Consider the following 72,089-nt stretch of genomic DNA (forward strand, 5'->3'; position numbering starts at 1 on the left):
TACAGCAGTGGTTCTTAACCTTTTTTCTTCCAGCGCCCCCTTTCAAAAATTATCGTGCTCCAGCGCCCCCCCCCCCCAACTTCATATTGTAAGGAATGTAATGAAGACAATGAGTAAGAGGGAGGGCCGTAACAGCACTTCGTTAACCCCCCTAAAAACGATTGCCTTGCGCACCCATAGCGTGACAAACCGAACTTCTGAGGGCTTCGCCCCCACGAACCCCATATCGTGATTCTGATGTTCAGCAAAGTTTGTGTGGCCTGGTCGCCCTAGGTACCAAAATTTTCCATAATGCATGAATGAATAGGTGGTAATTACATATATAAGTCGCTATAAACTTTTTATCCTCTCAGCCCACGTAATCAGATTTACCAGTAGCACTGAGTGAGCTGTTGTATAGGAAAATAAAGGGCACGTAATTAATAATTAAACATATTCGGGCGTGCCCGCAAGTACAATTATTCGTTACCAGGGCCGTAACAGCACGTCAGCCCCCCCCCAAAAAAAAACAAAAAACGTTGGTCCTGGGCCCCCATCGGGTGATAAACCAAACTTCCGGGGGATTTCACTCCCAGACCCCCATTAGGCTGTCCGCTATTTGCTGCCTATTAGGTATCTACATTGGGTGTCCATTTACTGAGGCAGCTATTCTCGCCTATTCGCGCGAAGTGCGAAAAATTTTACTAATTAATGATTGAATTGGTCAATATGATCGGGAATTGGATGTAAATTGAGATCAATTTTTATCCTCTCTCTGCTCACGTAAACACATTTACCGGTAGAGCTGAGTGAGCTGCAATGTTCCCTCTAAGCTGCGCACGTGCGCAGTGCTGACACGGTCTCTGCACACAGAAAATCTACGCACTACAAATCCGGAGTTATTACCTTTTTTAGTCGTTACGCACTGTTGTGCAAGGGTCAGCGCAGTGAGTTGTTGAGTGTGCGCAGACCAGACATGGGGTAATCGCGATTAGTAATCGTAATCGATTACGACGATTACAGCATTTTGAAGTAATCGTAATGGCAATCGATTACATTCGAAAAAAATCCGAAGTAATCGTAATCGTAATCGACTACTTCCCATATCCAGTGGCGTAGCAGCCACCTGGCGGTTCTGGCTCTGCGCCAGGGGCGGCAGGCTCCAAGGGGGCGGCAAAATGAGACTGTACAGTGAGAGAGAGAGAGAGAGAGAGAGATGACATTCTTTTCGCGTGCACCATCGAGATGCTTTGACGACGGAGATGCGATACGGACTTTATATTAAGGTCATCTTGTCTGCACCCCCGTTTTTTTTCTACTCCGTGATTGCTGAGCGCCTAGCGGGATAACCGCGGGTACCAGTTTTCGAGTCTTTGGTCTGACGTGGCCGGGGATGGAGCCCACGACCTACCGATCAAGAAGCCGGGAGCATCACCATTACACTTTATCGCTCGGCACAGTATACACAGCCGGCTAAAAGAAGCGTAATTGGAAGTAATATAGCGGGCGTCTCGTGAGCTAAAATTTAATCAAACAGGTATCAATCGAAAGCTAGTGTCGCGCTGATTCCGATCACACGAATTAATATGTTAACATGGCGACGGAACCACTCCGAAATAGCCGTCAAGGCCGATTGTTCGGAGAGTTCGCAGAAAAAGGAGAATGCCTGGCGAACAATCAGAAGATGCTGGCCTCAGTGTTGTTGAGAAAGTTAGACGATGCATGTTTCAAGCTTTGGACAGATGGAAACTTGCAGCTGAAACTATAGGTTTACCGGCATACACCATCTAAATGATATGTTTGGATTTTTGAATTCCCAGGCGCTGCTGCAAAGCGAAAGTCGCAATTTATTCACCTGCGCTTTTAGAAGCATTTATGACCGGGGCGGGCAACTTCTCCAGTCGGCGGGCCGGATTGCTGAATTGATACATTGTTCGCCCATTTATCCACACATACAAGGAACAAATCGTACTCAATGAATGTATTTTAACGACGGCAATGTAACTTTAGAGCCATTTCTCGCCAATAATGACGAAGACAATGTGGATTTGATAACAGCATTGTCATACGGGCGCCGCCATGTCTGCTTCTCTCTGACCAATCAACACACTGTGCAATCCTTAATGAAGATTTTAATGCGTTCGATAAGCCCGGTACCCCGAATTTACGAAATATCAATTCATTAGGGTTTAGTAGGTGACGAGATAGCATGCTTGTTCAACTGTGTGGCCTATTTTATTTCGATACTGAATTCATGCGGCCCGCGGCCTCGGAATTTGAAAGTGGCCCGGCACCCGTGTTGAGTTGGCGATCCCTGGCATAAGCGGTGTCCTACAAAAGGCTAGAAGTGTGCCGTGCTACAAGTCTACGGTTACGGAATCAGAAATAAGAAATATCGGTGTGGTGTAAATGACCATTGTAGTCGACAAGCACCATGATTACCACAAAATGACATTAGGGTTGAGTACATCGTAAATGCCGATAATGAAAGTCTTCTCGCTTCGACGAACTTACGCGTAAGCTCCACCCTCGCTCGCTGCGCTTACATGTGTAAAATAACATACAGTCACTAAAATTTGTTGCATGTAAGCAAGTAGTGGGGAATCTCGGAAGACTGGGGCCGCCGGCCACATTATCATGTAAGACGGAAAACTGTCCGCGGGCCGTATGTTGCCCGCCTCTGATTTATGACGACGAGGTGGACTTTTTCAGTTAGCTGCGAAAATTATCATGCCTTATACCAGGGGTGGGCAAACTACGGTTCGCGGGCCGCATGCGGCCCTCAACACCGTACTGTGCGGCCCGCGAGAGTCTAAAAAAACTTATTAAAAATGTTGATGAAATGCGCACTAAAAATCGAATTAATGCAGGGGCTTGATTAAACAATTTTATTATATTTCACCGTAATAATTCTAAGACAGTTGTTGTCAAACGGACGGGTGCGCACTCCTTGGGGGTCGTGAAAGCATCTGATAGGGGGCGCGAAGCTGAGCTCAACTGATTTTTTTTCGCGCTGCGCGCGATTTACATGCAATTCTAGGGTAAATACTTATTATTTCCTTTGTGTTCAATTTCTGGCGCGACAGCCCGATCTCAAGGTCCACGCAGTTTGAAAGGTTTAAACTGCTAAACATCACAGAAATCCTAAACGATTGACATAATTCGGATCACGAGTGTGATTTTAAATTGGCCACTCCAGTTTAATTATTTCAGTGGTGTGCTTATAAAAACGATTCGCGGGTGTCTTACGTAGATTCGTTCTCTGTATGCGTATAATTAGGGTATTTATATATTTTATTTACACATAGTAGAAGCGTGTTTGAAGCTAACATGATTATGATGCTGTCAGCGTGTCCTGGAACTGTACCAAAAGTGGAATCGGTAAATCTATGAACAGATCGCTGCTCATAAATTTTAATTTCAATCAGTTTATAAGAATCGGGACGACCGACTTTCATCTCTATAGTTTTGACAAATTGGTTATTGAGGTCGACCCGCAGCCCATGAAATCTCGCCACTGTTTCTCACGCTTGTACGATATCATCAAAGTAAAGTTTGGTTTGTTTTAAATAAGCATATATATTATCTCCATGTCATCACTATATAATCAAATACCAATATTGCGTTTTGGTGTATAATCCCAATTTCATATAGTGCGGCCCGCGAATGGATTCAGATGTTTAATGCGGCCCGCGGGCTCAAAACTTTGCCCACCCCTGCCTTATACCTTCGAATTAGAGATCATTTAAATGAGAAGATTGCTAGCTTTTCGTGCAAACCAATATGAGGCCTCTACGACGAACACATATTAAGATATGATCATGTGAAGCTGTTTAACTTGAGATTTTAAGAGGGTTAAGAGGCTGGTTCGGAGTAGTGAAACCACGTTTGATCGTAGTGCAACAGCGTATGATGTTTTACAGTGAATAAGTTAATGCAAAGCTACTTGATTCGACACCATATTTATGCTCGTGTCTGAAACTTTATCTGATCATTGGTATTTCAATTGCGAGCTGTGTGAGGAGCTTCTCAAAGCTCAAACTGATTAGGTTTTATTTACGTTCTACCATGAATGATGATTGGCTATCAGCTCTATCCATTCTATCTGTATAGAAAGAGACTACGTTCAAACACTTGAATTTGAAGATATTATCGCTGATTTTGCTTTCAGGCGGCTATTGATTTTCTATTTGCACAATACAATCGTTCGCTATTTCTTGTCTTTATTATTTTTGGCCTTATTAACGTTGAGACTGTGAGGCTGAGACGCGGCATATTGTTTGTAATTTGCTGCGGTCTACTTAGGGGAGGGGGGCGGCATTTTAGGCGACAGCCAGGGGCGGCAGCCCATGCTGCTACGCCAGTGCCCATATCTAATCGATTTGTTTGTGAAAGAACGATTACTTTTTGTTTGTACAAGGACTATGACATAAACTGAATATTCGTGAACAAGAATGAGATAATATACCACGTTAGCGTTAGCACAAACGTCTGTTTTCAAACGCCACTGACTCATTATTACGTCAGAAGTATTAGCTCCGCTCGTCATTGCGTAACAAGTATCCACACATAGTAAACAGACATGCGATGGACATTGTAGTGTGATTGTAAGAACACCTCCCGTGGTGTATATCAGGTTATCAATACACTACAGAAGCCGCTACCTCGCAGCAGGATATTGATCACCACTCTGCCTATAGTTTCAAATAGTAACTTATGTATTAATGTTTGGTTGTGCTCAGTTAAACGAAGTTTACCATTGCTGCTTGGCGAGCAGGAGGCCTACGTACGCACGTGCACCTGACGAAGATTCGGAATTTTGTACTCGTCGAATAAGACATTGCAGTTTCCACAACGAAGCATTACAAATAAACAGCTGCTGGTATATATCATAACCGAGCCGTGCTTAGCCGTTTCTCGTAACAGCAGCTCGCTGAATATGTATTAAGTTGAAGGCAGAATTTTTATGTTAACCATATCTTATTCTCATGTAACTACTTGAAACGGGCGTCAATCGTTATTTCACAGTTCGTTACTTAGCATTTGGACCTGCCGCCATAACCATCCGCTTATATAGCCTGACATGTTAGCGTGGGTTGTAGCTAGAATCAGCAATTCAGCCAAAACAGCAATTCCCCTGTCCAACCGTTGGTCAATTTTCAAAAGTGAATTTCGTCAATAATATTGGTAATTGCATTATATTACTATTCATTTATAACCTCTCTGAGCCCCGAGTGTCAGATTTACCTGTAAAGCTGGGGCACGTAATTCATATTCATAGCATCTGGTATGTTGTTATAATTACTGTATGTTGTTAATTCGCGACCACCAGTCCGTTGTATAATCACAAGATATTGTACTCGCCCAAACGTAGCAGACTAAAAGAATATCTTTTGTGAGACGCACACACAAATTGTCATGGCTTTATTCTTTTGTGGATGCGCCGGGTGACATTTGCATTGTGGGCCCAGATTGGAAGGACAGGAGTTATTAGTCCCGCCCACGCAGCGCGGCTATTGACAATGGACGAATACCCTAAGTTTCGGCCACGGTATTTCTTTGGTATCACATCCCGTGGAGTTGCGTGTTGGCCGAAACTGCATATGTGTTTTGGTGTGTTGTGGGATCGTGGCGCGGTAATGACCGGCTACAAAATGCCTGTTCCCATAAAATATAGCCTATGTATGTTTTTTCTTGAGGGGAAGAGGTATGCATTTCAAACCCAGCTATCTACTGGAGCAGGGGTCACCAACTGTTTTGAAACAAAAAGCTACTTCTTGTGTAGTGTGTACTGATTATTGCGACGACCGACGGGTTACCTCGTACTCCCGTCGTTTATCCATGTTCAGTTGGATTTCTTCACTTGGAGCAGTGGTTCCCAACGTGGGCGATATCACCCCCTAGGGGGCGATTTAACGGTTTGGGGGGGGGGCGAAAATAACGAAGGGGGCGATAGGGGGACGAAAACGGACGAAGGGGGCGATAGGGGGCGAAAACAACGAAGGGAGCGATAAGGGTGATGGTGCTTTAAAACGTTTATATTGGAGTCGGGACCGTAACTATTGCATCCCAAACCCCCAATTGGGGGTGGGGAACCCGAAATCGAAGGAAGCCCAAAATTATTTGGTGAATTAACATGAATGATAGAGTAATTTTTTAGAAATTCATGCGACTTTCTCAAAAATTTTTAGCGCTGCGCGCGATTTAATATTTTCATTTATTTTGATGTTGGGGGCCCCGTCACCAAACAAAAATACGTATGATTTAAAATGGGAGACTTCGGCATCGGTCATTACTGCGCCGCGACGCACCAAGACGTATGAAGTTAGAGGCCATGTAACATGCGACTCCGAGAAGTGTGCCAGAACGATCAGAAGCGAGAAGACCTTGGCCGAAAAGGAATGCCCTTGTGCTGACCGAAAACTTCGATATATATACAATACATATATGTTTAATTGTCCATAGGCGCCTCAATGGCTGGCGTCGAATGTTCCTGTCCTGGCGACCTTAACGCTACAGGACAAATGCCATCCCGCAAGGAAAAAATTACTTGCCAGTAAAAAAATACCAATATGAAATCCTGTGCGTCGTTTAGTTTGGTACGTTTTGACGATTTGCATATCTTCTGGCATAGCAGATATAGGAGGTCATGAAATAGCATCATGTAAAGAAGTCAATATAACAACGATTCCGCCCGAAGATGTTTAATTATTATTTAGGGGCCCTACCTTTTCCAACATACCACATCCACCATATTTACCGATTCAAACATGAATTATTTAAATTTGTCGCGCTTCACGCGTTTTGGCGAAATACGGTGACTCACCAAACAGTACAGGGAATGTAGCGACAAAAAGCCCACTGGCTGAGGGGGGTCTGGGGCCAAATACCAACGTTTCTTTTTTTGGGGGGGGGGCTGACGAAGTGCTGTTTTTCGGTTCCCAATATTTGGGGGGCGATGATCGGTGCGGAGCTTCAAAAGGGGGCGATGAGTCGAAAAAGGTTGGAAACCACTGACTGAGAGTAAGACAATCAGAGCACTGGGCCGGGTTTCCGCCCCTTACCAAGAAAAAAAACGCTCACTCGCAGGGACTCACACCAGCTCCTCCAAGCTCAGTTGCGTTGCTGCAGTGCGCGCAGAAGCGCCGATCTCCGCGTCTAGACTCGGGAATATTAACTATATAGATTCCCGTTGAGCCGCCGCGTGGGCGAAGACAAGCAATGCCCCGAGCGACTGCGTTCGTATGTTCCTTGGCGTCGGCCGACCCATGTTCAACTGCTGCTCATATGAAACGAGCTTCAACTATCAAATCTCTCATTTGGATATTTGCTACAGCGCAGTGGTGGCCATACGAACGGGGGGGGGCTGGACGAGACTTACCGGGGCCCCCCTATAAGTAGCCTATCTATCCGTAACTTATGGGGGGCTTCGCCCCCCAGACCCCTCTTTTGCATCTGTTAATATTATCTATCTATCAAGGTTCGGCCAGGTGCTGGATTCGGCCATGTCTATTTTTTCATGTGTGCACAGATACACGACATTAAAACTAAGTAATTCTACCGCATGCAGAGACGTGATGATTATCGGGATATGGTACTTTTCTTACAAATGCAGAGATTACATGATGATTGACACATCTGTACGAAATCCTATTCTTGCCTTACACGGATTTCCATGTTTATTCGTTATTATCCTTGAAAAAAGCGCATAATCCAAATAGGGGAGCCCTTCGGCCAGCCCCCCTGGCGACCGCCCACCTCGCCCACCCCAGAAGCCGCGGGCGACTCATTTGCATCGCAAAGCTCGAAAAACATTTACAAGAATTAATTAAATTCTCGAAAATGCTCTATAATATATGTTTGTTTACGAAATACTTTTGAGTCCCCTTCGAGCACGCTCCCCACTCTATTAAGGAATTTTGGGCGCGGCAGGTAAAGACCTGGCAATAATGAAAATCGTTGGATGCGATAAATCATCCACTATAAAGTTGGGCAATCGATATATTATGACGTAATAAGCAAATGACGCATGATGAAGAAAGTTGATATCTCATTAAGCCTTTTCATCGCAATCCTTGCATTTTCTTCCCATATATCATTTAAGATTATAGTCCTAAGCAAAACAAATGTAATCGTGAGTAATCGTGATTACTTTTTCAATGTAATCGTAATCGACTACTTCCTGATTTTGCTGTATTCGTAATCGTAATCGTAATCGCGTGATTCCGATGTAATTGTAATCGCAATCGATTACATTCATAAAGTAATCACCCCATGTCTGGCGCAGACTCATCAAAACTTAAAGCGAACATTGTGAGGTTTCTTGTAAACTGTAGGGCCCGTTACTAATAATTAAACATATTCGGGCGGGCGAACCCGTTGGTATGACTTCGTTGCATGATGTTATTTCGTGACCCCTGTCTGCAATATCAAAAAATGTAGAATCGCTCAACGGGGATATCGCCCAACAGGAATATCCCTGTCGCCCAATCGTACTAAACTAAAAGACTCACACGATTTCAGATTGGTATTTCTTCACTGACATATAATTTTTCCCTGCCAGATGGAATTCGTCTTCTGGGGTTCAGATTGCCATCATCATCATTGGTTTATTAGCAATTTTATCAGTTCAATACACCACAAAAATGCGATACAATGAAAAGACAGGAAGATGTCGAAGCGACAAGGAGTAGTCTATGGAATCTGACACCCACCTTGGCCTAGGCGATGTAAAGAGGAGGCATGCACACTGAATGAAAGTAAAGAAGATAGTATAGAAGAAGAATGCGACAAGAAATAGGGCGGCATGTCATGGGAAGCGAGATCGATAGGTCAGTCGTGGTCCGGTATTCTTGAGGATGGACTGTATTTATTTAGTAGTAATTGCTTGTATTTCGACTTGAATGTGGACATGTTCGTCGACTGTCGGATGGCCGGCGGGATACTGTTCCACACATCAGGTCCGGCACATTTGATGGAGCGATGATCTTTTCGGTCGATCATATGATATTTGGACGACGTGGACGCGCGTGTGTTGTACTTGTGCGCTTTTGATTCAGAGGTAAAGAAGACAGGAACATTTGATGTCAGTCATTTAGGCGCCCATGGACAATTAAACCTATATGTATTTTGAAGGCTATATGTAACGAAGTTTTCGGTGTTAATTTGCTCTGAATACTCATTAAGGATATGTCCTATCACCACATCATCTACTGCGAAGCCATTTTTCTTCAGCGCCCCCCCCATACCACCCCCTGAGCCCAGCGCCCCCATATCGCCCCCTGAGCGTTTCCGCCCCCCTTCAAGATCGCCAGCGCCCCCTGGAGGGCGCTGGGGGCAAGGTTAAGAACCACTGTATTACAGTGACAGCCATAGGCCTTGTGCATCACGAAATAGGTATTTGTACAGTTTATCGTCTTCGGTCTTAATCTCCATTGTTCCGTCCTACTGGCAACTGAAAATCAGATCAACAATAGTTAGCGTTCAAACACAAACAAAGAAATAAAAGACATAACTTAACCAGCACAAAAGCTTTACAACAGCGACAATAAAGGTCACTTCGCATGCAATAACATATTATCCTCAAACACAACTGAAAATTATAATATTAAGTAGCACAAAAGCGTTACAACCGTGACATTAAAGATCACTGCGCATGCAATAACAGCAAGTCAATGAAAGTGTATAAGAAAGAGCAACAAAATGAAACGCAATACAATGCAATTCATGGACGAAACCAGTCTATACGCACTGACGAATGCCATCAACGTGTATGCAAGGCCATACCACCAATAATCATGCTTCAAACCCACAGAACATGCTATTCACTGTTATTCACCTCTTTGATTTTATCACCAGAATTACCATCGTTATTAATTTCCGCCTCCCTTCGATTTCTATATTTTTGCAGTAATTTTCTAATTTTGATGCGATCATCCTTATTTTCACGATGAGCGCGCGATATCCGCAACTTTTTAGAGCGTCTCACCCCGTACCGTGTAAACTTCCCACATACCCCACAAGCAATAATCTCTACGAAGGCCACCACCATTACCGATATAACCCGACCAGCGGGACCAGTAATCATTCCGAGCACACCCAGAAAGGAATTCTTGAACCATCCGCCGATTTTACCCAGCACCGAAACTACCCCCTCACCCTCGCTAACCACTGCCGAACCCGTAACGTCTCTCGCGAGTCGACGCACCGCTTGAGCGTGCCTAACGAAGTCAGATGTAGTTTTAAACATTACCGATTCCACATCAGCACCGGCCTCTACATCCTCACCTGCAAACAACTCAGTCATGACGGCCATATAATCAACTTCCTCATACGGAATTTCAATATCATGAATATTTGGAATAAGACGGCGCACAGTTACATTTACCGACACTAGTGAATTGTTGTAGAATTTGACGAACATGCCATTAATTTTAAATAACTTTACCAAATGGGAATTACGCTTGGGATTCGTGGTTTCGACATCATGGACTCCCTTCTGGATTATATTACCGTGATATATTTGACCAATTCTATTTTTGCCTTCGTAGTCCGTAAACATTACAAGAGGTCTTGCTGACACAATTCCTTCATGTATCAAACTGCCCAACAAAGTCGCATTAACGTCCGTACAATGCATAACCACGAACGCCTCGCCAACTTTGATCGCCTGCACCGGACGATTCATCATTGTGGACAACACAGCACTGGGGTGGGAATTCGCCAAAATTCTCAAATTCGACGCTGCAATCTTTTCCATCTGACAATGAATTGCATTCAACGCGCTTTGTGTACCCTTGTTCGCGGCTACATTCCTATCCTCCGTATTTTGCAATATCGCCGATAAGAGACTCCCTATCTTAGGATGGGTCCTGTTCATAGCAAATGAATCACTAATTACGTAGTCGGCGCATTTAACATTTTTGAATACCAAACCACTATACGTACAAATCAAGTCATGATCCGCAAAACAATCCGAATCTATTTTACCGCATTCATACCACTAGTGAAAAGATATGAATCGACTCGAGTCACGTTTTTCGTATGACTTGACTTGACTCGAGTCACTTAGCTAAAGTGACTTGACTTGACTTGACTCGGCGTATCAGAAATATGGATTGACTCGTGACTCGGAGCAAAATTCACGAGTCAATTTCAAGTCATCAAGTAATCAGTGTCGATGAAAACCAATGCATCTTGCATATGTTCGGATTGTTCGTGAAACACTATTGTAGCCCGTGAAAGCGACCTATCATTCGATGATCGTGCGTTTTACTGGGCCTCTGTTGTTTTCTCACAAATCAATTGACCACAAACGTATTGATCGAAGCTTACAGCTTACGAATACGTTGTCGTAAACTAGTAGTAAAGTGATTTAACAGCAAAGTTCCTATTTCTGTTATCCGTTCTTACCTTACTCTAACATCTTGTTTTATTCAAATTGAATGCAGTTTATATACTCCTAAACCATTGGAGCAGACTCGAAGCGTATCATATCAATATGTATAAACAAACGGGTAATGTATTGTATCTTATCAATTCGTTTCTCTATTCTCTATCAAGGCTGGCAACTATAAACTGAGGCTATGCAATTACTTTCGTAGTTTTACCGTTCTTACTATATGTGAGCGATGCAGCGCCTTATTGCGTGTGTATTAAACTCTACATTCGTTCATAGGTGCAGAATCAATGACCAATTATTCTGTAATTCAGACAGCTAGCAATATACAATGATGTAATTATGCTTCATTCTTCGGAAAGGCAACTTGACTTGAATGGTGACTTGACTCGTGACTTGACTTGACTTGACTCGACTTGACTCGAGTCACCACCGAAAATCGAGTGACTTGACTTGATTCGAGTCACCTTCGAAAATCGATTGACTTGACTTGACTCGAGTCAAAATGTGCAATGACTCGAAATGACTCGTGACTCGAAGGTAGTGACTTGATCCCAACACTGCCAAATACATTACCATCGAGGTGTTAGTCTCTATCTCCAAGTTCGGACATACGAGTTTTTCACTCGCATCCCACACAAACGTATACGTTTCCGTTTCACATGAACCTTACATTACGCGACATCCGTCAGTAAAAGATAAAGGCGAAGACAATCCATTTTTTTTTCATGATCATACGTCATGCCCGTTTTTAACACGAAAACATTTGTCGCGGTAGTTTGGCAAGTCCGCAATTACGCATAACTGTATCTAGCCGTGTTGTTCGTACGCAACAACAGAGGGCTAATGGCGATCAACGTACCAAATTTACCGTCACCATTTTTCACATACGCGGCGCAATCCCGTGCAGAAATAGGCGGTCCCACGCGAGACTGACAAGTAGCCTCCGTGGACCCAAACACGTATCGAAACGTCTCAGTTTCAATCAACATAACATGGCATGCCACTGCACCTAACTTGGTCTTATGACGATTTTGATGATACACCCCAGTATTACAGCGGCGAACATGTTCAACATTGTGACGTTTGCATTTAGTACTAGTGATTTCATACACTTCAGCAGCGAGCTTAGCTGAACACATGTTCCCTTTTATCACGGGAGGAACAGGAGGCAGCAAACCTGCATTTACATACAATGCCCAAACACAAAGCGTAAATTTCGTCACCCACGTCTTTCTTTTTCGGGCAGTTATTCAGACAAAGTCTTTCAAATATCTTGATCTAACAATTCGTCTCCCTCTGGAGGTATATCTTGGACTTGTCTCATTGGGATTTCTGCAATCACGAAATATTGGGGTCTTAGCGTTATCGTGCAAGATGGATTCATGCCCAGGATTATCGCGATCGACATCAACAGGTAAGCAATCAGATATACGCTCTCGAGACGCGTCACTAACACTACCCGGACACTCACTACCGCTGTCATCACAACTAGACATTATACACGCGTCACACGGAGTTACCGCGGAGTTTAGTGCCACTTTTTCCGCAACAACGGGCGGAAACTGCTGCACAAAATCATCGAACATGTCGTTATGTACATCAAATGGCGGAAAGTATAGCACACTTTCAGTCTGTCCATCGACACAACCTTCTCCTTCCCCTTGATTAACAAGGTAAAGGCCTTCCCCGATTGCGATCTCTCGATCACCTTGTACGGACCCACGTACCAGAAATCAAACGCGGTCTCTTTACCTCTCTCGTTTTTTACATATACACGTGAACAAACCATAAGATTTGGCGGAACGTACGCGTTTACATTTGTTCGGATGTTGGACTTATTGAAATTCAAGTTATCGAAAAATTCCCGTACATCACACAGTACCTCCGCTTGACTATTCTTGAACTTATTCGGGTCATATTCAAAATAGGTTCCTGGCAACCGCACATTTTCCCCATACGTCATATCCGCCACGGAGTAATCATATCCCTCTCGCACAGAGGCATTCAATGACAAAATCACAAAAGGCAATAGCCGATCCCAGGCCGCTGGATTATTAGCGCACCGCAAACCGCGCTTTATTCGCCGAATCCCCGTCTCGGAGATCGAATTCTGCTGTGGCGAAAGTGCCAACGAAAGTGAGTGTTTACATTCAAGGATCGACATGAACTTGTCCAGCTCATACGATGTGAGCACTGAGCCACGGTCGGACCTTATAACCATGGGTGCTCCACGATCCTTTACAAAACCATCAATCAAAGCACGGATCACCGTGCCAGTATCTTGTCTTTTCATGGAGATTGCATTAGTGTAATTTGTGACACGATCAACGATGATAAGAAAATATCGATTACCATCTTCCGTTTTACGAAGCGGACCAGCGATGTCAATTGAAATGTCAGCATTGTGATTACTACGGCGCGGCACATGCTTCAATGCGGAGCGTACATGACGAATAATTTTGCTTTTGTTACACATCGGACATGCAATCACTGATTCTCGTAACCACCTGTCCATATTGGGGAAAACGTAGTGCCGTTTGGCCAATGCCAACGTAGCCAGATCCCGGGATGCGAAAGAGAATGTACATGTTCAAACAATTCTCGCCTCATATGACGTGGAACCCAAACTCGTGGCGTTGCGGACAAATTCTGGCATTTATCGGTGGTATCAGGCACGTGGCAAACCACGCCCGTCTCAGACCCACACAATTTCAACTCTCTTAACTTCAAACCAGTCTCATCCAGGTTGGCCTCACGAAATTCTCGCAATTCCTTATCCTCCCTTTGTGCAGCTGCAACACGCTTGATGAAATCAGGCTTCAAACCATCTGGTACGACAAATTCATTAATCTCAACACGGGACAAGCAATCAGAAACGGAGTTGAAAATACCGCGGATACATGCAGTGGCGTAGCAGCCACTTGGCGGTTCTGGCTCTGCGCCAGGGGCGGCAGGCTCCAAGGGGGCGGCAAAATGAGGCTACACAGTGAAAGAGAGAGAGAGATGGTATTCTTTTTCGCCTGCACCATCGAGATGCTTTGACGACGGAGATGCGATACGGACTTTATAGTAAGGTCATCTAGTCTGCACCCCCGTTTTCTTTCTCCTCCGTGATTGCTGAGCGCCTAGCGGGATATCCGCGGATACCAGTTTTCGAGTCTTATGGTCTGACCCGGCCGGGGATCTAACCCACGACCTACCGATCAAGAAGCCGGGCGCATCACCAATACACTATCTCGCTCGGCACAGTGTACACAGCCGGCTAAAAGAAGCGTAATTGGTAGTCCTAGCTCGCGTCCCGTGAGCTAAAATTTAATCAAACAGGTCTCAACCGAAAGCTAGTGTCGCGCTGATTCCGAAAACACGAATTAATATGTTAACATGGCGATGGAACCACTCCGAAATAGCCGTCAAGGCCGATTGTTCATAGAGTTCGCAGAAACAGGAAAATGCCTGGCGAATAATGAGAAGATGCTGGCCTCAGTGCTGTTGTAGAAGTTAGACGATGCATGTTTCAAACTTTGGACAGATTTAAACTTGAAGCTGAAACTAGGTTTACCGGCATACACCATTTAAATGATATGTTTGAATATTTGAATTCCCACGCGCTGCTGCAAAGCGAAAGTCACAATTTATTCACCAGCGCTTTTAGAAGCACTTATGACGACGAGGTGAACTTTTTGGAGTTAGCTGCGAAAATTGTCATGCCATACCTTCGAATTAGGGATAATATAAATCAGAAGATTGCTAGCTTTTCGTACAAACCAATATGAGACCTCTAGGACGAACAAAAATTAAGATAGGCTATGATCATATGAAGTTGTTCAACTTGAGATTATAAAAGGAATAAGAGGCTGGTGCGGAGCAGTGAAACCACGTTTGATCGTAGTGCAACAGTGTTTGATGTTTTACAGTGGCTAGTTAATGCAAAGCTACTTGATTCGACACCATATTTATGCTCGTGTCTGAAACTTTACCTGACCATCGGTGTTTCAATTGCGAGCTGTGTGAGGAGCTTCTCAAAGCTCAAACTGATTAAGTCTTATTTACGTTCTACCATGAATGATGATCGGCTATCATCTCAATCCATACTGTATATAGAAAGAGACTACGTTCAAAAATTTGAATTTGAGGATATTATCGCTGATTTTGCTTTGAGGCGGCTATTGATTTTCTATTGGCACAATACATTCGTTCGCTATTTCTTGTCTTTATTATTTTTGGCCTTATTAACGTTGAGAAGGTGAAGCTGAGACCAGGCATATTATTTGTAATTATTTTTATTGATAAGATTGCTTGAACACGAATCTATGTCGAAATATGCTGCAGTCTACTTGTGGGGCGGCATTTTAAGCGAGAGCCCGGGGCGGCAGCACATGCTGCTACGCCAGTGGATACATGTAGTTTTGTTCACAAAGTAATTAATATACTCAAGATACCGAAACATAACTGGGTCCGCACATTCCTTCGGATTGATAATCATCTTAGCCAACACCTGACTGTCCGTGACCAGGCTCATGACCTGCCCATGCATGCAAAAATCTCGAAAATGCTGCAGAGCCATGTATACAGCGTACGTCTCTCTCTTCACAGCCGACCATTTTCGCTGCGACTCAGTTAAACTCTTACTGAAGAAAGCCAGAGGTACATATCTGCCATTCTGGTGCTCATTGATGACTGCGCCCAACGCCACTTGAATTGCATCTGTCACAAGCTGTATAGGTCCTTTGAATGTCGGAAAAGCCAATCTCGCTGCATCTATCAAAGCTGCTTTGATCTGCTCAAATGCATTCTGCGCCACACTGGACCATTTGAGCTTACTTCGAGCATTTGTTCGTTTCAATAAATCATACAACGGCTGCATAATCGACGAACAGTTCTTGATGCTTCTCGAATAATAGTTCACCATGCCAATCATTCTTCTAACCTCGCGAATAGTTTTTGGCACTGGAAATTTTACAATTGCCTCAACTCGTCTGGGATCTGGTCTGATGCCATCCTTGTCAATCAAAAACCCCAAAAATCGAACTGACTCTGCTCCAAACTGACACCTCTCAATAGACAACGAAAGAGACTCTCTCTTCAATTTTTCAAAAATTACCCGCAACGTCTCCAAATGAGATTTCTCGTCAGGCGTCGCTACAACAATATCATCACAATACAGAAAAGTATTAGCAATGTCCCCAAGCAATTCATCAGCCAACTTACACCACAGATCCCCACTGGACCGAAAACCGAATGGACACACATTGTACTGAAATTTACCGATTTCCTTCGCATAAAACGCTGTCAAATGGCGATCTGACTCCGCCACCTCAATGTAGTGGTACGCGCTTGCTATGTAAAGAATGGAAATTACTTTGGCCCCTGCCATTTATGTACGCATCGACGCAATATTCGGTAATGGATAACACTGAGGAGCCACATGCGAATTGAAGTAACGATTATCGATTCACAACCTCACACCGGAAGGTTTCCCCTCAACGTGACTCTGCTTTGGAAAACACACGATCGGCGAGCAAAAATCCGAATCCGATTTTGAAATTACGCCGCGCTCCAACATATCTTTGATTTGCCGCCGAACTTCTAACAAATACTGGGGTGGGATCGAACGTGGTTTGGGAGATTTTAAATAACCGAACGTTTTTATTCGCATGACATGTTTCATTTCGCGCCGTTTAACAGGTTGCCGGACCAAGATCTCCGGTAACTCTTTAAGTACATCAGTAGTATTATTATCCTTAGTTGGTACCGTCCAATCCCAGAAGGCCACATCGCCCTAATTGCCACGCCTACATTGCCACATCATCCACCCATTACCGCACCTATAGCACACCTATTGCCACATCATCAGGCCATTGCCACATCACCTGCCACATTCATCTGTGTCACATCATCAAGCGCCACACCTATAGTGCCACATCATCCATTGCCACATCATCACCGCATTGATTGCCGCATCTATATTGTGCACAGCGCCGCATCAACCAGCGCGATGTCGATTGCTGCACCTATAACACTCATTACCACGCCAAAACTTACCTTAGCTAGAATCGAACCTGGTTTGGATGGGTATAATGTCACGTCGCTCACCACCAGGCTATTGAGCAAACTAGCCGTATTGAGCTGTTTTGAGAATATAACCAGCGATTCTCTCTTAAATTCCGAGACAACACCTTTTTCGAGTTATTACACATAAATGTAAGACTATAACACTTGTGTCATCATTAATTAGTCAATGATTTAGGGGAATTCTGCAAATGCAACTTAATAATACAGATATCGCAAGCATAAAGGCCTACGATCACGCAAAGCTCATGCGCCGCGCATATTACCGAATACTATTCCGAGAAATTGACACGCGTAAATGTGGTACGAATATAGTTGCTTACGATTCCAAGAAGTCGGGTCACATCGACAATATGAATTAGAACATTCTAAATATCGTTGCGATTCCAAGAAGTCGGGCCACATCGATAATGGGAATTAGAACATTCTAAATATAGTTGCGTTTCCAAGAAAACGCCGCGCTGGCGATACGAATTAGAATGTTTACTTCCGACGTAAAGCAATTCGCATTCCGAAAACTTCACACTTCTGTTAAAAGTATTGCCATGTGCGCAGGGATGCAGGCATCGCAGCCGAGGTAAGATCAATGTATTTTCGTGTCAATTTAAACTCAATTTAGCTATAATTTCTCGATACAGCATTAGCTTACTTGTGAACGCAGATTGATTTACGTTGAGATTTCTCCAATAGCTAACGTAATAGTGAGTTCTGTGCGCGGCTATAATGTTAACCGACAATATAGCCGAAGTCGCACAAATTCGAATGTATATGCAAGTTTTCTGTTATCGTATAGATTCGCACTAAATTTGGTTATAATTACGCCGGTATGCACTTCGGATTTGAGATGGATGTTAGTTTATGAATTCTTGCTTTACTCACGACCTAAAGTTGATAAATTGCGAGTTGTAGCAAGCATCTAACTACTGAGATTATGCTGATTTTACAAGCCCATAAGCCGCTGCTTTTAGATACGTAATGGAGCTGATTTAATAGGTAGTGCAGTGATGCTTTATCTTACCATTTCTGATAGTGAATAAAATATATAACCAATATAAACCTATGCTTATAGTGCTACGAATAGCATAGCTATATAATTTATCGACTATTCTAAGATTCGCTACGCTGTCGCGGATTGAAGCTAAATTTTTTCATTTCAGATCAAAACGCCGACACCGCACACGCAATTTACGCACAGAAAATTTCACATTTCTATCACAACTAGGCCTATCCCTCTATGCACTTCGACTGATGATGCTGGTAAGTTACCGCTGCTTTTAGATATGTGATTTTAATAGCTAGTGCACTGATGCTTTATCATAACATTTCCGATAGTAAATAAAATATATAACCAATATAAACCTATGCTTATAGTGCTACGAATAGCATAGCTATATAATTTATCAACTATTCTAAGATTCGCTACGCTGTCGCGGATTGAAGCTAAATTTTTTCATTTCAGATCAAAACGCCGACACCGCACACGCAATTTACGCACAGAAAATTTCACATTTCTATCACAACTAGGCCTATCCCTCTATGCACTTCGACTGATGATGCTGGTAAGTTACCGCTGCTTTTAGATATGTGATTTTAATAGCTAGTGCACTGATGCTTTATCATAACATTTCCGATAGTAAATAAAATCTATAGCCAATATAAACCTATGCTAATAGTGACACGAATTAGCAGAGCTATATAATTTATGAGCTATTCTAAAATTCGCTACGCCACGACGTCTTGAAGCTAAATCTTTAGCTAGCTTTACTCATGCCATAAAGGTGGTAAATTGCGAGTTGTAGCAAGCATCTAACTACTGATATTATGCCGATTTTACAAGTCCATAAGCTGCTGCTTTTAGATATGTGATTTTAATAGCTAGTGTACTGATGCGTTATCATAACATTTCCGATAGTGAATAAAATCTATAGCTAAACCTATGTCTATGCTATAATTTATCTCTTATTTTAAAACGCTATACCACTGCGGGTTGAAGCTATATCTTAACATTTCAGATCACCGACATCGCAGCTGTTCCAGACGCCAGCGTTCAAGCCTACATCGTTGCGCAGCTACATGTATATCGAAGAAGTATGCCAAGGTCGTATCATTTCAAGTCGCTCAACTATAGCATAGATTGTACCCGCAAAATGCAAATTCCTATTAAGTGTAGCCTGCCTAGCGCCGCTTATTACTCGATGTTCAGTAACGCCGTATTAATGTAAGCTGCGTTTACCGGGACTATAGGAGCGAAGTCACTCAATACAAATTCCCTAATAGGCTCCTGCTAGATGATGATAATATGAAGCCACTAGTCCATAAGCTGCTGCTTTTAGATGCGTGATTTAAATAGCTAGTGCACTGATGCTTTTCCGATAGTGAATAAAATCTATAACCTACGTCTATGCTATAATTTATCTCCTAAAACGCTATGGGTTGAAGCTATAACATCACATCTGTACCAGACGCCGACGTTCAAGTCTAGATCGTTGTGCAGCTATAACTATATCAAAGAAGTGTGCTGAGGTCGTATCAAAGTCGCTCAACTATAGCATAGATTATGCCAGCAAAATGCAAATTCGTATTAAGGGTAGCCTGCCTAGTGCCGCTTATTACTCGATGTTCAGTAACGCCGTAATAATGTAAGTTGCGTTTGCTGTAGGAGCGACGTCACTCAATACAAATTCCTGGTTCTTGCTAGACGATGGTAATATGTAGCCACTATCGCCTGTATAAATCGAAAGCAAGTCGCTACTGCTGATTTAAATAAAATTCGCTACGCCACAGCGTCTTGAAGCTAAATCTTTAGCTAGCTTTACTCATGTCATAAAGGCGGTAAATTGCGAGTTGTAGCAAGCATCTAACTACTGAGATTATGCCGATTTTACAAGTCCATAAGCTGCTGCTTTAGATATGTGATTTTAATAGCTAGTGTACTGATGCTTTTTCGATAGTGAATAAAATCTATAGCTAAACCTATGTCTATATGCTATAATTTATCTCTTATTTTAAAACGCTATGCCACTGCGGGTTGAAGCTATATCTTAAGATTTCAGATCACCGACATCGCGGCTGTTCCAGACGTCGGATGTTCAAGCCTACATCGTTGCGCAGCTACATGTATATCGAAGAAGTATGCCAAGGTCGTATCAAAGTCGCTCAACTATAGCATAGATTGTACCCGCAAAATGCAAATTCGTATTAACTGTAGCCTGCCTAGCACCGCTTATTACTCGATGTTCAGTAACGCCGTATTAATGTAAGCTGCGTTTACCGGGGCTATAGGAGCGAAGTCACTCAATACAAATTCCTGGCTCCTGCTAGATGATGATAATATGAAGGCACTAGTCCATAAGCTGCTGCTTTTAGATATGTGATTTTAATAGCTAGTGCACTGATGCTTTTCCGATAGTGAATAAAATCTATAACCTATGTCTATGCTATAATTTATCTCCTAAAACGCTATGAGTTGAAGCTATAACATCACATCTGTACCAGACGCTGACGTTCAAGTCTAGATCGTTGCGCAGCTATATCAAAGAAGTGTGCCGAGGTCGTATCAAAGTCGTTCAACTATAGCATAGATTGTACCAGCAAAATGCAAATTCGTATTAAGGGTAGCCTGCATAGTCCCACTTATTACTCGATGTTCAGTACCGCCGTAATGTAAGCTGCGTTTGCTGTAGGAGCGAAGTCACTCAATACAAATTCCTGGTTCTTGCTAGATAATGGTAATATGTAGCCACTATCACCTAACCGAAAGCAAGTCGCTACTGCTGATTGAGATGATTGCTATAATGAACGTAGCGAATATCGCCCTTAAACGTACTAAGCAAACTTTGAAACTATTGATTTTATTCGCATATACATTTATACAATTTCATTTTCTTGCTTCAGCTCCTTGACGAAGCGACGCACGATCGAATCATTCTTGCGGTGATCTTCGCCAAAGGAATTTAAATAACGTTCCGTACTCCATCCGCGCGCCTTATGGACGATAAAGCTTAGACAATGATGACCGCACGCTCTGGAACGTTTGTGCTGCAGACGCTTTATAGAGCAGGTATAATTTTCTGGTTCTATAAAGCAGGCAATCTCGTATTTCAGTGGCATTAAGCCAAAACTATCGTGAAAATGTGTCTCATCCTCATCCGCGTAAATGCATATCCAGTGACTTCCGATTTTTCGAGCTTCGTCATAATTGATCACGATAGCATAAGGAGGAGGGGGTCGCCTCGGCAGTCGATCGATAGGAAATGTGCCAAGGAAAATATGTTTTGTTGACTCGCAGCACCACAATATTTGGTCTATTTCATCCCCGTTCATAGCACGGTCACTTTACGACTGCTACTGATTTGCAATAGCTTCTGGAATTCCATGAAACAGAGCAAAGTAGTTTCCGCTGTTAGCCCGCCAGCAGGATATGTGATCCGTAAACTTAAGGTACCACTCTTTTGTAAGTCAAAGCAATCATCCAAATCATCAGGGCGCAAATTATAAACCAGTAGACAGAATCCACTAGCGAACTCTTCAGGTGTTAGGAGTCCTGTGTTTCTCTCCATTGCACCCGTACCCTCAATCAGGTTATGGTAAAGCTCCGTGTAATGACCCTTATCGAAATCTAGCTCATAACCTCCCTCCGGAATCAGAAATCCGTTCAGTTTCAGTTCGAGTCGTTGCATATTATTGTGTATGAAATTATAAGGATTTTTCGTAACATCTCCTTGAAAGGCTTTCGTAGCTACCATTCCGATGATTAGGCGAGAAGGTAGAGTCCCGCTATATAGATTCCCGATATCTATCTGCGTCGTAGCAGCCGCAAATGTTCGGGTGATCAATTTCATGTCGATATACGGATATTTCGCCTGGGCATTCACCATCATCGCTGTCTTCACATCGTCGCTGACTCGTACGCTACATAACTGTAATTCCTTTTTCGTTAAGGTGAATTGACCGGTAGCATCTCCCATCATGAAAAAGCTTTTCGGATTCAAGGTAAGCTCAAACTCGAGAGGCACGTCATGTAGGATGTAGCGGTCTTGCAGACATAGTCCGTGATGGATTTTTGCACGTATTTCCACCACGTTATCATCCTTATAGGCTTTACTCCTGTTGTAATATCCTTTGTTAGCCGAGGCGTTAGTTCCACCGATCGTATCCATTTCTCCTAAAGTATCTTTTCTCCATCCTGAGGCCCTCAGTGTGGTACTTTGCACGTCAAGCGGAGCGAATAAATTGTGCAGATAGGACGAATAACACTGTACTTTTATATCTTGTTTCAAAGTTTCGTTAGCGACTTTAATTTGTAGTTGAGAAATCAAGGAATCCAAGATATTATTTACAACTCCAACATCATCGTCGGCGCCAATTGCTTCGCCACCTTTCTTTAATTGTAAATGAAATAAGAAATAGCTCTCGCTCAAATCGATAAAGTCTTCTGAGCCCTCAAAGCGGAATGTTATCACACTAGAGTTGTTCGAAATCGGCGCTATCTTGATGTTTCTTTTCTTTTCAACGCTAGTCTGTGTCGCGGGAATGTGAAATAAATCCAATGAGGGATGTACCCCCTCTGGGGACTGTACATGAATTAACTCCGCCATCTATCAAGTCTCAAGTAACAAATGATGCTTATCGTCGTGTAATATATATTTAATCGAAAATATCTTTGCGACGTCTCTTTTTCGTGATCTTACGGCCCCGTCTTGGTATTTTTCTTTTTCTCAGTAAAGAATCGAGAGCGTTCCCAGCGGCTTCTTTGCCGCGTATTTTAAGACTATCACCGACATTCTCTCCATTAAGAACATCAGAGGCTACTTGCGCCCCGGTATGTAGTAGACGCTTCCCGAGTGATTTTGCACCTTTCGAAATTAAGGGCATAACGCTTCTTCCGAACGAACGAAATAAGTTTCCAAGTCCATGACCTCTCTGCACTTTACCCCGAAAAAAATTGATATCACCACCGCTCTGTTGGTGATAATAGTTTCTGAACGCCTCCCGATCACAGCAATAATGACTCCTCATGATGTCTCAAAGCAAGTGTGAGATGAAGAGGCGCGTTCCCAAACTTTATAGCTTCGCCTTTATCATCACGAAGCATAACGCGAATCTGGCTTACTCGCTCCGTATTCAGAGGAAAGAAATATATTTTTTTGAATAGCATATGCTGATATTCATCTATTCCTGTCGTAACGCGGATATTGCGTAGTAGAGGCGCACTCGTATCACCTACAATTTGAGGTGTGATGACATCCGTATAAACTAAAACGTTGGTCACGGACACAGGTTCCCCTTGAAAGTGAATCGTTCTTCGTCTATGTAATCCGCCATCTAGCTCTACCTCCGAACGAGCGCCTCCTCTGAGAACGGGGTTTCTATTATCCATGAAAAGTGTCGGACCGCTGGAACTCTTGTAGGGTCCCGCTATCAAGACCGGACCAGAACCATCTACCCAAATAAATCGTGCTTTTTTCTGATCGTGATTGATACGCTTCATCAAACTAATTTTATCATGATAATCACCAGCCGGGAAATAATAAAAATTATTATCGCCTTCCGCATCATTCACGTACCATAATAAGCCGTCGTAAGGCTCGAACGTGGGCTGAAAATTATTTTTAAAAGACAACTCGGCAAGCCCTATCTCCCATTCACCAGAATCTATCGGTTTCGCGAGATCGATAGTAAAATCAGACTCGTGTGACGTAATATGAATATATTTCATAATGCAACTCCCCGTCTACGAAAATGCAATACAACACTCGAAGGAGAACTTCGAAAGGGTATTTTCTGTCCCTTCTCATCAAGTAGCGATATTTCGACGCGTTCTAGCCTATTTATATTAACAGGGAAATAAAAAGGCTTCGTGTAATATTTCGAAAATGATTTACGATCGTTTACCTGTACGACGCGTAACAACGGTAAGAGCCTACCGCTATCTTCTTGTGGCTCAATGATATTACAATGAACATAAACGAAATCGATAGTCGGATCATGTCGCATGCGAAAGTTCAAATGAATGATACCCTCGGTGAAAAAATAATTCCACAATGTACAATTAGTATTCGGGAAATGAAACACCAATAACTCCTCCTTCGTTTCCTTATACATAAGAGCACCGTACAATTCTCCGAGGCGTAGCAAGCTACTATGCCCTATGTCCGTCTCTGGTCGCAATTTGTCGGTTACCTCGTTATGAGGTATAGAGATAGACATACTATGATTTTCAGGGAAACATGTTACTTTTGCATCAGGATTGTCTCTTTCCAACGATCTATACATGTTATATAACGAGTCGTATTCTCCCAATTTAAAATGAAATTTTCTTGTTCTCTTTTGCGATCTGATCCCATACCTATTCTTCGTGATCCTATACTGTTTTTGATAATCCGTAGGGAAGGAGATCTCAGCCAGAGAAACTTCTGTATCTTCCACGTTTTTCGGGACGTCCAATTCAACGCAATAACTCGCTGTTGTATTATCAGGAAATTTATCCATGGAAGCGTTCGAAAATAGCGTGACGTAGCTCATATTTTGAGCTTGGGATTCGGAAGCATATAACCAACGCAAGAGGAGAGCAGTGATATCCAAAGCTCTTTGTTCCCATTCGAAATGGTAAGATTATAGAGAGAGAACGATACGATGACCAGTATGATTACTAGTTGCGCCAAAAACTGATAAAGGTTCCGACTAGACGATATCCTTCTTATCGACCCAGCTGTCGAATCCACTTCCATATCCCAACCAGCGCACTAAATACTGTTCTCGTCCCGCGCGTTTACGCCTTCTTATAATCTTCTCGACACGCCAAGTTTGCGGTTCTTTTACGCTTTGGAGCTCCTCTCTATAAAATCTACCCTGTATGACTTCACCACCGTAATCACGTAAGCGATACATTGGGGGATCTCCCTTTTGGGCGTCTGCGATATAGAAAATTTCCCGTTGCCAGTTGGGTAGGCTGCTTTTCTCAAAAAGATTTCGAATTTTCGATATACGGACGGGTACTCCTACAGCGAGGTCGGGTTGTTTAGCTTCTTGAAACCCGTAAAGTCTTCTCCAAACCGATTCCTGATTAGACGAATTCACTTGGTTTGGGGCCATGGCAATGCTACGATGGTACGTCCTGTTGTAGGAGTAAGTAAAGTCATCGAGAGCGCTCACGTAATTCCTCGTGTTATTTTTTGTGAAAAATCGATACATGATCGCTTTCATACTACGAATCACTCTTTCGACGACAGAGGATTTTAATTCGCTCCTCGTATAGAAATATCTAACTTTGTTCTCCTTTAGATAGTTCTGGAAAGCGCGATTGGTGTATTCGCTACTTTGATCGGTTTGTAACACTAACGGTACGCGTTCACGAAACACACGTTTGAAAGCAGAAATCATACTTGAAGCAGTTTTATTTTTAATCGCTATCATCCAAAGGTATTTGCTAAAAATATCAATCACGACCACCACAAAACGAAAACCGCTATTGTACTTTGAAATAGATTGCAGATCCATCAAATCGCTCTGAAACTGAGCATTGATACCGGAGACCACTACACGTTCACGCCTAAATTTCTTACGTAACGGAAAATGAAAAGTATAAGTATCTTGTCCTTTAAGCCATTCTTTTTCCTTTTGCAAATAAGCGCCCCTATACGATTTGGGCTGTTTCGGATCAAAATAGTCTACGTCTCCCATTCTTTCCCGTATATACGGGGATTAGGCTTACGCTGTCTCTTATAAAGCCAGGGAAACGAAGGTTGTGGAATCCGGCGCGGGCGTTTCTTTTGCGGGCGCTTTTCTTTCGCTACGGGGCTCGCGAGCCCCGTGTGTGCGGCGGGAGGGCGGGCGGGCGCTGCGTCTACGTCTTTTCTCAAGTTTCTCAGTTGAGCAATACCATGCCTATACAGAGCTAGTTTCTCGGAAGCATTCAATGGAGAGCTTTTAATTTTCGATATATGTTTATCAAATTTCTTTTCCCATTCGTCCTTGCTTCGAAATGCGGGGAATTGTAGTTCACGCATTCTTCCCGAAAAGTTTACCCAACAGACTCCCGATGACGGGGATTGCAGCCCCTAATATAGCTAAACAGACTTGTTAGAAAAAAGTTGCTATTTTATCATAATTTTTATACCTGAGAGGAATCCATCCTTTTGTAGCACCCTCCGTTGACCTCTGCGAGTTTTTTGCGCCAGCAATTGTCTGATATCGGATTTGTGTTTTCCCAGCCTCAACTTTCTAGACGGGGAGATACGTACTGTCCCCGAAGCCAAGTTATGAACGCACTGGCAGACGCAACTTAAAAATTGATTGTTCGATAAAAGTTCTTTTCGTTGTTTCCCTTTAGCGTTTTTCAAAAGTTTTAATTTAACGTGATAGTCGCTCAATCGTTTTCGAGATATGTTACTTCCCCTCTTCGACATGTTGAATGCCCTAAAATCTGTAGCGCGAGCTTTATTTATTCTTGATATACCGTCAACTTTTGATGCGGGAAAATTTTGCTGCGAAGACGATAATTTTCGTCTGTCTCTTGCGTCAGGTCGACTAGTATGTACGAGAACGGTTTTCGAGTTGCCTTTTTATAAGCCTCCGTAAGGAATCCGGCTTTATCCGGGAACATTTGACGCGAAAGAAAACTGATTTGACTCGCATCACGGGGATTTTTAAATATCACGATATAGCTCGCGCTCAGGGTCATATCCCGAAAGCCTTGACCCCTATAGAATAAATTTTGACATATGAACACGACACTGATGTTTGAGTGGTGACTGTATCGAGTGAATAGATCTCTGGCCTCTTTCGCCTCCGTCATCATGTCGTCGATCACCAAGAGAACGTGCCTATTTCCTTTCTGTAACTTTTTGAGCTCGGAGAGCCCTTGCGACAATTCTACCCCTTTCATTTTATCGTACAACGCCTGATAATTATTATACAGCCATACAATTTTTTCAGGAGCCGGTCTAATCATCTTCTCTGCGTTCTTCACCAACTCATAAGTAAAATAACTCTTCCCGCTACTGCTCGGACCAGCTACGATCATCCGAAACGGAGCATGCAATGTACGTATTCGATCCATTTATTACAGAGATAAAGGCAATGTATGAATTCCATCATTAAGCACAATCCTTTTATAATAACCATAACTCAAAGCACTTCGATATTGCTTATACGTAAACATATCGCTGCCATAGCAACGAAAACCACTATTGACGCCACCCGTGATCGATCTATTTTGAAGAATGCCTTTGAAATCTTTGAAGGTTTTGTTGGCCGTTTTTTGAAGCCCTTTCGAGCTGTACTTATCGCTGTCGCCTTTGCAATAATAGGTCTTGGAATTTAAGCCTATAAACCCGTCACCGATCCATTCTTCTTTGAATAAACCCGGTATACGTTTCGAGTAATTGCGAACCTCAATGCAGCAAGCTTTATCAGTTTTAAAACCAACGGGATCTCGTTCAAAATCACATTTATGCTCTGCACATGCCCGAGACACGAACCATTTGTCGTGATTTTCAAAAAATTGTTTTTTCATGGAAGGCTTGATGAGAGAATAGATCGTATCGGAGCTTAAGCTTATATACGCCGAATCAGTATCTGTTTCGAGGAAAGCCCAATCGCTATCGTCCAAATACACATGCAGACAGTCATATAGGAACTGGAGCATTCTCAGCTTGGCACAGCAGAATATAAAGAAGCCCACAATGATTGGGTTTTCGTGACAAATGTTTAGCGGACGCGTAGACACTTCGAGCAAGCCTTCATCGCTCTTATCAATTTCAACAGCATCGATAAAAAATTTTTTTTCAACGCGCGATGGTAATTCTTCCAACGTAACGTATTCGTGTTCCCTATATTTATTAGGGTTTTGAATAGTACGACCAAAAGCACTATTTCCGATCGTCTTCCAGGTCAACGCCTCCATTTCACGGGCCGGATCTTTGGGAAGGACATCGCCTTTGCGATGCTCAGAGGATACCCGCTCAACGAAGGGTGTGAAAACTTGTTTTGGTTCATATTCGACAGCTTGGAATACGCGAGTCACGATCATGCCGCTTTTCAAGTACCATTGAAGCAAATCCGTATTAAACAACTGTTTTTTCGTGAAATAACTAGAGCCCAGAAATTTTTTTGGAAACTTAATATTGTTTTCCTTGGCGTATTCACGCATATGTTCACCGATATCGCACTCGTTTACTTCCATATGCTTGAAAAAGGGAGGTAACTCTTCGAATTTCGATTTCAAATGGTCGGGACAATGAATGTCACACTCGATTGCACCGAAAAATGACCCGTCTAGCGTGCGCTTGAGCAACTGCGCCTCAGTGAGATAATAAGCTTTCGTGACTTTACGCTCGAACTTTGAGACAAATTGCGCAATTTCAGGGTCTCGTTTCATATTCGTCCAAACGCATTCCTTCATACGAATAACGGTATATCCCAATTTTTCCAAATATTCCGTGTTTTGTTTGGTGAGTTCACGCCTCTCGGTGTTCTCTTTATCAGGGAAGCAGCTCCTACAAGCGTGGTAATAGCACCCATCGTACTGAAAGATGAGTTTACCGGCGTTCCCGTCGACAAATAGACGTTTATTTCCGATTCTCACTTGACTACCGTTCCACGCGTGATGAATTTTGATATCACGAACGTGACTTTCGTATTCCAACCATTCGAGCTCCGCATGAGTAGGCAAACGCGCTGTTTATGGAATTTTTGCTTTTCCTCGTCATAAATCCACCTTATAGGGTAACCCGTTGGCATATTTTGATTTATGCATCCCAAATAGAGGGCATTTGCGTCGTATCCTACTACTTTCTTGACGGTTTTAGCACTGTCACCGTAGCGAAGACTGCGTATTTTCGTTTCACCCGCCATAGCGTACCGTGACGTAATCTGTGACAAACCTCCTATCAAGTTGCTCAGAATCGTTTCGTGAAGGTCAGCATTGGCCTTATTCAGAAGAGTGATATCGTAGCAATCACGAAACATCAATCTACTCGCTATATTCGGAAGGCTCACGTTACCCTTGAACATATCGATGCCGAGCGTTTTGTAAAATTCGAAATTGTTATTCAGCGCGGTCAAGAAGCCGATGACGTCACCTTCGTTGTAATATCGGAGAAAATCACGGAATGTGGTCATACCCTCGCGTTCCCACACAGCGACGCATTCTGCGTATTGCTCTTCCGTTATATTCGAATTGCGGAACGCGTTGTAAAACGATTCATGGCTCGGTAGCGACGTTTCGTCGAGGCGCTCGATGCTATCAAGATATTCGTAGGGGAAATAAAATTTTGCGTTCACCCCATCCCCGTATAGCTTCATGTAAGCGTCCAAACTATAACCCGAACTCAGGAATAGCGAAATATCCAGAAATTTTAATCTGTGCGTTGCGATTGTCAAATAGGCGCTGTTCCTTTTCAAAACGAAGAATCCGCTTTCCTTGTGCAAGGATTTGATTAAATATTTCTTGCATAAATTCAGATCGTAGCGCGAGGAATTGAAACCGATTACGGGTATCTGATCGAGCCACGTATGAAAGCGATGCGAGATATTATCCAAATAGGACCTCCTATTGCTAGGATCGATCAATTTCCGTTCTTCAATCAAATTCTCAAGTTCGATTATTTCATTGGCAAAAGATTCTCGCATTTCGACTGAGGCGAGTTCCTGTACGCGATAAATTTCCCCGATCATTTCATCGATTAACGTCTGCGGGCAACCGTCGGATATGAAAGTCTTCGTTTCATTCGTTACGTTATTCGATAAGGACACGGAGACGGGGACGTGCCGATTAACGTATTCTACTTTTGCAGAATTAGCTCTGAGCTCATCCTTCACGAGCATGGATTCAAAGTCAAAACACATACGGTACGGGAAGAATCTCTTTTGGTTCTCAACGAAAATGCCTTCGGATTCCAATTGCTCGAATACGGTGGGTTTAGGACGATATACGCCGCTAGCATATTTCCGTGACTGGGACGTTTTGCATTCGCGTTTTACATGCTTGGACAAATTATTCTGAGTCTTGAAGAAGAACTTGCATGATTCACAAAAGAATGTCCGGGAATAATTTTCGATATTTGTGATCAAGCATGAATGACCACTTTCCATGTGTATATGAACCACTGGCCCATCTGCTTCGGATTGCCGCATAATAAATGCTTGATGATCACGTTTTTCATAAACAAGTATCTTTACGCGAAAACATTCCTCGACTTTGCTTAATTCATCGAGTGGTACACCGTCATCTATAGGGATACGGTACCGTTCACGAAATTGAGAGGCCAATTGGGCAACATGCTTCTCGTCTTGTTTTTTCCCAAAGAAACGGGATAAGCAACGGAACAGGCATAGCGAATCGTTAAGCAGTTTACCTTGCCTATTTCGCACAAACGCATATATATAACGACATTTTTTCAGCTCCTTAGAAATGGATGCGCTAGGGCAGCCCAATAAAACTCGAGGCATTTCATACAAGAAAAATTGGACATGTAATATAGCAACGCAATAAAACTTAGTGTTCGGTCTTGCTTGTCTCGCTTGCTCGTAAGCAGCAGATAAATCGATTTCGTTGATGAAACGATCAAAGTCCTCACGTGAAAGTATAGGTGTCGGTAGATCCAAAACAGCACGGGTTGATTGCGGATGAAAATAGCTATGTCTTTCTGTCTCTCGATTAAACAGCAAGAAGCCATATGCATAGTTCAATTTGAATTGGCGCAATCTTCTCGGGTATATCGATGACATGCGTGCATGAATATCATTCATACCTCTTGCGACCAGACGTACATTGATCACCTCTCTAGCACCTCTCGCAACCCTCCTGCTGTTAACCCACTCGGAATCGATAATCGAGTTGGAGTGCGATTGCAAAACCTCTGTTGCGTCGCTATTGAAACCGAGCGAATCATCGATGATGAAGCTAGCATCTTCTTCGTAGCGTCTTCGACGAGCCATATATTTTTAAGTATATTCTGCAAAAATACACATTCACAAATTTATTCCGTATTTCAGTCGCAATTTACACTTGAAAGCTTCATAAAAGAACAGGAATTTGATATTTTCTAAGTTACGTAGTTCATCAGCGTTGGGAGCAAATTTATCGATATCTTTAAGCACATTTTTTGCTATAACGAGAAAATCTTTTTGCCATTCGCCATATCCTTCCAAGGAGACCATTTTTCGCCAAGTAGCAACTCTCTTGATATCATCGTCAACGAAACCTTCAAAGGTAGATGTTGTAGCATCTCGCGTACGTCTTGTGTCTCCCGAACCATATTGTTGTAACAACATATTTAGATCTTTACCGCAATTAAAAGGTTCCATATTAATCTGAGAAAACAAATCAAATATACCAGTCATTGTACTGTCGTTTGAGCTCATCGAATTTGGCATAAAATTCACGTGCATGCACATCGTTTTCAACATAAGAGGGATCACTCTCAAATTCGGAATCTGACGGTATGAATGTACGAGCAAATATATCATGTATGATTTTACGGCGAGCATGCTTATTCATCTCAGGCAAGTAGCAAGGATAACACTGATTACCAAATCGAATAATGACTGTGCTAGACTGAAACATCCCACCCAAATTGCGTAACATAACATCACTGCCATTCTGAATTTCAGATACGAGCCAAAACGACGACGGCTTTACTCGTCCGTAAGCAGACTGCAAATGATTGCGATGAATGTACATAATGGCTTCCTGCAACATCTTGTTATCGAAAAATAGAGAGCCGCAATTGCGCATCACTGAAATAGATTTCTCGGTACTGTGAAATTTGAACGCCTCTAGATTCGGATGAAAAGGATCTAGGAAGTTGGCGATATCATCAGAGAGCAACAAATCGATCAACACTTCTTTCCCGGTTTGATTTTTGCCTTCTATAAAGAAGTGAGGCGCAAAATATTTCTTATGCATATGACCCTCCATTAGAGTGATAATGAACACAGCGCGGAGAAAATTAGGGCTCCGTTTTCGATCAACAAACAACACCTCCTCGATATTCTGCTCAAGAGAACGGAAAAATAGTACACCATCATCAATCGTAAGTAGAGGGTAATCCAAATTATAAATCAGACCATCAAACTTTTCCTCGTCCAATACGTTATTAGCGATACGACGTCGCTTATTGCGAAAAGGGGACGAATAAACTCTCCATGGGGCGATGATCGGTGAGTGAGGCGGGCTTTGAGCACTGGTCACAGCTGTCGAGTTATCAGTACTCCGCGGAGGCATAAATTGAACACCAACTGGTACTATGCTCTTATCGAAGTCGAGTCTGCGCTTAGATTTAGGTTCACTTGGTCCCATCACCGGTCGTGGTATACCGATATTGATTGGAGTCATCACGTCAGCTGAGGGAGCCTCATCAGATTGTGCCACTGCCTCATCAATAATTGTTACGTCATCATCACTAGCTTCCGCCTCTTTACTCTTTTCAGCTGCAATCGTAACTTCGATCAATTCTGCATCGACATCGGAGTCGAAATCACCAATCGGTAATGTATCTGCTTGATTATCAGGAATCATAGTTGTTGATTCGCTAACTACGTCGCTTGCTTTCTCCATTGTCGACATCCTTTTTGCAGTATAGTTTAGTTCGTATTCGAGCCTCTCTTATATAGTGAACTACATGCGCTTTGCACGCGGAGAGCGCGTGATTGTACTCGTGGCATTCTTACTAGCATTCTAATTAATGATAGTACGTACCAGGAACGGATATGAGCTACGTGTCTTTTTCAGTGAGCAGTCGACGTTCTAATTTCCGTGATACGACCTCGGGGCCTATCATTAGATCGGTACCAAGCACATTTTTGATGGTGCAGAGCACAATATCTATATAAAGCATACTGATCATGAGAGTATATCAATTCGGATAGCCATGTCGAACATTGATCAAAGCGATTCTCTACCTAAGCATAGTGCGGATCCTACAAATTACGCTACATTCAACTGCGCTTGCATCGGTTCCACAAGTAGCATAGAAATAAGCGAAGATGAAACTCGGACGGGTCCCATTGAACAGTACCAAGCTATGATAAATAACAGAGGAGAAAAGATTTATGAATGCTATGCGAAGCATAGAGATGTAACTGTCTCCCCGTTGAATGATCCCGTTTTCTATAACATGATACGCTATGCTCGTAGATTAAGCACATTTATGCGGTGGCCGGATAATATCAATACCTCTGGAGCCGAGCTCGCAGACTGCGGATTGTTCTATTTGGGCTATAAGGATCATTTAAAGTGTTTCTCGTGTGGCGGGCTGTTTCAAAATTGGTTGCCGTGCAATGACCCCTGGCTCGAGCATGCAAAGTTTTATCCTACGTGTCCTTTTCTCATAAAGCGCAAGGGGTTGCAATATATTCGTAATGTCTGTTATGCGACACCTAATATAAGAAGAGGCTCGACTAAATTTGATGGCGAGGTGGAATTGCGTGATGACTGTTGTACTTATGTTTGATATTTCTTTTCAAAGAATGAGTCTAGCAATCCGTGGAGATACTATTCTGGCCCAGGGGCCCTATAGAAAAGACTTGTATCTTTTTAATGACATCACAAAATTACGTATCGAAGCTTCGAATGGAGCAGAATTGACCTCGGATCAACTCTTTGTACATTCCACAAACGGGACCATTCAGAAATATCGAGCCACTCTGAAGCATGAAGGAGGTCTGGTCGTTACGTATACTCGCGACGGGATCGAGCATTATCAACCTCTGAATCCAGCTGACGAATTCGTCATCTATTCGCCCAGCGTAGTTGTTCCTAATCCCGACCTTCCGCTCGTATCGTATATACTACAAGCCAGTGATCGCTACATCAAACAAAACGGTCAGATCGAACGCAAGAACTCGGATCGCAGCGTCGGATGGCAGCAAAGCGGTGTACCTCGAAACATCAACCGATCTGGAGGATTTCAGCACGCGAATCGACGCAATAACGATCAACGATATCATTGATATGCTCTTTTTTCGAAATAAAATCGTACACTATACAATGCTATTTCAATGAGACTGAGTAAAGTGTTAGAAGATACGAAAAGCGCTGAATCGTATGAAATGGGGTGACTACAGGGATCGAACCTAGAACCTAGAGCAAGATAGTTGACTGATTCCTCTGTGAAGACTTTATGAAATCTAGTTCAACGTTTAGTGTATTACGCGAGAATTCATATTCTCAAAAGCAGCTCAGTAAGCATAATCATGACGGTGTGGCAAGATGCGGCAATCAATGCGCTGATGGTGTGGCAATGGATGATGTGGCACTATAGGTGTGGCGCTTGATGATGTGGCACAGATGATGTGGCAATGGGTGTGCTATAGGTGCGGCAATGGGCGGATGATGTGGCAAGGGGCGTCCTATAGGTGCGGCAATGTGCGGATGATGTGGCAATGTAGGCGTGGCAATTAAGGCGACGTGGCCTTCTGGGATTGGACGGTACCAACTAAGGATAATAATACTACTTACATCAGCGTATGGCGTGCGTTCACTCGTGTCGATATGCGCGACAAGAGACGAAAATTTATTTTGAGACAATTCTATTACAGTACTGCGGTTACGAGTCGCGAGTTCATCCAGTTCCGGATCTAAAAGCAACTTATTGCTTTTTCATGAAATTCCAACCCAATATTGGCTTCGACACTTCCGTTATTACAAAAGGACATTCAAGTAGTTCATTATCACCGAACTGCAACATCAAAGTTTTTTGTGCCATACGCATTAATCACGGAACCATTTGCTCCCCGAAATTGCCATTTCGGCGTATAATGCCGAATTGCGTGCTCACTCGCTGTTAAATTAGAAATCATGGAACCACTATCACTCAAGTAATTCAAACCATATTTAACTTATCAAACGCATAAGCCAGGTACTCAAAATCACAAGAATTTATACTTGAACCACTTGGACGGAAAGCACGGCCGGACAGTCACGAACTGTAATTATAATATTTACACCCGGGATAGCATGAGTAGCTCCGATCGCCATACCGATGATGATTTTGGCATATCCATTCGGTAGTGCTCCCGTTTCCGGCACCAACATTACCGCCACGGTAATACCCCCTTCCGCGACCACGGTAATACCCTCTTCCGCGCCCGCGGTTTGACTCAGGACGGTCCTGCCATGTGCGACCCTGGTACGAATTGTCATTGCTACCTCCGCATCATTTCTCGACGGCTCATTTACAGGCCTCTCACTAACTACCCTTGGTTGCACTTTCACAGCAGCTACACTGTAAAAAATAAAAACCTCGATTTACCGCGAAACGTTTGGAAGCACGGTAGCAAGACATTTCGTGGTAATATAACATTACCGTTAGTCAACGTAAATTTAACTTACATTCGTCTGGTAATCTGACTTTACACACCAGACTGTAATGTTACAGTCTCCCGCGGTATATCCAATCTAAATGTTCTCCTGTACATTTACGACCGAGACTGTAATTTTACCGCCTACCTACCTACGTGCTGTCCGTGTAAATCTGGACTATATACCAGCTTGTAAATTCGCGTACATCCATACCTATCGCAAAGCAACGCGATGCTAAAATATTGGAAAAGTTTCTTCACACTCCCAAAACGACATTGGTACAGACTGTATATTCATTCATGATTCACGATGAAATGGTTATCGATGGAAAGTATTGCTGCTGGAGGTCTAATTCTTCTTTAGGAGACATGCAGTAACACGAGTGGTCTCAAGAGAAGGTGAATTAATTCCACCACCGGCCAAACTTCCAGTTGTTTCTTTTTCTCGTCCTCATTCCTTCTGTGTAACATGCAGTTCCACTGAAAAGAATTCATGCATAAGTCGCTATATTAAGCAAAGTTGCTAACCTAGACATGACATTAAAAAGACGAAGACAAATGGGCTAACAAAAATATAACATGTTTCGAAGTACCGGTACTGGTACATTGTGTGATGACGGCTCCGCATTTTACATGATATAGCAGAGATTCAAGACATACTTTATCTAATGTATTGAAGCAAAAGGTTCCTTATTTGAGGTGGCGTGTGTGCCAAACAAATCCAGCAGTGAATGAAAACATCTCTATGGTATGGCCCGAAAATGACAGTAAGACATCAACAGTTTCAACTCCTCCGCGGCGGAGTATGCGGTGGCACAGGTCACTATGTAAGTCGACTAATATCCCAAAATAGAACAGAAAATGCGGCGAATGAAATATTTCAATCATGAAATCAAAGTCATCCCGGTGGTGTGCACAGTCGTAGATATTCACGGTAACAAAAAACAAAAAATCAGCGATAATATCTTCAAATTCAAGTGTTTGAACGTAGTCTCTTTCTATACAGATAGAATGGATAGAGCTGATAGCCAATCATCATTCATGGTAGAACGTAAATAAAACCTAATCAGTTTGAGCTTTGAGAAGCTCCTCACACAGCTCGCAATTGAAATACCAATGATCAGATAAAGTTTCAGACACGAGCATAAATATGGTGTCGAATCAAGTAGCTTTGCATTAACTTATTCACTGTAAAACATCATACGCTGTTGCACTACGATCAAACGTGGTTTCACTACTCCGAACCGGCCTCTTAACCCTCTTAAAATCTCAAGTTAAACAGCTTCACATGATCATATCTTAATATGTGTTCGTCGTAGAGGCCTCATATTGGTTTTCACGAAAAGCTAGCAATCTTCTCATTTAAATGATCTCTAATTCGAAGGTATAAGGCAGGGGTGGGCAAACTTTTGAGCCCGCGGGCCGCATTCAACATCTGAATCCATTCGCGGGCCGCACTATATGAAATTGGGATTATACACCAAAACGCAATATTGGTATTTGATTATATAGTGATGACATGGAGATAATATATATGCTTATTTAAAACAAACCAAACTTTACTTTGATGATATCGTACAAGCGTGAGAAACAGTGGCGAGATTTCATGGGCTGCGGGTCGACCTCAATAACCAATTTGTCAAAACTATAGAGATGAAAGTCGGTCGTCCCGATTCTTATAAACTGATTGAAATTAAAATTTATGAGCAGCGATCTGTTCATAGATTTACCGATTCCACTTTTGGTACAGTTCCAGGACACGCTGACAGCATCATAATCATGTTAGCTTCAAACACGCTTCTACTATGTGTAAATAAAATATATAAATACCCTAATTATACGCATACAGAGAACGAATCTACGTAAGACACCCGCGAATCGTTTTTATAAGCACACCACTGAAATAATTAAACTGGAGTGGCCAATTTAAAATCACACTCGTGATCCGAATTATGTCAATCGTTTAGGATTTCTGTGATGTTTAGCAGTTTAAACCTTTCAAACTGCGTGGACCTTGAGATCGGGCTGTCGCGCCAGAAATTGAACACAAAGGAAATAATAAGTATTTACCCTAGAATTGCATGTAAATCGCGCGCAGCGCGAAAAAAAATCAGTTGAGCTCAGCTTCGCGCCCCCTATCAGATGCTTTCACGACCCCCAAGGAGTGCGCACCCGTCCGTTTGACAACAACTGTCTTAGAATTATTACGGTGAAATATAATAAAATTGTTTAATCAAGCCCCTGCATTAATTCGATTTTTAGTGCGCATTTCATCAACATTTTTAATAAGTTTTTTTAGACTCTCGCGGGCCGCACAGTACGGTGTTGAGGGCCGCATGCGGCCCGCGAACCGTAGTTTGCCCACCCCTGGTATAAGGCATGATAATTTTCGCAGCTAACTGAAAAAGTCCACCTCGTCGTCATAAATCAGAGGCGGGCAACATACGGCTCGCGGACAGTTTTCCGTCTTACATGATAATGTGGCCGGCGGCCCCAGTCTTCCGAGATTCCCCACTACTTGCTTACATGCAACAAATTTTAGTGACTGTATGTTATTTTACACATGTAAGCGCAGCGAGCGAGGGTGGAGCTTACGCGTAAGTTCGTCGAAGCGAGAAGACTTTCATTATCGGCATTTACGATGTACTCAACCCTAATGTCATTTTGTGGTAATCATGGTGCTTGTCGACTACAATGGTCATTTACACCACACCGATATTTCTTATTTCTGATTCCGTAACCGTAGACTTGTAGCACGGCACACTTCTAGCCTTCTGTAGGACACCGCTTATGCCAGGGATCGCCAACTCAACACGGGTGCCGGGCCACTTTCAAATTCCGAGGCCGCGGGCCGCATGAATTCAGTATCGAAATAAAATAGGCCACACAGTTGAACAAGCATGCTATCTCGTCACCTACTAAACCCTAATGAATTGATATTTCGTAAATTCGGGGTACCGGGCTTATCGAACGCATTAAAATCTTCATTAAGGATTGCACAGTGTGTTGATTGGTCAGAGAGAAGCAGACATGGCGGCGCCCGTATGACAATGCTGTTATCAAATCCACATTGTCTTCGTCATTATTGGCGAGAAATGGCTCTAAAGTTACATTGCCGTCGTTAAAATACATTCATTGAGTACGATTTGTTCCTTGTATGTGTGGATAAATGGGCGAACAATGTATCAATTCAGCAATCCGGCCCGCCGACTGGAGAAGTTGCCCGCCCCGGTCATAAATGCTTCTAAAAGCGCAGGTGAATAAATTGCGACTTTCGCTTTGCAGCAGCGCCTGGGAATTCAAAAATCCAAACATATCATTTAGATGGTGTATGCCGGTAAACCTATAGTTTCAGCTGCAAGTTTCCATCTGTCCAAAGCTTGAAACATGCATCGTCTAACTTTCTCAACAACACTGAGGCCAGCATCTTCTGATTGTTCGCCAGGCATTCTCCTTTTTCTGCGAACTCTCCGAACAATCGGCCTTGACGGCTATTTCGGAGTGGTTCCGTCGCCATGTTAACATATTAATTCGTGTGATCGGAATCAGCGCGACACTAGCTTTCGATTGATACCTGTTTGATTAAATTTTAGCTCACGAGACGCCCGCTATATTACTTCCAATTACGCTTCTTTTAGCCGGCTGTGTATACTGTGCCGAGCGATAAAGTGTAATGGTGATGCTCCCGGCTTCTTGATCGGTAGGTCGTGGGCTCCATCCCCGGCCACGTCAGACCAAAGACTCGAAAACTGGTACCCGCGGTTATCCCGCTAGGCGCTCAGCAATCACGGAGTAGAAAAAAAACGGGGGTGCAGACAAGATGACCTTAATATAAAGTCCGTATCGCATCTCCGTCGTCAAAGCATCTCGATGGTGCACGCGAAAAGAATGTCATCTCTCTCTCTCTCTCTCTCTCACTGTACAGTCTCATTTTGCCGCCCCCTTGGAGCCTGCCGCCCCTGGCGCAGAGCCAGAACCGCCAGGTGGCTGCTACGCCACTGGCTGATATTTCTAGTTTTCCAAACAATATTATACATCCTAAACTGATTTTCTAACTTATCAGTTCTATCCGTGACGACGAATGTAACCGGCGACACCGGCCGTATGTATAGCCATAGCCTTATAATATAATATAATGGCCATGGTGTAAAACCACATTAGCTACGATTGCCAGTTGTTTCTTGTACCCTACTATATACTGTACTGAAATTGGTACTAGTGCCACCAATTTCCGTATGACAGACCTCAGTTTCGCGAACGAGGTTGAATCAGGACAAATCACCACGAGAATGATATATCAGTAACATTCAGTTCCCCATATACATTGGCTGCAGCGATTTTGAAGCTAATCAATTTTGCCAATAGCCTGGTAAACTGCAGTAACGAGTAACTGTCAGTAATTCTGCGAAGAAATTCTGGTAACTTGACTTCACAGCTAAATTAAGGTAATATTACATATCAAAATGTAAAATTACAAGCTACGTTCAGTTATTGGCTGCGACCGGTAATTCGTTGTAAAATTTACAGAGATTTCCCAGTAAATCTACCAGATTTTTTACAGTGTACCTTCAATTCCGCCATTTGCTTTTCCATACTAGCAAGTTGCTTACTCGTCGACTCGATCAACTGCGTATCTTACTCAGATCTACCCACGCACTTCTTCTCATGTTTCTCAACGCTGACCTCATTAGTTTGAATGTAGCTACTACCCGGATTTGACCCCCCATTAAACATTTCAACCGCGCGATTACACATGGTATGAAAATCATCTCTAGTAAAACAATTGGCTATTGCATATGTTTAGTCTACATGCAACTAGTCAAGTATTCAAGGACTAGGACTTGCAGTCTTTCTTAATCATTTGTTCGACCCAAGCAGCTAAGCTAAACTACAAATATTTTTAATTTTGTCAAGTGGGAAGGAGCGTTTATTTATATTTACATCAATTTTACAGCCAGACGATATATTTGCTCTGTCTTAATATCATGGTATAATTCCAAAAATTGCATCAATTTGTGACTGCATCGCGAAGATGCATATTGCTTCTTTCTTCCTCTATGCAACTGAATTGTATTTTGCAAATAATGTTCAATTCTATCTATGTCAGGGATAGCCAACCTTTTCGGCCAAAGGGCCATGGCCCATATGTGCGCATGAGATTTACGAACCATTGCGCGGGCAACTTGAATGTTGATAACCTTTTTTTAGTCGCTCGATAGGAACGAACCGAATTCGGTAACACTGAAAACAAGACTTATATGATTACGCTTTAAAATTGATAACAATTATGTCATGAAAACTCAGTGTGCAACTGTACAGTGTGCAGTCATGCCCTGTTCGCGCGAAGCACGAAATATTTTGAAAAGTAATGAATGAATTCGATCGATAAATGTATTACTTGCATATATTGGGGGGTTGCCTCTGTATAGCAATGGGCTCATTTGGCAAGGACAGGATTATTTGGCGTTTTAGACATAACAATATCGACGGTTTCGGTGAACATGTCTCTGTGATTTTCCGCAAATGTTTTATCGCCGACGATCAAGGGTTGTAATGACTCGAGTCATGACTCGACTCGAGTCAGACTCGAGTCACGATTTTCTGATGACTCGACTTGACTCGAGTCATTTTCTCAAAATACGAAAATGACTCGACTCGACTCGAGTCAATCTATGTATTGACTCGACTTGGACTCGAGTCATTACCCATGACTCGAACCAAGTCATATGACTCGAGACTCAGACGGTCAAGACCGACATTTCATTGTCATTTCGACGAACAGCCCATTGGGATTTCGTATGTTGGTACTAGTACTTGAAAATGCGACCAGAAACTGTTAAAAGCGAGGAAAAAATATACATATTATAAATACGAACCATTCGATATCACCAAACAGAGTTATATAAGTGGGTTTAACAGGGCTTTAACTGGAAACTGAGCAGTCAACACAATGACTTGGACTCGAACTCGAGTCATAATACCATGACTCGGACTCGAACCTCTGTTCGATGACTTGGACTCGGACTTGACTCGGTGGTGAATGGAAAATGACTCGACTTGACTCGAGTCCAAACACTAAAAGTGAGATTGACTTGTGACTCGGAGATTTGTGACTTGGTTACAACCCTGCGACGATCTCGCTTCGAGCGCACATGCAAAGTCCCATGTTGGACGACACGCTATCTCCTAATTGCGAGTATAGTTGGACTCAATTCGGTAAATTCTACGTATTTATAATTTCAAGGAGGGTTTCCAATTCTAAATACAAGAAATGTGACAATAAATCATGCGAAGAGCTAAGAAAAATTTCAAGTCAAATAAATCTGCTACGGAATATTCTACTTTATGGTCATATACGAAGATCAGCGATGAATGTTCCTGGCCCCTGGTTATGCCAATGCGTCGAAACTGATGTTTTAGTCATCATCAAATTTCGCGGTCAGGCTAATCAAATTTTGGTTGGCCTTGCCATTTAACCTGATGATATATGTAATTTCGAGAATTACCTCGCAGGCCACACGACACCTTCTCGCAGGCCACATTTGACCTGCGGGCACGGTCTGGCCGCCCCTGATCTGTATCGTTACTAATAACAGTGATTGATAGTATATAAAAATCCTATTATATTTAATATTAGTAATTTAAAAGATATCTTTGAACGCAATGTTTTACATGATAAAGAGTTGGAGTCGGAGTCGAAGTCAGGGTCATTTTCACTAACTCCGACTCCGACTCCAGTAAGTATTTTTCCACGACTCCGTCTCCGACTTCGACTCCAGCCCCCACAGTTTTCACGACTCCGACTCCGACTCCACCAAGCGAAAATTAGCCAAACTCCGACTCCGACTCCACCGATTCCGACTGCGACTCCGACTCCACAGCCCTGGTCGAGATCGATCGACTGTCCTAGAACCGACGCATATTTATTTCTGTTGTGAAGTGTAACCCGGGCTGAGGAGTCGGAGTCTGAGTTTGACTAATTTTCGCCTAATGGAGTAGGAGTCGGAGTCGTGAAAACTATAGTGGCTGGAGTCGGAGTTGGAGTTTACGAAAATGACCCTGACTCTGACTCCGACTCCGACTCCAACTTCTTTATTATGAAAATAAGTGCTTTCAAAGTTATCTTTAAATTGTACTAATAATACCTAAAATAGGATTTTTATATACCATCAATCACTGTTATTAGTAACGATCAGGGTCAGCCAACCCGTGACCGCGAGGCTAATATGACCTATACGAGAATGTTTATTGTGGCCCGCGAGGTAATTCTCAAAATTAAGTAAAACATCAGGTTAAATTGCAAAGCCAACCAAAATTGATTAGCCTAACCGCGAAATTTAATGATCACTTAAAGATCAGTTGTGATGGTTTGGCGTATAGTTATGGGCAAGCCACATTTATCGCAGATCTTCATATCTGATGACAAAGTAGAATATGTCGCAGCAGATTTATTTGACTTGAAATTTTTCTGAATACCTCGCATGATTTATTGTCACTCTATTTCTTGCATTTAGTATTGGAGCCCGCACATGAAAATTGCATATTACGCGTAATTTGCAGAATTGTGTCTAACTATATTCGCAATTATGAGATAATGTGTCGTCCAATATCAGTGCTCTTCAACCGGGTGTTTTGTACACCCTAGGGTGTACCAAAATTTTAAAAGGGTGTACCACTCAGATGGGATGCACTGGGGTGTACCAGATTCGCATTAAATTTGACCAATGACCAGCTATCACAATAAATAGGCAAGTTTATGCTTCAGAACATGTTGACCGGGTGTGTATTTCGCACCATTACATTCCTTTTCTGATGTCATAAGCAAATGCTTCTCCTTATTTAAGCGTTGGTAATGGATCCATTGGTTCCTTTTGGAGTAGAACGGAATGGAGTTGACATGTGTTTCGCTTGCGATACCCGTCTATAATGATTCTTGAGGAAACCGGCTAGAGAGATCATAAATATTGAATTGGTATACTTTCTGCGAGAAGCTTATAAATAGCGTATTGTACAAAATTGCAGGGCCGTAGCCAGCCTGTCTCGGTGGGTCGAGTTTGAGAACCACCGTGCCAGATGTTGGTCCGGTAACTTCGAGCCCTGATTAGTATTAAACATGTCAAATACGTTGCAACCTTGTTCAGCCTTGTTTCAACAGGCTGGAGGTGGCCAACCTGCAGACGTACGTTGGCATGCAGCCGCTAAACAATAATTATTCGGCTCTTGCTCTTGTTCGGGACTGTGCATACCCACACAAAATAACGGTTCGGCGCGATGGTCCCCGGCGCAACGGTAGTTATTGACAACATAACTGAACCATTCGATAGTTTACGGAGCCGGAGCTGGAGCAGGAGCAGAGGTATCAATGAGCTCCGGAGCTAATTCATCATAGAAGAGAGCTCCGGAGACGGATCTGGAGTAGTTTAAAATTTGTGTCAGCTCCAAAGCCAGGGGTGCATTTTCATTATCAGGCCATATTATCGTAACACTTATTGGCTATGGCAGACCTGGGCAAAGTGCGGCCCGCGAAGCCATTCCGTGCGGCCCGCGAAACGTTGCATGGAATTCATAACAATAAACCTTCTTTTTGAATGTTGATGCGTGGACTAAAACCATAGGCTGTATCAACTAAACAGGAAATTTGTTTACTTTAAAGCCTATTCATTAATATGCCACGATTACGCTGCCTACGTACCTCGCATGCGTAATCCAAATTCAAAATAAAGACAATGTGGCTAAGTATGAGTAACAATTAAATTCACAAGAAATCACTATTTCAATATAGTTTAGTACGTAGTTGTGCCGATAGCAGACGGTATATATAAACATAAGACCTTGATAGCTTCCACACCCTGTTTAACGTCCACTTGTATGAATAGAACTTTATTATAGTTACACGAGCTTTCGGAGCTCTGCTCCTTCATCACGTGATAAAGCGAAAGTAACGCAAAAAGAGCAACGCAAAAAGATTTTGAATTTGAACACATACATATTATGACATCATAGTGTGTGAGAACTTTCCAGATTCCAGAATTGTGTACTTTATGACGTCATAGGCACAAAGATGTAGTATACATTAGAAACGCATGAAGTAAGCTGTGCTCCTAAAAATTGGATACGATATAAGGTGTTTGTAGTATATTACACGTACAGAAAAGTGTCAATTCAAGTATTACATGGTGTAGTGAGACATGCACCCTCTATCTATATTCAGTCCTTGACGGAATGTATCAAATTTGTCGATATATTTTTGTTCAGTAGCCTTGCGTAGGGTAGAGTCTTCAATGTTCCCGACCAATACGTTGATTATTATGTCGTTCTCCGAGTGTCCACTGTCCAGCCGAAGAAAAATGTTCACCGACAGGTTACACCTTCTTCGATGCAATTGTCACATTACGCATTATACGGTACGTGTTTCAAATTGTTACGTGAGGCGTTTCCTAATTCGTAAAACAATTCAATCAGTGCTAACGATTACCAGATGACTGATCATATCTATCATCCATAGACAGGCATGTTTATTTTTGGATTTCTCCAAAAATAACAAAAATAGCTTAGTTTTGGATGTTTTCAAATTTTAGTTTTGGAGAATCTCCAAAAATAAGAATTGAAGGTGTTTTTAAGCCCTAATACTACTAGAAAACTTCACCGAATATATGTTATTATCATGTATTCATGTCCTTCAACACATCGACATCATCAGTGATCTTGATCTAACTTTCCAATACTTTCTTCACAATGTCTTTGGCCTGAAGAATGGCTTCCAAATAAAAATCAGTCAGTGACGCCTGGTAGAGACCCTTCTCCCAGTTGATTTTCGAGAAATCGGCTTCGACCGTCGCAGTTGTGGGAAACATCAAACCATATGGGTCCAAAGAACTGTCGGATGGTTTCAAACTCTTCAATCTTCCAAACCTTTGCTCCTGACAAGCGCTTGAAAGTGACGTCCGTTTTGTATCGGAGAGATATGGTTGGAATTGGTCTTTGACATTCTGTATCTACTCAGTTGCCCACCCCGGTGTTTGTCGATCAGTTCACTAAGCTGCAAATAAAGTAGCATATATATATGTATCACTCTTGTTGATAATATTAGAATCTAAAAGAGCAAGAAGTGTTTGTTCTGTCCTGCCTACAAGGTTGCACCACAGGGCAGGACCCGGCAACTGCAATTTTCTTTATGCCGTCGATGAGCCCTGCAATAAATTCTTCCTGCTGCCTCGAACGTGGACTTCTTCTCCTCTTCGTCGATATTATCGAGAACGTTGAGGACTGCACAGTGCACACCCCTGATCCTCCACGAAGTTGCGTGCCTCAGTGAACTTGATAGCCCAGCACCGTCTAACCAGAAAGCCTTCCTTGCCGTGGGTGTCATTGTCCCAGTCCTCAGCTGGGCACTGAGCTTGAAGGCGTTCGACCAGGCGATGGAGCTTCTCTTGCTGCTCCACAATCAGATGGGCAAGTCCCTGAAGCTTCGTGACGGTGGTGCTCAGTTCCGTGGCCATGCGATCGAGGAGGATCAGTTGGATCGACCACTGCGGCTAAGGTGCACAGGCCGGACTATTCTCGTTTATAACTCCGAGGAGTTGGGTACAGTGTCTAGTTAACCAAGTGGTCATCTTCCTAATTGACAACCAACAGGTATCAACAAACTTGGGGTACGTACTTTTCATCTCCTGGATCAAGTCCTGTTGCTGTCTGAGGTAACCAGCATTCAGTCCTATCATCGTGTGGACGAAGTGATTGCTGTAGAGGTGGCGGTATTCGGCCTGCGCCACAAGGTCCAGTGGTGCAGCCCGCACCATACTCGTACGATTTCATACCATGCCGCCTCTTCAACCCTTGTCGCCACGCCTCTGGTCCTTCCAGTGAGTGGATGTAGCCTACCTTTGGCGTTTCGGAGACCCCCTGCCTCACACACATGCTGTTTTGCGTGTGTTTCTGTGAGTTTCTTGGTTGTTTCAGCAGTATTTACACTGCTCTGACTCGTTTATTTCACTAAAAAACTTGAAAAAAATCAACCAAAAAAAGCTTATTTTTGGATGTTTTCAAATCTTATTTTTGGAGAATCTCCAAAAATAAAACCCAATATCCAAAAATAAACAGGCCTGCCCATAGATGATGAACGGGCATGTCAAAAAGAGAAAGCCGAAAGCTGAAATTCAAAGAAGGTTTAGAGCTCTAAATATTTGTATACTGGAGTTATGGGTAAACCCGTAGTTTTTTTTCGAGCATGACGCCGAGATTAAGGATTTTAGTTATGAGAAAAACACAAAACACTAGGTCAAGGCAGGGCGAATTTATTAAAAACTGCAAACTTCGCTCGACATCAAGGCTATTTGAGCTGCACAGTGCACACCGCGCAGAATGCAGCGACCAAGACAAGCTTTCGGCTATCCCATATACATTTAAGAGCAGTGGTTCTCGAACTGGGGGGCGTGAAAGCATCTGAGAGAGGCGCGAAGCTGAAGTTTAATTGTACAATTTTTCGCGCATCGCGCGATTCGCCCCGAGCTTATAGTATAGTTATTGCTCTGTGCATTGTCCGACTTTTATATTACAGAATTCTATCATCAACAACCAACCATAACATTTCATGTCATCAAACTATCCGTGGGGATTGCTAAATTGCGGATATCATGATATGGAGTTGCGCGCGAAATTTTTCACTATCATAAATGTGGTGTGACTAAAAAAATTTGAGAACCACTGTTTTCAAGTCTTAATAGCAGAACGTGGATAGGGGTTTAAAGAGAGTTAAAATGTATCATGTTCAACATTGATTTGAATCATGACGGCAAATAGATATTATTTTACGTTACCGCCGATTTTTCATTACCTAACATCTACATATTCACTGAGCAGCATTTATTAACAACGTAATTAGGAAAAAAATTTAAAATATGCTGGAGAATATAGCTACAATTTTTCACTCGGCCGCCAACGTATTTGCTACTTCTCATTTGGCCCGCAGAGGATATTAATTGCCCACCCCTGGGCTATGGTATAAGCACAGCAGTGGAATAGGAAACTCCAAAGCAACCGCAGAAGACGCGACGCGACTAAAAATAAATGAGTCCCATATTACGTACATTAAGATATGGGTCTAGCTAGTGCGGTACGAACCAAAATTTATACTTATTACTTTAAGAATTTGTGTAATTCCTTGCTTGAAACGCTAAATATGACTAAATTAAAAATGTTTGGCACCTCAGTTTGTAATATTTAGACATTTTTTTTTATATTTGGCACGCTGCATACGAAAAATTGCCGACCACTGAGTAGCCTATTTAATCAATCAGCACGCCTGTGACACGCGGAAAACATTGTGTAAAATGGACTTATTTTTTTCAGAAATCATCATAATTTCGTAATAATGGATTCGAATATGGTATACGCCAGTGGTTCTTAACCTTTTCGTCTTCGCGGACCCCTTTTAGACTATCACGGACCCCCCCAAAGTTTCAGTTCAAATTTAGCTCAATTGTCGTGCAATCGTAATCTATCTGGTAAAAATATGCACTGTGGGCTAGTGATAAACGGCAACCAAGTTTCTTGAAAATAACATCATACTATATATGTAGATATTGGGTAGACTTTTATCATTTCAAAGCGAATTCTCTGTCTGCGTCGCTTAAAATATGTGATCGTCGTAAGTACGCGCCTTCGATTTGATATAAACGAGTGGCGAAAATCCATCTCCGCAAGGATGGCGAATGTAATATTAACGCGTAACGCTTCCGACGACACCTTTCGTTATGATCGCAACATATATGGCACCAAAATTGAGAAATATATTTTTAATGAATATATAACGGTCATGTTAGTCATTTTTGTCTAGCAGCTCATCTTGAAGTTATTGGTCTAGTCGTATACCACAGAAGAAAATGGATTTTTGCAAAGTTTCCAAGCCACCCCGCTAGACGAAGGTGAACCAATGAAATCACGTAACGTCATCTTGCTATTTCCAGCCCCACATTTCAGTGAAGTGATATATTAATGTGCACGATAACTAGCGACGACAGGGGACGCATTCTGCAAGAATGCTGAGTTACATGCTGACTTTTTAAACGTAACCAAATGTATCAACTGAAGCAGTCAAAGGATATAATAATCCCATAAAGTCAATATCTTCCATTTCTTTGCCAACAATTTCGTCGAAAACTTGCCAAGGAATATAAGCTTACGCCCTAACGGTCCATGCCAGACCGGACAATGTATTCGGCGTCTGGCTATTGCTAGATTGATATTGAGCAGAGTGTAAAAACAGGTTTCTATACTTGTTTCCGATATTACCCCATTAAGAAGTTATGCAGTAGACAACATCCCAATCGCACGAATTTGGTTTTATGATGCACCAAACATATTCATTTACATTAGAGTTAGATTCACGTTTATATCCATTTCATGGATTGGTTGAATAAGCATAGGCTACTTCACTGACTACATACATGTAGGGTATTTCGCAATTTATGATGTGTGATTGCGGGTCAAACTCACAGCAGATAGTCAATGTATATGCACAGACGGAACGGTGGTATTTCGAGCAAAATTTTGTAACAAAGCAGGTGGAATTGTTGAGATTGGGAACGTGTATGCTCGTTTAGTGTCTTTTTTTTATGATGCCGGCGCCATGTATAGAGTGGCGCGAAGTTGAAATGCAAATTGTCCACCAAAGATGCTTTAATGACTTCAAAAGTTGTAATATAAGAAAATGGTTCACAGTGCAGAACATACCAAGGTTCGTTCGTGAACGTGAGCCCCTAAATACTGAGGTTCACGCACAGAACGCGAACGCAAACCTCATGTTCACACCATCCCTAGACTGTCCTTCGGCGCCCAAATTACTGGCGCTGAATGTTCCTGTCGTGGCAATCAGAACCCCACAAGACGAATGCCATCCAACAGAGAAAAGTTATCTGCCAGTGAAGAAAGACCAATTAGAAATCGTATGCGTCATTAAGTTTGGAACGTTTTGGCGATGTCAATATCTTTTGACATAGCAGACAGGAGGTCACGAAATAACATCGCGTAACGAAGTCATTATACCAACTGGCCCGCCCGACACTTCAATCAGCTCTACCAGTATACCTGATTACGGGGGCAGAGAGATGATAAAAAATAGACATTTGCAATATTTTCGTAAATCCCGATATTATTGACCGATTCAATCATGAATTATAAAAAATGTTTGCGCTTCGCACGATCAAGCGATACATAGTGACCGACTCATGAGTATAACAAATTACGCTAACAAAGTAGCGTCGAAACGAAAATACGAAAGGGGATCTGTAGGGCGAATCCCCCAGACGTTTGTTTCATCACCCTACAGGGAGCCCAAGACCGACGTTTTTTTTATGTTTTTTTTTTGTTTCGACTCTGATTACGGTTAATGGAGGTTTCAAATTTCTAGGATTCTATAGTAGGAAATAGAATAGAACCTAGAATTACCGTTGATAACACTGGGCAACAATTTTGAACGAAAAATTTGTTGACTTTGATTCACCACTTGATTTAGGCTAATTTTGGGGTGCTGATTCCAAAAATGCCGCTGGTTTTCTTATATCACGTCAACTTTTTGATACATGACATATGCCCAAAATATGCAAATTTTCACGAATTTAGCCATATTACTTTTCCATATCATCTAAAAATCCACACTTGTAACATATAGTAAGTTATATAGTCAAGGGCTCGATTGAATTATATAGGGAAAAGGTACTGGTATCGATCTAGCCAGATGTTTTCACCCATTTTTGGTTAGAGGATGCAAGTAGTTATATAGATCGGTCGCATGACGCAATGGGTTTCTTATGGGTGCACCCGACCGGTGCCGCGAAACTCGTCCTGAACCGGTGACCCTTTCAGACCCCCCTTCCACCCGACCGGTGCCTGGGTTGGTATAGGCATCTCTCGACCGGTAACCCTTTTCGGTATAGGGATCACTCAACCGGTGCCTCGAAACTCGTCTTGAACCGGTGACCATTTTCGGTATAGGGATCTCTCGACCGGTGCCTCGAAACTCGTCTTGAACCGGTGACCATTTTCGGTATAGGGATCACTCAACCGGTGCCTCGAAACTCGTCTTGAACCGGTGACCATTTTCGGTATAGGGATCACTCAACCGGTGCCTCGAAACTCGTCTTGAACCGGTGACCCTTTTCGGTATAGGGATCACTCAACCGGTGCCTCGAAACTCGTCTTGAACCGGTGACCCTTTTCGATATAGGGATCACTCAACCGGTGCTAGCATAGCCATCTCTCGACCGGTAACACTATTCGGTATAGGGATCACTCAACCGGTGCCGTGGTGGTAATTCGTACTTTCGGGTATAGTCAACTCTCGCGCTGTGTTGAATAGGTATCAGGAATGGTAAATAGTCACGTGATTGATTCTTAGTTAATGTGTATATTACAAATTATTAAATATGACCGATTCGAGTTAATCCCAACGTTTACGGTGAGTACGACAATGATATATCGTTATTCTTATGGTGGGGGTGGCATGCGGCTATTGCGTCTTATGGGTGCGACCGTGAATCGCCCTTTCGGGTATAGGCATCTCTCGCCCGGTGTTGAATATGTATCAAGTAAATAGTCATGTGATTGGTCCTTAGTTAATGTGTATATTCCAAATTACGGCGAGTACGACAATGATATATCGTTATTCTTATGGACGCGGCGATGATTCGTATTTCGTTGATAGAATGCTAGCGGTATGTCGTACTTTCACCAAAAAGGGTGTGAAATAGTTTGCTAAATCTAGGAATCAGTCGCTTGGTAATTAGTTTACCACGGAGCCGGCGTAGACGGCGATTCCAATACCAAAAATAGCCGCGTTCACATATTAACACTCCAAATAGGTGTGAAATAGTTTGCAAACCCTGCGTTCGCTGACAAGATAATGTCTCAGACATACGCGACTTGATGTTACAGGCATATCGATCACTCACGCGGTGAAATTTTCGTAAGCAGTTTGGGACAGAGCTTGATTTCACTCGTAAGATTTAATAAGTAACGAATAACAGAGCCGTCACAGACGATGATTCGAATACCGACAAATTCTCACTTATTTCTGATCCCACCCTAATCCTTTGCGAAGTTGACGCTTATTCGAAAAGGTGTGAAATAATTGTAAACCCTACGTCGCTGACGGGATAATGCATCAGACATAGCGATCTAGTTATAGCATGGGTCGGAATCCATTCGCGGGATGTACTAGGTAAATTGAGATAATCCGAAACGAAATATTTTGACTTTGGCGTAGTGTGAATTGAAATAGGATTGACAAACATGACCATCAACTTTCCCACAGCCCCATATTGATATTATACGCACATTGATTTGAAACAAGTAATGGAACATTGCAACTCTATTCGCGATCCGACTTTTCGTTTGTCAAAGCGACATTTTAACATCTTACCATACTCAAAAGAATTATTTACAACATTAACAAGTGTTCAAAATCTAGTTTTCACTTACTTGATTATATCACTGCAACTCACGAATTTGAATTAATTCATCCTGGTTGTATTCGTATGATCGGTCTTTTTTATTCAATTGTAAAGGTCGTTACTATTCTGAAGACAAAGTAAGTTATTTACTAATCGACACATAAATGACTTGACATAAACATATTATATTTTGAGTATACGAGATTTGAATGTCTGAAAAATAACTGAGAAATCATTTATCACAATAAAATACGTATATTACAGCGTAAAAGATGTTTGAATGTCAGCAACTCTGTACGGTTATAGTTACTACCACTAATTTACCCGACCAACTCGTCATGATCATTCCTGAAATCAACACAAATATGACCACTGACTTGAGTTAACCACAAAACAGCATCAAGTTTTAAATCCACTCGTAGCTTACGGATTATTTGAATGCTGGTTATGTTTTGTTGTAATTGAGTTAACGAAATAGTATTACGTCTCGACATCTTACCATATTCAAAGAATCAACCACGAAAACATTGTCAAGTAAATCCGTTAACCGACCAACTCAAACAGTATCAATACGAAAAACAACCAAACATACACGAATCCATACAATCACTAAAACCTAAAATCCATAACAAACTCGGTTGTATTCATATCCCAACGCATCTTTTTTATTCAACTTGAAAAGTTGTCACTATTCTGTAAGATAGAGGAATTACTACGCGATATATTCTGCAAGACAAACTAATTATTACTCGGTATATTTTGTAAGACAAAGTAAATACTACTCGGTGTGCGGTTTGGGATTAACATAATATGTTTGAGTAAACGAGCTTTGTCAGTCTAACCGTCGTAGTTGAGAATTCATTTCTTACAATCGAACGCCGGTGCTACATTGAAAGTTATCATGTTGTAAACATCCTTATTGACACATTGATTTGACATATGTAATAGTTGATCATGACTTGATTATTAAATTATTTGCATTAATTAGATCTGCATTGTGGTAAATGTTATGACAGCAACAAACTTTTCAGAAACATTGTTATTAACATATTGATTTGTAAAACTATGCGTGTCTGAAATGTTTTTGATTTGAAAGATATTCCGTGTTTGTACAAATCACTTTACGTATTACGGATATCAGAAAATATTTTTACAAATGTAGTTGTTTCCAGTAACCAACACTAAAGATGGCACAACAATTTCGTTATCCAAACATTGAACACCCGATGCAAAATGCTTTATTGGTCAAATTCGTGACGGCTAATTGAAACGACTACGTATAGAGTCAGTATATTACAATTTCATGTCGTTACTATTGAATCCAGCAATTGATACAATTTGTTGTCGGAGTTGTGACAGCGCATTGAAACATACACAACTTACAGAGTGTGAAAATATCACTTTGGGTATCGAGTACCGTTTGAAGCGTGCGATCAATACATAATTCCGTTCGCACTCTCTAAGACGTTGTGAAGTCTACAGATTTACACTTCAAGACTTTGATCAACACATATGCAATTTGGAATATCTTTACTGGATGCATCCTATTCGACTAGACTTGAGTAATACACAAAACTCATAGCATTAACAAAATCGCAATAGGCGCTACACTGAAGTCTACGAAATGTTTTTCTATTGTTGTTAGTGATCATAAATTATCATTTGAATAAGTAATTGTAATCATAAAACCAAACTTGCGAAAGTCATTACCATAACAAAAGAATATTGTAGGTTGCTTGCTAAATGTATGCCGGAAATATTTGTAGAACGTTCACGACCAAAGAAATTGGAAATTTTCCCATTGTCATTCGTCAAAGTAAATGTCGTCACAATAATCAGTCACTAAAATACCTTACTTGTATGTGATTGAATCGCCGACAATTAACTCGGTAAATCAAACCCCTGAGAAATTTCACTCAGTCATTGGATAGGAAACAGCGGCACTTAATCTGTGTGAGTCGTTTTTTCTAAATACTAAGCATATCTGTCCACCCAAGAACAATTTTCACTCACTTGGGTAACGAAACCAGTGTCCAATATCAATACAAGATATTTTCGTCACACAAAAATAATCAACTTCACTCGATATTCCCGTACTACGAAACTGTACAATGGTTTCATATTTTTTGTGGGACATGGAATTAATACCGATCGAAGTAACCGTATTGGAAATAACTTTTAAACAAACACACTCTACGTGGTTAACATTCTCGTCGATTCTATTGTGATTAATGTATACTTCATGTGATCTGGATTCATTTCGATATGGCTAAACATTCAACCTCGACGGATACGAATTGTCACACAATCAAGTAATATCATACCAAATAGTTATTTACAAGACACAGAAAATTTGTTTTGGTCGTTTCGATTTTATTACTGGAGATACTCATCACTTCGCTTAATACAATCTAGATTTAAACTCCATCGAACCTTTGGTGTCTATCGTTTGCTGGATACGAATTATGTTAGTCTAAGAGTACACAATTTTCACTATCTTGGGTTATGAACTCAGTGTGTTAGCGATCATTCAATATTTTGTAGTATCAACTAGCTACCTCGTAGGATACGAATGATCATCCTCACAACTCTTACAAAAGTACGAAGGATATTTACATCACACAAAGTAATCGACTTTACTCGATATCCTCACACTACGAAACTGAATGATTGGTTTGACTCTACAAACTGTTCTGATGTCACAAGAACTTTTTCATACGAATGGTTACGTATCTAAATATTCAAATAATCCAACACACGACTATAGTACTTACACAAATATCATAGTTCTTGTAACAAAGTTGTATAAGTATAATGTTTATCGTAAGTCCTACATAGCCATGATATCCGTCCGAGTTTGACTTTTAGAAAACATTATACCGACTTCGCGACATCTTTCAAAATTAAAACCACGGTGACTGCTTCAGAGACCTACCAATGATATTGCAGTAATACAGTTACTTCCACAAAAGAGTATGTATTCGACTTACTTACCACAAATCTAACGCACAAAACAATTTACTTTACTAGCGAGAAGCACTGAGCCTCACATCCAAACAACTAGAAAGTTGAACTATATTAAAAAACGTCGCTAACCTTTGTGCACCAGCTGTAAATCACACAAGCAACATGTTTCAAGATTCTGGTTATTGAAAAACGTGAAAGTGTTTCTCCTGCACCAAGTCGTTATGTTGACGAAAGCGTATATTGTAATACCATGATCGATTTTCATTCGTTGGTCACAAACTGTCACTACTCTAAATAATTATTTTTCACTCAAACACAAAAGCATACTTGTCACCAATCGTTTTCATCAAGCACGAGTTCAAGAAGCTTACTTACTACGACATGAATTGTTATTTTTTATGTTGTGTAAATAGGTAATAATTTATTTTAGTAACACTACATCAACATCATCGAGTTGTGCGAATAGATTTACATGTGGTTTTAATCGAAGTACACAGCACGAACTAACTGTAGACCCCTCTCTGTTGTACAGCTACTCGGTAATCGAAATGCATTAACATGTAAACAACGATCTTGTTTCGTCACACCAAAAATATGTTCACTGTCGCGATACTCCGCACAAGACGTGCATAGCCTTTTCACACTCGTAATAGTATACCAACGTCAAGCGATAACGTTTAACAAGACCAACGACACTGAACCCACGCCGTTTACCTATGTAAAATTACCACTTTCACTTACCAGTCCATCGTTTACCTGACTAAACATATTATTTTCCTTTCGAGATCTGACGTTTACCCAGAGTAAGAAACCATTTTCACTTGTAAATATTTTTTTTCCTCGGCTAACAAACCTTTTTTTCACTTGGAAATATATTTTTTCTCTGGTTAACAAACCTTTTTTCACTTGGAAATATATTTTTTTCTCTGGTTAACAAACCTTTTTCCCTGAGCAACACGCCATTTTGACTTGGTGGTCGTCGTTTACCCGAGTAAAAATATCATTTTCTTGGAGATCTGGCGTTTACCCAGTGTAACAATACATTTTCACTTGGAAAAACACTTTTACCTATAGAGTAACTAATCATTTCTCCTGGGTAACAAACCCTTTTCGTCTGGAAAACTATCATTTGCCTGAGTACCAATACAGTTTTCACTTGGAAATCTATCTTTCACCTGGGTAACAATACCATTTTCGTTTTGAAAACTGACAACCACACCGGTCAATTTGATATTTTTGTATATTGTTACAACGGACAGTGACAAAAATACACCAACAACGACTCCGATACATTTGTGTATTCGCATATTCACTTGTTCTGGTGCATCCCGTCAAAACCCTCAGTTACCCACATGTAATGCGCTATACATCGATGTGAATGTTTTGGAAAATTGGACAATAGGCTTCGATAGTTCTGTGATGTCCGGGTTCGTGCTTTGGATTTTCCAGAGTCAAAATGTCTGAATAAAACACCGCCTTGACGATGGTTGGTATGTGGATAACGGTGTTCGGAAAACGGTTGGATTTATGTCACCCATCGCGATAACAACTCCAGGTCGAATTTTCCTCCTGCGTGTTTACTATATTGTGTCTTTATTGGTCAATGTATGTCTCGACATTCAGTTTGAAATCGGAAACCCTGATAAAGTATGTAACCGGATCCGGATATCAACTGTGAATCGATAAACCAATGGACAATATTCAAAGTAAACATGTTACACCCTGTGTTTCCACGAAAAAATACCATCCAGACATACGTCGCGCTTGTTTGCCCACACCAGTATACGCGCAAATGGAGGTGTGTGACATTGCATGCAATGTGTTGGTATACAAACATCGATCCACAGACATTATCATAGCCGGTAGTTTTGATGTAGATCGAATGTCACCCGATAACAATACCAATAAGCCACATTGCAATGACTCTGAGTCAATCTGAAGCATGACATACAGACACACAAACATGGAACCGTAACATGGGTATTCACACGACGGTGAAAGTGAACTGTACAACATATATCAATATTGTGATCACAGTCGAATATGCGAACCATGCACAATCATATACCTTAGTTTTTGTTGGATATGTACGAAACCGATAAATCGATACATTTCTTTTCCTTCGATGTCAATAATACAACCGTCATTCCAATGTATCGCTCGAATGTAAGGTTCGTCGGGTGTAAACTCCATATCAAATAACACCAAAGTGTGCCTTCTGTGTTTTATTATTTCCACCGACGCTTCTTGCCTGTGTCGTAACACTATGGTGCTGGGACTTGAAAAACGACAGATTGTGAAACAGATTGACATGACCAACTGAATCGACGTCAATAGCCTTGTGACGATGGCGTTTCAAAATGATACCGATCTCTTGTGGCAATGACCGTTTCGAAATGTCGCCGGACGAACTGGACCCTTATGATGATGTGTTTTATGATTGCGTGTGAAATCACGAGGTAGTGTTCTATTGTGGTGTACGATTGCAGATTCCACAGAAACACACCTTATTGGATCACAGTATCAGTCCGAGATTTTCAGAATTACTGTTCACGATATTTATCTGGAGTCGTTATGTGGGAGTAGCGACATCCATGCATCGTGACTGAAAGACTGATCGCAATCATTTCGAGCACCGTACTTCGATAGTTCGCATTGGTCAAACTTCGGTGTCGACAACACGCTGGATATTGATCGATCTGGGTGGTCTGTCTGGAGATAGGGTCATGACTATCTTGTAATGTTACAACGCGATAAAACCATCGAATAAATCAGTGAACGGTGTCGAAATATCGATGTAATAGCGTGGACTCAGAGTCATTGCAATGTGGCTTATTGGTATTGTTATCGGGTGACATTCGATCTACATCAAAACTACCGGCTATGATAATGTCTGTGGATCGATGTTTGTATACCAACACATTGCATGCAATGTCACACACCTCCATTTGCGCGTATACTGGTGTGGGCAAACAAGCGCGACGTATGTCTGGATGGTATTTTTTCGTGGAAACACAGGGTGTAACATGTTTACTTTGAATATTGTCCATTGGTTTATCGATTCACAGTTGATATCCGGATCCGGTTACATACTTTATCAGGGTTTCCGATTTCAAACTGAATGTCGAGACATACATTGACCAATAAAGACACAATATAGTAAACACGCAGGAGGAAAATTCGACCTGGAGTTGTTATCGCGATGGGTGACATAAATCCAACCGTTTTCCGAACACCGTTATCCACATACCAACCATCGTCAAGGCGGTGTTTTATTCAGACATTTTGACTCTGGAAAATCCAAAGCACGAACCCGGACATCACAGAACTATCGAAGCCTATTGTCCAATTTTCCAAAACATTCACATCGATGTATAGCGCATTACATGTGGGTAACTGAGGGTTTTGACGGGATGCACCAGAACAAGTGAATATGCGAATACACAAATGTATCGGAGTCGTTGTTGGTGTATTTTTGTCACTGTCCGTTGTAACAATATACAAAAATATCAAATTGACCGGTGTGGTTGTCAGTTTTCAAAACGAAAATGGTATTGTTACCCAGGTGAAAGATAGATTTCCAAGTGAAAACTGTATTGGTACTCAGGCAAATGATAGTTTTCCAGACGAAAAGGGTTTGTTACCCAGGAGAAATGATTAGTTACTCTATAGGTAAAAGTGTTTTTCCAAGTGAAAATGTATTGTTACACTGGGTAAACGCCAGATCTCCAAGAAAATGATATTTTTACTCGGGTAAACGACGACCACCAAGTCAAAATGGCGTGTTGCTCAGGGAAAAAGGTTTGTTAACCAGAGAAAAAATATATTTCCAAGTGAAAAAAGGTTTGTTAACCAGAGAAAAAATATATTTCCAAGTGAAAAAAAGGTTTGTTAGCCGAGGAAAAAAAAATATTTACAAGTGAAAATGGTTTCTTACTCTGGGTAAACGTCAGATCTCGAAAGGAAAATAATATGTTTAGTCAGGTAAACGATGGACTGGTAAGTGAAAGTGGTAATTTTACATAGGTAAACGGCGTGGGTTCAGTGTCGTTGGTCTTGTTAAACGTTATCGCTTGACGTTGGTATACTATTACGAGTGTGAAAAGGCTATGCACGTCTTGTGCGGAGTATCGCGACAGTGAACATATTTTTGGTGTGACGAAACAAGATCGTTGTTTACATGTTAATGCATTTCGATTACCGAGTAGCTGTACAACAGAGAGGGGTCTACAGTTAGTTCGTGCTGTGTACTTCGATTAAAACCACATGTAAATCTATTCGCACAACTCGATGATGTTGATGTAGTGTTACTAAAATAAATTATTACCTATTTACACAACATAAAAAATAACAATTCATGTCGTAGTAAGTAAGCTTCTTGAACTCGTGCTTGATGAAAACGATTGGTGACAAGTATGCTTTTGTGTTTGAGTGAAAAATAATTATTTAGAGTAGTGACAGTTTGTGACCAACGAATGAAAATCGATCATGGTATTACAATATACGCTTTCGTCAACATAACGACTTGGTGCAGGAGAAACACTTTCACGTTTTTCAATAACCAGAATCTTGAAACATGTTGCTTGTGTGATTTACAGCTGGTGCACAAAGGTTAGCGACGTTTTTTAATATAGTTCAACTTTCTAGTTGTTTGGATGTGAGGCTCAGCGCTTCTCGCTAGTAAAGTAAATTGTTTTGTGCGTTAGATTTGTGGTAAGTAAGTCGAATACATACTCTTTTGTGGAAGTAACTGTATTACTGCAATATCATTGGTAGGTCTCTGAAGCAGTCACCGTGGTTTTAATTTTGAAAGATGTCGCGAAGTCGGTATAATGTTTTCTAAAAGTCAAACTCGGACGGATATCATGGCTATGTAGGACTTACGATAAACATTATACTTATACAACTTTGTTACAAGAACTATGATATTTCTGTAAGTACTATAGTCGTGTGTTGGATTATTTGAATATTTAGATACGTAACCATTCGTATGAAAAAGTTCTTGTGACATCAGAACAGTTTGTAGAGTCAAACCAATCATTCAGTTTCGTAGTGTGAGGATATCGAGTAAAGTCGATTACTTTGTGTGATGTAAATATCCTTCGTACTTTTGTAAGAGTTGTGAGGATGATCATTCGTATCCTACGAGGTAGCTAGTTGATACTACAAAATATTGAATGATCGCTAACACACTGAGTTCATAACCCAAGATAGTGAAAATTGTGTACTCTTAGACTAACATAATTCGTATCCAGCAAACGATAGACACCAAAGGTTCGATGGAGTTTAAATCTAGATTGTATTAAGCGAAGTGATGAGTATCTCCAGTAATAAAATCGAAACGACCAAAACAAATTTTCTGTGTCTTGTAAATAACTATTTGGTATGATATTACTTGATTGTGTGACAATTCGTATCCGTCGAGGTTGAATGTTTAGCCATATCGAAATGAATCCAGATCACATGAAGTATACATTAATCACAATAGAATCGACGAGAATGTTAACCACGTAGAGTGTGTTTGTTTAAAAGTTATTTCCAATACGGTTACTTCGATCGGTATTAATTCCATGTCCCACAAAAAATATGAAACCATTGTACAGTTTCGTAGTACGGGAATATCGAGTGAAGTTGATTATTTTTGTGTGACGAAAATATCTTGTATTGATATTGGACACTGGTTTCGTTACCCAAGTGAGTGAAAATTGTTCTTGGGTGGACAGATATGCTTAGTATTTAGAAAAAACGACTCACACAGATTAAGTGCCGCTGTTTCCTATCCAATGACTGAGTGAAATTTCTCAGGGGTTTGATTTACCGAGTTAATTGTCGGCGATTCAATCACATACAAGTAAGGTATTTTAGTGACTGATTATTGTGACGACATTTACTTTGACGAATGACAATGGGAAAATTTCCAATTTCTTTGGTCGTGAACGTTCTACAAATATTTCCGGCATACATTTAGCAAGCAACCTACAATATTCTTTTGTTATGGTAATGACTTTCGCAAGTTTGGTTTTATGATTACAATTACTTATTCAAATGATAATTTATGATCACTAACAACAATAGAAAAACATTTCGTAGACTTCAGTGTAGCGCCTATTGCGATTTTGTTAATGCTATGAGTTTTGTGTATTACTCAAGTCTAGTCGAATAGGATGCATCCAGTAAAGATATTCCAAATTGCATATGTGTTGATCAAAGTCTTGAAGTGTAAATCTGTAGACTTCACAACGTCTTAGAGAGTGCGAACGGAATTATGTATTGATCGCACGCTTCAAACGGTACTCGATACCCAAAGTGATATTTTCACACTCTGTAAGTTGTGTATGTTTCAATGCGCTGTCACAACTCCGACAACAAATTGTATCAATTGCTGGATTCAATAGTAACGACATGAAATTGTAATATACTGACTCTATACGTAGTCGTTTCAATTAGCCGTCACGAATTTGACCAATAAAGCATTTTGCATCGGGTGTTCAATGTTTGGATAACGAAATTGTTGTGCCATCTTTAGTGTTGGTTACTGGAAACAACTACATTTGTAAAAATATTTTCTGATATCCGTAATACGTAAAGTGATTTGTACAAACACGGAATATCTTTCAAATCAAAAACATTTCAGACACTCATAGTTTTACAAATCAATATGTTAATAACAATGTTTCTGAAAAGTTTGTTGCTGTCATAACATTTACCACAATGCAGATCTAATTAATGCAAATAATTTAATAATCAAGTCATGATCAACTATTACATATGTCAAATCAATGTGTCAATAAGGATGTTTACAACATGATAACTTTCAATGTAGCACCGGCGTTCGATTGTAAGAAATGAATTCTCAACTACGACGGTTAGACTGACAAAGCTCGTTTACTCAAACATATTATGTTAATCCCAAACCGCACACCGAGTAGTATTTACTTTGTCTTACAAAATATACCGAGTAATAATTAGTTTGTCTTGCAGAATATATCGCGTAGTAATTCCTCTATCTTACAGAATAGTGACAACTTTTCAAGTTGAATAAAAAAGATGCGTTGGGATATGAATACAACCGAGTTTGTTATGGATTTTAGGTTTTAGTGATTGTATGGATTCGTGTATGTTTGGTTGTTTTTCGTATTGATACTGTTTGAGTTGGTCGGTTAACGGATTTACTTGACAATGTTTTCGTGGTTGATTCTTTGAATATGGTAAGATGTCGAGACGTAATACTATTTCGTTAACTCAATTACAACAAAACATAACCAGCATTCAAATAATCCGTAAGCTACGAGTGGATTTAAAACTTGATGCTGTTTTGTGGTTAACTCAAGTCAGTGGTCATATTTGTGTTGATTTCAGGAATGATCATGACGAGTTGGTCGGGTAAATTAGTGGTAGTAACTATAACCGTACAGAGTTGCTGACATTCAAACATCTTTTACGCTGTAATATACGTATTTTATTGTGATAAATGATTTCTCAGTTATTTTTCAGACATTCAAATCTCGTATACTCAAAATATAATATGTTTATGTCAAGTCATTTATGTGTCGATTAGTAAATAACTTACTTTGTCTTCAGAATAGTAACGACCTTTACAATTGAATAAAAAAGACCGATCATACGAATACAACCAGGATGAATTAATTCAAATTCGTGAGTTGCAGTGATATAATCAAGTAAGTGAAAACTAGATTTTGAACACTTGTTAATGTTGTAAATAATTCTTTTGAGTATGGTAAGATGTTAAAATGTCGCTTTGACAAACGAAAAGTCGGATCGCGAATAGAGTTGCAATGTTCCATTACTTGTTTCAAATCAATGTGCGTATAATATCAATATGGGGCTGTGGGAAAGTTGATGGTCATGTTTGTCAATCCTATTTCAATTCACACTACGCCAAAGTCAAAATATTTCGTTTCGGATTATCTCAATTTACCTAGTACATCCCGCGAATGGATTCCGACCCATGCTATAACTAGATCGCTATGTCTGATGCATTATCCCGTCAGCGACGTAGGGTTTACAATTATTTCACACCTTTTCGAATAAGCGTCAACTTCGCAAAGGATTAGGGTGGGATCAGAAATAAGTGAGAATTTGTCGGTATCCGAATCATCGTCTGTGACGGCTCTGTTATTCGTTACTTATTAAATCTTACGAGTGAAATCAAGCTCTGTCCCAAACTGCTTACGAAAATTTCACCGCGTGAGTGATCGATATGCCTGTAACATCAAGTCGCGTATGTCTGAGACATTATCTTGTCAGCGAACGCAGGGTTTGCAAACTATTTCACACCTATTTGGAGTGTTAATATGTGAACGCGGCTATTTTTGGTATTGGAATCGCCGTCTACGCCGGCTCCGTGGTAAACTAATTACCAAGCGACTGATTCCTAGATTTAGCAAACTATTTCACACCCTTTTTGGTGAAAGTACGACATACCGCTAGCATTCTATCAACGAAATACGAATCATCGCCGCGTCCATAAGAATAACGATATATCATTGTCGTACTCGCCGTAATTTGGAATATACACATTAACTAAGGACCAATCACATGACTATTTACTTGATACATATTCAACACCGGGCGAGAGATGCCTATACCCGAAAGGGCGATTCACGGTCGCACCCATAAGACGCAATAGCCGCATGCCACCCCCACCATAAGAATAACGATATATCATTGTCGTACTCACCGTAAACGTTGGGATTAACTCGAATCGGTCATATTTAATAATTTGTAATATACACATTAACTAAGAATCAATCACGTGACTATTTACCATTCCTGATACCTATTCAACACAGCGCGAGAGTTGACTATACCCGAAAGTACGAATTACCACCACGGCACCGGTTGAGTGATCCCTATACCGAATAGTGTTACCGGTCGAGAGATGGCTATGCTAGCACCGGTTGAGTGATCCCTATATCGAAAAGGGTCACCGGTTCAAGACGAGTTTCGAGGCACCGGTTGAGTGATCCCTATACCGAAAAGGGTCACCGGTTCAAGACGAGTTTCGAGGCACCGGTTGAGTGATCCCTATACCGAAAATGGTCACCGGTTCAAGACGAGTTTCGAGGCACCGGTTGAGTGATCCCTATACCGAAAATGGTCACCGGTTCAAGACGAGTTTCGAGGCACCGGTCGAGAGATCCCTATACCGAAAATGGTCACCGGTTCAAGACGAGTTTCGAGGCACCGGTTGAGTGATCCCTATACCGAAAAGGGTTACCGGTCGAGAGATGCCTATACCAACCCAGGCACCGGTCGGGTGGAAGGGGGGTCTGAAAGGGTCACCGGTTCAGGACGAGTTTCGCGGGTGCACCCATAAGAAACCCATTGCGTCATGCGACCGATCTATATAACTACTGATGCAATCATCCGAATATTTCACACACATATTTGATTCAAACTGCAGGATATGGCAAGAAAAATAAACCTGACATTTACTATCAGCTATAGGTCCAATGCCACTTTTAGCTTATTCAGTGTCACCTGAAACTCCTATACGCTCGATAATTTGGATCAAGATGAAGATCTTAGGGATAGCAGGCCAAATGATGAAAATTTTGAAACCGAAGATGATTCAGAAAGTAAAATAGTCCATCAACACGAGTTATTGATCTGACATAAGCTTTGGGACTTGGAATAGACATCTTCAGCGCTTTTAACATCCTTATGAAGTGAGAAAAGATTACTTGGCATGGTAGAGAAGGTATCTCACTTTCCATCAGGAGAAACAGCCTTTTCTTCGTAGGCCTACTTTCGGTAGCTTTGTGTATTGCCGTGATACTGGCATTGGCCTGATACCGTTACTATATGGATTACCGGAGGAGTTGAATTGTTGCAATGTCACGAGCACGATTGAATCATATGTGTCAGCTCTGAAATATTGTGTTTTCTAGTGGTTAGAGTTAGACAACAAGGATGCACATGCAACCCTGATACACAATAAAAAGTGCGGATGTTTCTCATGAAGGTTAAAAAGAACTGCTATAGACTATCGGGGCGCAGAATGGGCGCGATTCGCGCGACTGGAAAAGTAATGCACTCTTATTTTTCATATAACATTATTGCCAGCGACCAGTTTGTGCTTTTAACTGTTACGTCATACGTTGCCAAATCTTAATTCGTAAAATAATGCAATGTGCACGCGATTAGCGGTCATCCTCACTCACAAACGGTGTTGTGTCATGCAATGGTAGGTGTGCCTGAATGCCGACATTTCAACAAGATTTGGAGCATTACATAGTTGTGTACTGAAGTCGGCCGTGAACAGGTGTTTATAGTTTATGATTGGAGCCGAGCAGGTCTCTGTGTTTTAATGAACATAATTCTATAGGCTACGGCATTACGAAAAAATCATACAGTAAAATAGATATACACTCGACTACGACCTCTGCTAGCGAAGCTTGCAAAACAGCAAGGCTATTTTACCAAGCTCCACAGAGCTCCACCGCAGTCCAGTATATTAACACGAACACTTAACAGCATGCATTGACAATGTAATTTACTGTTTACTATTCACAAATAAAACTGCACGTGGCAGAATACGGTCTAAAATTTTGTCTGGTTCACATTATAGGCCTGCCGGGATAAATAATTGCCCTCGCCCCTGTGCGTTTTTGAGATCTGTTCCAATTATTCCTGCAGTGTAGTGGTGCTGCAAAATAAGTTATTACGCGACAGCCCCGTATTTTGACTGCGTTGCGCACCTCCGCGAACTACCATGACACGAACAATTGATTTTCGGCGTAATTCAGCCAGAAGTGAGCTGAACCGAACGCGGTCATGGGCTATCTGTGGCCTATTGTGATGTCGTCTGTTACGTGCGATACATATTCTCGTCGGTCAAAATAGCAACAACTATAACGACTTACAGATCGTTCCACTTCTGCAATAAAATCCTTCCCTAACTTCAATGCCCACTGACTAGGGATCCCATTGTCGGCCAGGGTCTTATTGTACCTGCAGCCCGTAGGCGATGCGGCTGTACCCGCTACTCGCCACTCGGACAAAGAGGCATTTTCAGGAAAACAATAATTAGATTAGAACTAGAATTAGAGAATAGGGACATTTCATAAATTAGATTAGAATTAGAATTAGAGCATAAAACATTTCACAAATTAGATTAGAATTAGAATTAGAGCATGGAAACATTTCACAAATTAGATTAGAATTAGATTACTGGCATCTCGCTCTAATTTAGTGAAATTAGACAACTAGAATTATCTAGTTGTCCAAGTCTGCTTCCAAGTCCCCAGATGGAGAGTAACTCTTGAGATATCATGTTTATTCATCGTAAATGCGTGTCAGGAAGCCTGATATTATAACCATATGTCCATGGATGGAATATACTGGAGCCCGATCGATCTATTATCGGTTCGCCAGTAATATCAGGACGATATCACACTTTGAAAGAATTGTCACTATCGGCCATTGAAGCTACAAAATTATTGGCAATTTTCGTGACGTCACAGCTTTGCGGTAGGAAGTCACAAAACTATCATCTTTGACCGATGAACAGAGAATATTGATGTATGTCACATAGCTTAGACTTAACTGGTGTCTAGATGTAGCCTTTCTAGTTTATTTCATGTTCAAGTATAACAATGGCTGTACACATCCCGAATTCTCCTCTGCAATTGGCAATACGGGCAAGTTAATTTATTTGGTTTTGTTTTTTGATTTGTGTGACTACTAAATCAACTGAGAATGTGGTAGAGATTTGCTCGCATTAAACTGCACCACGCTCTTAACTTTAACATGAATAGGCTAGGGGTAACAACACTAAGCCGTATCATCCTTTACGATACGATAAAGAAATATTCTGACGATTTAGTTTTGTAGCTCTCAGATACAAGTAGGCTACATTTAGTTATTCATTTTGACCAAAAATCTTCAAAACATCTTTAATGTACAAGGGGCATCAATCTCAAAAGTTGTACAGCATAGCCTACAGTGCCTTTTCGATTTCGACGCACAGTGCGCTGCAGAAAACAATACCTAGTTCAAAACATTTTGTGGAAAATAACCCGAGCTATCAGTATAAGTATCAGTTTATTAATATTTTTATCATTGCAAAACACCACAAAACTGCGATATACAATGAAAAGATAGGATGGTGTCGAGACGACTTGCAGTAGCTAGCTTGACGGGGGTGTTGTAACGGGAAATTGGCAATCCAGAAGTACGCCAAATTCATTTTACATGAAATAAAATAAACCACTGCATTCATTGAAACATGGTCCGTGGATATTTCGCGATGAGCACAACGACAAAAGTTGTGATTTGACAGATTTTGTTGAATGTTAGTTTGCATTGTGAACTCAGGGATATATAGAACTATTGTTCTACGATATAATCATATGTCGTTACTACACCATCTTCTGCGAGGCCATTTTTCTTCAGCGCCCCCCCCCCCCCATTTCGCTCCTGAGCGTTTCCGCCCCCTTCAAAATTCAAATCACCTCCTGGGGGGCGCTGGAGACAAGGTTAAGAACCACGGATCTACAGCTACACATCAGTCAGAATATAAACGTATAAAACATATTCGTTCGATTTAAATATTACAAGAAGGTTGGTAAAGGTTAGCGTTGCGCAACGTAAACGCCATGCGATACGTTGCTATCAGATTAATCTACTACTACTGCTACGACAACGTAAGCAATGATGATTTCGTTTGCAGTCAGTATTTGTGATATAACAATGGAGGACCAGTGAAATATAATCAGTAAATGACTGGTTGCACTCACACAAGTGACACTGGCGTATTGTGAGCAACCCGAACATGCATAAGATACTTGAACTTGACTCGTGCATTTTGCTCCGAGGCACGAGTCAATCCACATGGAGCGCCGAGTCAAGTCAAGTCAAGTTATTTTTGCAAAGTGACTCGAGTCAAGTCCAGTCATACGAAGACGTTAACTCGAGTCAACCCAACACTGGTTGAAAACATTGCTATGGTATATATTTCGCACGAAGCGCGACGGAAAACTTATAGATTTGACTGATGTTGTGGAATGGTAACTTGCAATGATATCTTGGGGATATATAGAACTATTGTTCTACTATTCAATCACATGTCCCTACTATATCATCCCTCGCTACGCCAATTTTCTTCAGCCCCCCCCCCCCCCTTATATCGTCCCTGAGCGTTTCCGCCCTATCGAAATTGTAATCGCCCACGGTGGCGTTTGGAGCCTAGGTTAAGGCTTTGAAACGGATTGATAACAGCCGAACCTGCGTGCGTGCTTTGTAACACTCTCGTTGTGTTGATATACCCTTGATTACGGTTTCGCCCTGAGTTGCTTGCAAACAAGGCGATAAGCATCCGTTTCATATACAGGAAGGACGCAATTATGCATGTATTGCAAAGTGCACGAAATAAGATGGTGACTCGATCCAAGTTAACAAATAGAGACTATGTGATGCTTTATATCGCGATACACCGTATGTTGGCAACTGTACGAAAATCACGATATCGATTACTTATTTATTATACATGGGACGAGTCAGGTTGTACGAAGTAGTGAGGCATATTTTGTACTCGGTGGTGCACGATTTCGATTTGATGTGAATTGTCACTGATCGAATTATAACGTGTTCGTTGCGAAATATGCTGTCGCCAGTCCTGGTAACTTAAGTCAGTGCATCAAACTAGTAGGCTATATACGCCGAAATAAATTTTCGTCGCGCTTGTGTATATTGCAATTATAGCTGACCGTCATATACAGCTGGAACAGCCGACTCTGGGATGGCGGCAGAAGGAGGATCCCTCTATATCAGTGGTTCTTAACTCGGGAACACTTACGTTAAGCGGCAAGCCTTCGGGTTCCCCAAATCGTCGCCTCCAAGCCTTAAAAGCAAACATCTACCACAAGACACATCTAACGACACATTTAAGGCATTTGGGGCAAGTATTTGTTGCAGTCAAATCAGTGGAAAGGTTCATTTATTTTACACAAAAGTTGCAGTAAAAAGTTGTGTTTATGGACAAGTTCCTTGAAATTATTAGGGTATGAGATACACGATTCGATCCGTATCCAAGGCACTGTAGTAAAGGTAAGTGTTGGCGACTTCAACAAAATCAATAGCTTGCAAAAATTGATCCGTTGAAAATATAATTTTTGGCTGTCTATCCTGAATGCACGTCAATTCAGAAAGGACATCAAATTTAAACGGCAGTGAAATAATCAAGCGATCTGTGTAGCCTACAACTGTACATATGGTGCCAAATATTTCCAGTAAAATGTAAGTTTCATGGAAAATCAAAAAATTTACAAATATTTGCAATAAAGAATGGAGGAAAGTTGCAAAAAGTTGCAAAATAAGAATCCTACAGACAGCTCAAAACACCTTACTACATAACTTCTGAGTATTTAGGATACTGTAAAAAAAAGTTGCAAAAACTTGCCGTAGCGACCTAAACAATACATAGTGGGTGCATTTCAACCGACTAGTATGTACTATAGTACGGATGAACAAAATGCAGTGCGGATGATAAGCTTATTGCGGAGGGGTGCAATTGAAAACTGCACTCATTGTGTTTACTTTTTTGGCGTGGAATAATTCAAATTAGGGAAACAGACACTTCCTACAGATAGCAAAACTTATGACATTAGACGATAAAACGGGTAATTTGAGAATAAACGACACACATATTGGTAATAAGTGATAAAACGCTTCAATTTAAAATCAGAATAAACACTACACTGCTGCGACACTATAGGGAGAAAATGACTTAAAATTGAATTTCTTTTTTTTCAGCAATCATCATAGTTTAGTAATAATTAATTCGAATATGGTACGAGGCATGAATATAGTAGTGATGCGTAACCCATATGACCAGATTAGAAAATACCATCAGTAGGACAGGGAAATGCTACCACAAAGAACACAATGATCGGTAGCCTACAGTACACACCTCAATGACTATAATTTGGTATTGATACGAACTTAGCTATTTCACTGCTCTTAGTGGAAATGTTATGGTTTCGGGGCGACGTCACAACCGTATGTCATTTCCACCAACGCACGTATCTATATACCAGTGGTCGGGAACCTATGGCTCGCGAGCCATATATGGCTGTTTTGGGCATAAGATATGGCTCTTTTCGAAATTTTTGTTTTTGTGCTTAATTTATCAAAACTGCAGCAACTTGTTCATAAATCTTCAGCACCACCAGTATAATTATTCTTGTGGTATTATAAACATGTCTTTGAGAGGTTTATACAGTTGTGTAATCAGGGTTTGGGGCTCGGACCCCCTTTTCAAAATCCTCAAATTTATGCTGATGTATCGCCGGCGACCAATATCACTCTGGATTTCGATATACCCGCCACGAAATCTTGGTTTGCACGATACGTTGATTGATCAAAGAGCCTATAGGAGACATGGCGGCGCCTGTATCACAATGCAGTTTTCAAATACATATTTTCTTACTGATCTACGGCGAGAAATGAATTGTCGTGGGTTGACAATTACAAATTCAAATTACAAACAACACCATAGCAATCCACGTTATTGATTGACAGCGTGTCGCTTTTAAAATATGGATGTGTGCCGCAACGTTAAGTTACCGCCGAATACTTTGAGAATTGAGAAATCGAATCGGTATCAGTGCGACGATTACATTCGATTAATATCAGTTATTATAAGTTCTAAGATATTTCCGCCGGATTGCGCTATCACAAGTAAGGCATGGCCCGGCCGTGCTTCACATATGCCTTACCTCTCCTTTCGCGCTTTATTGTCGAACAATTTGGTAGTAGAAATGTTCAAAATCTAGTAGACAGGTGAGGCGCTGGCTCACTTGCCTCCCCTGACCCCACGTCATTGACACATCACACATTACAATGGGTATGTATACTGCTGTATAGTGACCATGTTTGGCTCGACCTACGTATGTCATCATAGGTCCTCGCATCTAAGTGTGGCATCAAAAACGAACCTACGATATCGTATAACTGAAGAAAGTCTCAAATTTTGTATGAACCAGTGTTGGGATGACTCGAGTCATGACTTGACTCGAGTCAGACTCGAGTCACCTTTATCGTATGACTTGACTTGACTCGAGTCACTTTGCAAAAATGACTTGACTTGACTTGACTCGACGCCTCAGAAATGCGGATTGACTCGTGACTCGGAGCAAAATTCACGAGTCAATTTCAAGTCATTAAGTAAACGGTGTCGAGTAAATCACCCTATATTATGTATGTTTTGGTTGTCAGCGATACGCCGGTGTCACTTGCGAGAGCAACCAGTCTTCAATAATTATAAGTTTCACTGATCATCCATTGTTAAATCACAAATAAATTGACCGATTACGAAACCATCACACCGACTTTGTCGTAGTAGCAGTACATTTATCTAATCGCATCGTATCTCTGTTTCTTAGGCAGCTTAGTGCTTACATTGCGCAGTGCGCACCTTTAACAACACTCTTGTATGATTTAAATCGAACGAATATAGTTTATGTCTTTATATTCTCACATAGGTGAAGGTGGGTAAGTGCCTATTGTACAATATCAATTTGTTCAACTTCTCGAGGCTTCGTATTCGATCCTTTATATTGGCTGATAAAATCAGACTGTAGCATGTAGCTATGCAGTTACTCACGTATTTTATTATCAGTTCTACGTGTGCGTGAGCTATGCAACACCTTTTTGCATGAATATTTAACTTTATATTCGTCATTTGATTCAAGATAAATGGCCAATTAATCTATCCTTCACACAGTTCTCACACAGTCACACAGTTGGGTCATCACATATATACTTCGAAAATTCAATTTGACTCGAATCGTGACTTGACTCGTGACTTGACTTGACTTGACTCGACTTGACTCGAGTCACCTCCAAAAAACGAGTGACTTGACATGACTCGAGTCACCTTTGAAAATCGATTG

At 41.4% G+C, this 72,089-nt stretch overlaps 4 protein-coding genes and 1 long non-coding RNA gene across 6 annotated transcripts; 2 read left to right on the forward strand and 3 right to left on the reverse strand.

Annotated features, from left to right (window-relative positions):
- Positions 1-12,908: 12,908 nt before the first annotated feature.
- On the reverse strand, positions 12,909-16,754 carry LOC145449991 (uncharacterized). Its single transcript, XM_080328427.1, has 3 exons — positions 15,842-16,754; positions 14,009-14,208; positions 12,909-13,616 (listed from the first exon to the last, which is right to left on the reverse strand). The coding sequence occupies exons 1-3, from the start codon at positions 16,752-16,754 to the stop codon at positions 12,909-12,911; spliced, it is 1,821 nt and encodes a 606-aa protein (XP_080184553.1).
- A 911-nt stretch (positions 16,755-17,665) lies between these two features.
- LOC145451049 (uncharacterized) lies at positions 17,666-25,049 on the forward strand. Of its 2 annotated transcripts, XM_080329535.1 has the most exons (9): positions 17,666-18,026; positions 18,607-18,706; positions 18,909-19,008; positions 19,462-19,547; positions 20,503-20,589; positions 21,344-21,509; positions 22,391-22,441; positions 24,292-24,363; positions 24,928-25,049. In XM_080329535.1, exons 1-6 carry the CDS (start codon positions 17,929-17,931, stop codon positions 21,404-21,406), a joined length of 534 nt encoding a protein of 177 aa, XP_080185661.1. In that variant the 5' UTR covers positions 17,666-17,928; the 3' UTR covers positions 21,407-21,509; positions 22,391-22,441; positions 24,292-24,363; positions 24,928-25,049. The 2 variants fall into 2 exon arrangements, with proteins under 2 accessions (XP_080185661.1, XP_080185660.1); XM_080329534.1 differs by lacking the exon at positions 24,292-24,363 and having other exon boundaries at positions 17,675-18,026.
- On the reverse strand, positions 21,769-23,046 carry LOC145449992 (uncharacterized protein F54H12.2-like). Its single transcript, XM_080328428.1, has one exon. The coding sequence runs from the start codon at positions 23,044-23,046 to the stop codon at positions 21,769-21,771; it is 1,278 nt and encodes a 425-aa protein (XP_080184554.1).
- On the forward strand, positions 25,031-34,443 carry LOC145451050 (uncharacterized). Its single transcript, XR_013918679.1, has 5 exons — positions 25,031-25,057; positions 27,386-27,492; positions 28,342-28,423; positions 30,247-30,365; positions 32,066-34,443. It is a non-coding gene; the product is annotated as an uncharacterized LOC145451050 (long non-coding RNA).
- Positions 25,133-26,856, reverse strand: LOC145450009 (uncharacterized). Its single transcript, XM_080328463.1, has 2 exons — positions 26,568-26,856; positions 25,133-25,785 (listed from the first exon to the last, which is right to left on the reverse strand). The coding sequence occupies exons 1-2, from the start codon at positions 26,854-26,856 to the stop codon at positions 25,133-25,135; spliced, it is 942 nt and encodes a 313-aa protein (XP_080184589.1).
- Positions 34,444-72,089: the final 37,646 nt, after the last annotated feature.

This window comes from Botryllus schlosseri, chromosome 11 (assembly GCF_051294905.1).
Source record: "Botryllus schlosseri isolate E-star chromosome 11, Bs_hap1, whole genome shotgun sequence".
In the NCBI taxonomy this organism is placed as follows: domain Eukaryota; kingdom Metazoa; phylum Chordata; class Ascidiacea; order Stolidobranchia; family Styelidae; genus Botryllus; species Botryllus schlosseri.

Bases quoted from the DNA above. Each gene is read 5' to 3' on its own strand.
- LOC145449991 (XM_080328427.1), bottom strand. From the start codon at position 16,754: ATGGCAGGGGCCAAAGTAATTTCCATTCTTTACATAGCAAGCGCGTAC. The intron at 14,209-15,841 runs GTGCGGACCCAG...TTGTCGTACCAG, and splicing joins GATTATCAATCCGAAGGAAT to ATGGTTTGAAGCCTGATTTC. The intron at 13,617-14,008 runs GTTTGGGTTCCA...GGTTTTGTAAAG, and splicing joins ATTTGTCCGCAACGCCACGA to GATCGTGGAGCACCCATGGT.
- LOC145451049 (XM_080329535.1), top strand. From the start codon at position 17,929: ATGTTTACTTCCGACGTAAAGCAATTCGCATTCCGAAAACTTCACACT. The intron at 18,027-18,606 runs GTAAGATCAATG...TTTTCATTTCAG, and splicing joins ATGCAGGCATCGCAGCCGAG to ATCAAAACGCCGACACCGCA. The intron at 19,009-19,461 runs GTAAGTTACCGC...TTAACATTTCAG, and splicing joins CACTTCGACTGATGATGCTG to ATCACCGACATCGCAGCTGT.
- LOC145449992 (XM_080328428.1), bottom strand. From the start codon at position 23,046: ATGGCGGAGTTAATTCATGTACAGTCCCCAGAGGGGGTACATCCCTCA.
- LOC145450009 (XM_080328463.1), bottom strand. From the start codon at position 26,856: ATGTCGAAGAGGGGAAGTAACATATCTCGAAAACGATTGAGCGACTAT. The intron at 25,786-26,567 runs GTATAAAAATTA...GCGTACCGTTAG, and splicing joins AAAGGATGGATTCCTCTCAG to TGTTACAAACCGATCAAAGT.